General features: G+C 36.8%; 1 protein-coding gene and 2 long non-coding RNA genes across 6 annotated transcripts; all 3 read right to left on the bottom strand.

Moving 5' to 3' along the window:
* Window positions 1-37,774: 37,774 nt before the first annotated feature.
* On the bottom strand, window positions 37,775-48,689 carry LOC145068712 (glutamate receptor 3.6-like). Of its 3 annotated transcripts, none has more exons than XM_079015716.1 (8): window positions 48,475-48,689; window positions 47,932-48,082; window positions 47,620-47,845; window positions 40,520-41,643; window positions 40,160-40,437; window positions 39,790-39,821; window positions 39,290-39,696; window positions 37,775-38,454 (listed from the first exon to the last, which is right to left on the bottom strand). In XM_079015716.1, exons 2-8 carry the CDS (start codon window positions 48,031-48,033, stop codon window positions 37,978-37,980), a joined length of 2,646 nt encoding a protein of 881 aa, XP_078871842.1. In that variant the 5' UTR covers window positions 48,034-48,082; window positions 48,475-48,689; the 3' UTR covers window positions 37,775-37,977. The 3 variants fall into 3 exon arrangements, with proteins under 3 accessions (XP_078871842.1, XP_078871841.1, XP_078871840.1); XM_079015715.1 differs by having other exon boundaries at window positions 40,520-41,847; window positions 47,932-48,061; XM_079015714.1 differs by having other exon boundaries at window positions 40,520-41,847; window positions 48,475-48,688.
* Window positions 48,690-58,900: 10,211 nt separating this feature from the next.
* LOC145069288 (uncharacterized) lies at window positions 58,901-60,612 on the bottom strand. 2 transcript variants are annotated; one of them, XR_013689418.1, is made up of 4 exons: window positions 60,510-60,612; window positions 60,058-60,094; window positions 59,552-59,603; window positions 58,901-59,189 (listed from the first exon to the last, which is right to left on the bottom strand). It is a non-coding gene; the product is annotated as an uncharacterized LOC145069288 (long non-coding RNA). The 2 variants fall into 2 exon arrangements; XR_013689417.1 differs by lacking the exon at window positions 60,510-60,612 and adding an exon at window positions 60,368-60,500.
* Window positions 60,613-62,115: 1,503 nt separating this feature from the next.
* LOC145069632 (uncharacterized) lies at window positions 62,116-63,097 on the bottom strand. The gene is made up of 3 exons (XR_013689584.1): window positions 62,967-63,097; window positions 62,350-62,869; window positions 62,116-62,272 (listed from the first exon to the last, which is right to left on the bottom strand). It is a non-coding gene; the product is annotated as an uncharacterized LOC145069632 (long non-coding RNA).
* Between the last annotated feature and the right edge of the window lie 8,992 nt (window positions 63,098-72,089).

The following is a 72,089-nucleotide window of genomic DNA, read 5'->3' as shown; positions in this document are numbered from 1 at the left end:
GCTTAATTTTCAGATTGGAGGGAAATATCACGAGTGTAGCCTCACATAATTTGTTTAGCGGATGGGCTTATATGATAGAGATGAGGTTATGTCACCTTAATTTTCTTTGTTTTTTCCAAGATACAAGGAGAGGTTTTCCTCCCGAGGTGCAAGATGTCGTATATTGGCAAATCGCCAATAGGACGTATGAATTGAAATCATCTCAAGAAAGTTATATCCAGTCTCCAATTGAACGATTTCTTCACTGACTTCTCACGTGTAGCATAAATCATAAGAAGCACGGGGACATACTTCCAAGGAAGAATATTTTCTATTTGTGGAGTATTACTGGGAATTTTCTATGACATACCCTATATGTTGGCTCGATTCCTTGGAGAAAATGTGGTAAATTCAAGGGCAGGAAGCCCGATAACCGGTGGACATTTAGTGACTTGCTTAGCAAGATCTTTTGACATTTTAAGCTCGAGATTGGTTTGTTTATTGACTCGTATTCCAAGTAATGTTCCTATTGCTCATTCTTTGGAGACAATGCACGTTGTAGAGATAGTGAGAGGTGTTGATGTTATTATGGGGGATGACTCGGTATTACCCATTAAGCAAGTGGAGAAGACTAGGCCGAAGGGGTGACAAAATGTTCGAAGACAAGAGGAGCAAACCCAATAACCAACACACAATGTATCGATGGGAGGAATTTTGGATGACCCGTTTCAAAACCAAGTTGGCACCTACTTAGAAAACATTCATGGGGGTGTGAGTTACATAGGACAATCTTTAGATGTGATATATTCATTTTCACATTGAGCGCTCACCACATATTCCATAACAAATGCCTTATATTCTGACTTAGCAAGAGTTGTGGGAAGTTGAAAATGATGGAGCTGGGACAACCAGGGCACCGGATGATGACGAGGGGTGATGAATTATCCTTTTCTTTTTATTTTGTGTTTTGATATGATTTGTTTTGTTTTAGACTACTTATTAGTTTTGGTTGTTTTGTTTTATTTTATTTGATGTGTAACCAAATGTTTGATGTTTTTTTTTTCTTATTTTATCTAGGAAGTTTGTTTTATTTTTGGTTGTTCAGGACTGATGGTTATTCTTGAGTGAAAAATTAAGCCTTGAGAGTTGAAGCATGTAATCAATAACCACAAATTTGAATAAGTGTAGGGTGCGTCTTGAGAGTTTGTGAGAATTTTGGAAATAAGGAGGATTAAAAATTGCCTTGTTTATTAGTGAAGTCAATTGAAAAATTTCTCAGAAGTACACTTTGGTTGAAGCTGCGTTTTTGGCATATCCCAGATACCATGACGTGGCTTCCAAATTCTCACGTAGTAGCGTTCTTATAATTCCTGACGAAAAAAACTTTTCCAGATTCGATACCATGACGTGCAGTATGCTTTCCCATGTCGTGGCTGAGCTATAGTAAATATTCTTTGAGATTTCGTACCACATTTTTAAGTTGAGGTTTTTCATTCTATTTATGTGGAATGATCATGAAAAGTAGCAGAAATCTAGTTCCAGAAATTTATTCGAGATGGTCAAGCTTTCCCACAAACAATCGGATTCGATCTCACCACTACTAACTCAGGGGAGTCTATTTCTTTCCTCCCCTTTATTTACCTTTATGTGCTTTACTTGTTTTAAGCATATAATGGGGACATTACATCAATTAAGTATTGGGTAGGGGGTCAAATATAGGAATACAAGAAAAGTGATTTTAGAGTATAAAGACTTGAAACAATGGTCTAATTTTGAAATCCAGTTGAAAAAAATTGTTATTTTGTTGTGCCGAGACTTAAGTTTATAGTGTTGTATGGGACGATCTGATGCGAGCTTCAATGTTTATTTGAGTCAATATATGTTCTAATGTATTTGTGGCTTCCCTATCCTAGTGAAATCATGAGTTAAAATATAACCTTTTTTAGTTTGAGGGATATAATACATTTACCATCACGTACTAGAAATGTTTCCATGAATGCTTATGTAGTCACTACACCTTAGACTAACGCCTTTAACTAATAAGGGTTGAAGTTAAGCTCCCTTGCTTAAACATATGTTTTTCTTTTTACGATTTTTTTTAGTTTTGAGAGAAAAAAGTGAGTATGAAAAGGGAAAAAAAGAAAAAAAGAAAACAAAAATAGCAAAGTTTGAGTGAATAAGAGCTTTCAAAGTATGAAGATCAAGAATTATGAAGAAAATGGCAAAAGTTCCAAAAATGGAAGACTCAAGTTGAAGAAAATGAAGAATAAGGCAGATTTCCAAGTAATTATTTGTTGTAATTTTTCTATGTAGGTTATTTTTCCATATGTATGCTTGGGAGTTTAACTAAATATTACCTTGAGGTCAAGAAAGATTTATGAGGATATATTCGGATGGATGCATAAAAGGAATGTTGTTCAAAATAACTGAGAAGTGTTTATAAGGATTGTGAGTATTTGGGATTGGGGAAGTACTTAGGAATATTAGACAGAAATATACATCCATTGCAGTCTCGATGTAATGGATGAACTCAAAATGGATTGTCTTGTGCGATGTTGGTAGCTAAGGTTTCGATGTGATAGTGTGATAATGATAAAATTAGTTTTGCTTGAGGATAAGCAAAAGACAAGTGTGGGGTATATATATATATATATATATATATATATATATATATATATAAGCATTATTTTAATACATTTAAGATATATTTTGGTAAAGTGCAAAGATATTGGGTACTTATAATGATTAAATTGTATGTTGCAGCCAAAAAGACTACTCTTGATGAAAAGTAGCTGAAATTAAATAGAGCTAGATACTTGGAGGACTGAAGCTGAAAATAGAGACAAATTTGAGAAGAAGTCGTGCAAATTAAATTCCACGACATGGCCATCTTTCCTGACATAGAAGATTCACGGGACTTGGGCCTACGTGTTTTTAATAGTTGCCACGCCATGGAACCTATTTGCCATGACATGGGAAGAGAAATTTTGCAATTATATATTTCAAACTTTAGGTTGAATTTCAGGAGTTAGCTTGGGAATTAAGTTAAGAGTTGAGACTAAAACCCTTTGGAGAACCCTTTGAATTTAAGAATTCGTTTAGAGATCAAGGTTTGATGATAATAATAAGAAGAAAAACTTATAATCATTCAGTTTGCTAGATTTAACCATGTGTAGTCTAATGAGCTTTGATTTTATGATTGTTTCTGTTTTAGTGATGGACTAATCACCTTATATTTTCCTTTAGTGTAGATGAACCCTAATACTATGTGTTAGTTTCTCTTTTCATGGATTCTATGAAGTTCGTTTAGCTTGTGTTTGATTATCATCACCTAACAAGTTAAACGTTTTAATCTTTGTTGCCTAAGTTCAAGTCATGTTTAGTTGAATGATCACTTTAATTGCATGAACTTGTCTACCTAGTTGTTTATGATCATTAAATTGCTAGAGCTAGGATTGGCTAAATCTTGGATTAGGTTATAAAGGTAACAACTTTAATTGTGTAAGAGAACATAATTTAATCATAATTGTGTTTGCCTATTTTTCTTGATCATAGATAATTAATCTTAGATATATCTTACATAGCCCAATAATCTTACATAATCAATTTTATGTTCACTTATGTATGATCATTGCATAGTAGTTCATGAATTGGTGAAACCATTAGGATATTGGAATATGATTCTTAATAGTGTTTATATTGGTAAACTAAATTAATCCATGTGTTGAAACTAACCATAGGAAAAATGAGGATTTAAAGCAAAATGAAAGTGTCTTAATAATCTTGATTACAATTGTCTTTAGTTAATTGTTCGCTTAGTTTTAATAGATTTTAATTGGTAGTTAATTGAATTAAGTTATTGAACTTTAAAAATCAGTAAAAACCCTATATTTAAAGTTGTTTCTTAGTTTAATTATTAGTAGTTATTTTCTAAATTAAAATTCCATTCTGTGTGTTTGACACCCGACTTACCAAAACCATCCTATAAATTTACTAGGTTTAGTACCTAAGTGCAATTAGTTAGCTACATATGTTACATTTATAAATTTAAAACTAGTAGTATATAAATTGCAAATCATAGATTTTGAAGCCAACAGTTTCAACAACCATATTGGCAGCCCTTGATACTCGGCTTCGGCACTAGAGCGGCAAAATACGTGTTGCCATTTGGAGGACTAGGAGATGAGATTATCGAAAAGATAGATAGAAAACCGATAAGTGGACCAACATGTAGTAGGACACTGTGTCAGTCAACATCAAAATAACCAACAAAGTGAGTTGACTCTCAAATATGAAGGCCATGCATTAGGGTACCCTTGAGATACAGTAAGATGCATTACAGAGCATTGAAATTCGGATCATGGATGTATTGCATGAATAGACAGACCTATTGCATGAATAAAGGTTAAGTGTTGCAAGGCTCCAGTTTGGCTTTAATTTAGAGCAGGATCAGAAATCGGCTTGCCATCAGCAACGAGCTTGGTTTTAGTATCAGCCAGATTAATACATGAAAAGATGAGAAAGTCAATTGCTCTGATACCAACTGAACAGATGAGAAAGTCAGTCGCTCTGATACCAATTGAAAAGATGAGAAAGTCAATTGTTTTGATACCAATTGAAAAGATGAGAAAATTTGTTGCTCTGTTACCAATTGAAGAAAGATAAGAAAATCAGTTGCTATGATACCAACTAAAAAGGTGAGAAATTCAGTAAACCTAGACTAGAAAATTCCAAGTGTTGAAAAATACTAAAACAAAGCTTCAGAATCGTCAAGTGGCAAGTAATGCGGAAAATAAAGAGTTGTGAATCACCATGTTAATGATAAAAACGTTTTTGTATGTTCAAGATCAATGATTCAAAAGTGTCTCATATTCATAAAGATTTAGTTACAAGTGTTTAAATGGTAAACAAACTAAAACAATCAAATGGCTCTCTGAAAACTAGTCTAAGCAACAAAATGTGTAGAGTGATCAGAATTGAGCAACTTTATAATGGATCCCAAGGGGCCTATTTATAGGCATTGGAAAATCCCATGACATGGCTTGACCAATCAGGTGTTGACACGTCATCATGATTTAGTCATTCGTTGACACCTTTGCCCTACTTAATGGAGAATGGATGGAATATTCCAATTCTATTAGTATTCCGTTAGGGTTCCATCTAAGTTTTGAGTCTTCATGTTTCTAGAGCCTTCTTGATCAACATTGAAAATGTGATGAGCAACATGAACATCATGTTACTCCATTGTATTCTAATATGTCATCAACTTCCAGAAGTGTCATTGATCAAGTTGAGTTGTTTCTTGAATGTTGGAATGTGTCTTGAACTCAAAGATGTACAACCACGTGTTCATGATGGACCACGAATGAACTGTGTGTTCCATTTAGAAATTGGACTTGCCATCATTGTACATGATGAGCCATGTGCAATCTTTTTGAGCCATCAATGTGATCATGTTGATCCAATGATTTGAGATGAGCCACAAAGTATTCATGTTGATCCATCAATGTCTTGTTGAGCCATAGAGTTGTGAATGAGCCAACAATGTTTCTAATGAGCCATTAATATTCTAAATAATCCACCAATATCTTGCTGCTCGACATATGATATAGATGTGCCATTTAAGATCATGATGGTCCAAATTGCTTTCAGCAAGTTCTCCATGTAAGCTGCAAGTGCTCCATGTTTACTTCAATTGGTCCATGTCAACTTCAAGTGCTCCAACATCTGATTCTTCAAACACTTGTTGAATCTTTAGGATCTTTCCAACCTAAATTTTTTTTGATAGTGTTAATTAGAAAATGTAAATCAATACTCAACTTATTTCAAGTGAAAATCAAATAAAAATATTTCCAACAATACATGCATTGCACATGACAATTTCAGCACGTGAGAGAACCTCTTGAGCAAAATCAGATCGGGATAAGAAGATATTGGAGGAAAAAGACAATAGTCCCAGACCAGACATGGGAAATTCAGAATAACTCTCAAAGATGACTATTAAGATAAGATAAAGAGAGGAAGATATCATCTACATACATGAGAAGGTAGACAATAGCAGAGCCGCAGTGAAAATTAAATAAAGCTATCAGACTTGCTGCTAAGGAGGCCAAAGAAGGAAAGGTAGATATCAAATTGTTCATATTGTGCTCGAGGAGCTTGCTTGAGACCATATAGGGCCTTACGAAAGAGGAAAACAAGATCAATAAGTTGACTATTAACATAGTTAGGGGATGGAGTATGTATATAGTCTCAACAAGATCGCCATGAAGGAAGGTTTCTTAACATCGAGCTGATGGATATGCTAATTGCGATATATATATATATATATATATATATATATATATATATATATATATATATATATATATATATATATCGCAATTAGCATATCCATCAGCTCGATGTTAAGAAATTATATATATATATATATATATATATATATATATATATATATGTAAAATAAGGACAATGTAAATGGTGCTTGGTTTGACAACATGAATGAAGGTGTCATCAAAATCTAGACCAGGATTCTGAGACAATCCCTGAGCAACTACATGAACTTTGTGTTGGAATAGTGTCTAAGGCTGCAACTATATTAGGCAAGTATTTGACCCGATTGTGCATGGTCCTTTTGGGATGCCTTCACCATAGCAACTTGATAGGATGATTTATTATGAGAGAATAAATATTATTAATATATTATGAGAATAATATAAGGAATAATAATATTTTTATTTGATTAATATAAGTCATAGATTAATTAGTATTAATTTGGTGACTTAAAGAGATTAATTAAATAAGAGGGTATAAACTGTCAATTGTTTGATAGTTTCACTTTGGGCTGTAAATCCTTAAGGGATAAGGGTTGGACGATTCTAGGGCTTGGGATAGCCTCAAATTCGTCCAAGGCTTATCTTTGGAAAGGATTTGGATTGCTTTAAGGAAAAATTATCCAAATAGGGTTTAAGGGTGAAACCCTAGGAGCCTTACAAGTTTAAATAGACCTCCAGGGCAAGGGAAATCGACACCTCTGCTAAAGCAAAGAAACCCTGGCCGATTTCTAATCCCTCTCCTCTCTCTCAAATCATCCTCCTTGCTAGTTGGAGTTTGTAATCCATTAGAGGAGTGACAATTGTGACTCTAGAGCTCCAAGACAACAAGATCAAACAAGAGATTCAAAGGCAAACTTCTAGATCTGATTTTGTATTGTTCTTATACCTAATTAGTCATTAGAAGTCTTGGATTCAAAGCATGTTTAATTAGAGAAACCTAGATCCAAGCATTAGGGTTTGCATGTGCACATAGGAATGTTCATATGGCTAAAACCCATCAGTGGTATCAGAGACTAGATTGGTTTCTATTAAATTGTTGCTTGTTTGTTTGAATCTTACCTGCAAAATTCGAAATTTGTGTTTCTGAGTCATGGACTCGGCGAGTCCCATTGTGGACTCGGCGAGTTGGCCTGACTCGGCGAGTCCGAGCGTCAGGAAGGGCCTAATCCGATTTTTTGATATATATGACTATAATCTTGATCTAATTATAGAGATTTATCAATTAATAAAATATTTAATTTCCTTATGTGATAATTAATTAATTATTTTGATTAAATTGGTAAATTATTATGCAAGAAATCTTAAATAAATCAAATATGGATAATTATGGAATTAATTGTTAATGAAGATTATTTGTTATTTGATCCTCCATGTTTTAAATGTTCAAAACTTGTCCTCAAGTTTTGAAATTTATGTTTTGTGATTAAAAGTTTAATTTAGACAATTTAAATTTCAAACCCTAGAATTTTACAAGTTTAAAATACAACCCTATACTAATATAATATTACAAGATTAATATATATATATATATATATATATATATATATATGTATGTATAACTAAAATGCTAGTCTTACCGTTAGTAGGCCTCATTCACGAAGCCGATCTATAAGGTGGGTATAAGGTTGCGGCCTATAAAATGGCGCTTAATGGGTGTACACTCACACCCACCGCTTGCTTGATCGGTGGAGGGTCGTTAGCCGAACGGGTAGGATAGGGCAACCTCATCCTCTCATTAAAAGTATAATATGAAATACAAAGTAACTACATGTTTCTAAAAAATTTCCCAATCTTAGTTACTTTAGGAAAAGTGAATTGATGCAATCCCATGAAATTACACTTTCCACCCTTGCTAAGAAGTTAGTGGAGCGTGTGTGGTTTACCGGCACACTAATTGGTTCTAAGCAAAGGTGGCAAAGGGTGATTCATTGTTTATCATAGTTCGTTGGAGCGTGTGTGGTTTACCGGCACATCGAATAGATGATCGTTACAATGAAGACACCATGTGAATTTGCATGGTATTTCACACCCGCTTTGTGATCCTCGGTATCCCAGTCACAAACAAGAGGGGCATATCGAGATTTAAACATGCCATTGAAAAGTTTCAATGAATCTCATCTAAACCTAGGAATTCTCAAATTCATTTAGAACTTAAAGTTAGGTTTTCATGGTGGAGAATTAGTGAATCGTCATTCACTTACCTTCAAATTGTTTGCATGTTAGATTACGACATCCCTTTTCTAATATGTAAATATTGTTATTGGATCCTAGCCCTAATTTTCTTATTGGGTGATAATTAGGGATTCATATTCTAATCTATCTTTGTCCTTTCTATTTGTAGATGTCGAACGCAAACAACGCTGTTGCTAGTTCTTTCACATTGACGAGCCTTTGTCAAAAGGTCACCTTCGATGGGACGAACTTTAGCGAATGGATAAGATACATTCGTACTATTGCTCGTTATGAGGATAAGGAGTATGTCCTCGATGAGAAGCTCGAGAAAATCAACCCGGAAATCGCTACTCCGGCTGAAATGACCGCTTTTGAAACTCACGAGCGAGATGTAACGAAGGTACATTGCATCATGATAGCCACTATGAACTCTGAATTCCAAAAGTCCTATGAGGACATGTACCCGTACGAGATGCACCAAGACTTATTGGAGAGATACCACCAGAACGCGAGACAAGAGCGTTATGAGATTTTCACTAACATGATTTCCGCTAAAATGGGTCATGGAGAGTCTCTTACCGTGCACCTGCAAAAGATGCAAAGGTATGTCGACCGTCTTTGCAAGTTGAATGTTGACTTTGGGGAAGACTTGGCGATCAACATGGTGCTTCACTCTTTGGCTCCAAGCTACAATCAATTTAGGATGACCTACCACATGAACAAAGAGGAGGTCACCCTAAGCAAACTCCAAGGTCTCTTGAGGGTCGCTGAGAGCAACTTCAAGGACAAGTCTGTTGCACCAACTCCCAATCCACCCGCTGCTCCTGTCTTGACTATTGGACAAGGGGAGGGAAAGAAGAGGAAGGCTTCGTCTAAGAACTATCGCAAGGTTAAAGCCCGAGATGGTGCCTCTTCTAGTGGGACCAAAGTTGATCCTGCTAAGCCCTGCCCCAACCCAAAGGAGGTAGAGTGCCACCACTGCCACAAGATAGGACATTGGAAGAGAAGCTGCCCAGAGTACCTGCAAGCCATCAAGGAAGGAAAGATCAAGCCGTCTTTCACAGGTATATACACAATTAAATCTAACGATTCATCTCATGCTATTTCTTGGGTTCTTGATACCGGTTGTGGTTACCACATTTGTTCTAATGTGTAGGGACTAAGAAGAAATAGGGATGTGGAGGCTGGAAGAATTAATCTAATCATGGGGAATATAAAGATTGTCGCCTGTGACGAAGATTGGAGTATATTCTTTAGTGCTTAGGAATGGTTTAAGTTTAGATTTGAACAATTGTTTCTATTCGCCAGAAATGGCTAGAAACATCATTTCATTTCATGGTTTGTTTAGACAAGGTTTTAGATTTTCTTTTAATAATGAGAATGGTTCTATTTTGGCTTATCTAAATGGTGTCTTTTATTTTAAAGCAATACCGTGTAATGGAATTTATGAAACTGTTGTGATTGTTGATAACTTAGGAAATGATGTTTTGAACATAGATTCTTCCAATAGTATGGATAGAGCATCCTTGTGGCATTGTCGTCTTGGACATGTCAACAAGAAACGCATAGCCCAACTCCAAAAGGATGGAGTGTTGGAGTCATTCGACCTTAGGGAAGATGACACATGCGAATCTTGTTTACTTGGAAAGATGACTAAGTCACCCTTCACAAGTACGTATGAAAGGGGCGAGGGTCTATTGGACCTAATACATACCGATGTATGTGGACCGTTTAGATCAACCATGAAGGATGGGAACCGCTTCTACGTGACTTTTACCGATGACTATAGTAGATATGGGTATATCTATTTAATCAAGCAAAAGTCAGAAACTTTTGAAAAGTTCAAAGAGTTCAAGAATGAAGTGGAAAATCAATTGGGCAGGAAAATCAAGATGCTTCGATCCGATCGAGGAGGAGAGTACCTAAGTCTTGAATTCCATGATTATCTCAAGGAGTGTGGAATAGTTTCACAATTGACGCCACCTAGGACACCACAATTGAATGGTGTGGCAGAAAGGCGTAATCGAACCTTGTTGGACATGGTTCGCTCTATGATGAGTCGTGCTTCACTACCTATCTCTTTTTGGGGGTATGCCTTAGAGACCGCCATCCATATCCTTAACCGAGTCCCTACTAAGAAGGTTGCCAAAACACCTCACGAGATGTGGACAGGGAAAGCTCCCTCGTTGGCACATATCAAGGTTTGGGGTTGCGAGGCTTTCGTAAGAAGAGATAGTCACGAAAAGCTCGAACCTCATAGTGAGCGATGTATTTTCATCGGCTACTCACAGAAATCCTTTGGATATCTCTTCTATTGACTGAAGGACAATGTTGTCTTTGTTGCGAGGAGAGGAGTTTTCCGAGAGCGAGAACTCATAGGCCATGGAGACAGTGGGAGGCAAATCGAGCTTGAAGAGATTCAAGAGTCGATAGATGAAGGAACCTCTACCGCTGGCACTCAACCCGAGGAGGAAACTCCGGTTGAATCGGTTGATGAGTCCTTACCTCTTAGACGTTCCGAAAGAGTTAGAGTTCAACCCCAGTTTTATGGTTTTCATATTACTACCGAAGGAGACACGTATATTAGTGATGGTACACTAATAAACCTTGATGAACCTAATAGCTATAAGGAAGCCATGGCAGGCCCAGAGTCTGCAAAATGGAAAGAGGCAATGGATAGCGAGATCCAATCCATGTATGATCACCAAGTTTGGAATTTGGTTGATAATGTGCCCGGACGTAAGACTGTTGGGTGCAAATGGATCTTCAAGAAGAAGACCGCCGTGGATGGAAATGTACACACATATAAAGCGCGATTGGTCGCGAAGGGCTTTACTCAAACTCCCGGAGTTGACTATGACGAGACCTTCTCATCAGTTACGAAGATAAAATCTATTAGAGTGATGCTAGCGATTTCCGCATTTCATGATTATGAGATTTGGAAAATGGATGTCAAGACCGCTTTCCTTAACGGAAAGTTGGCTGAGGATGTTTACATGGCTCAGCGCGAGGGGTTTGTGGATACGAAGCATCCGAATAGAGTGTGTAAGCTTGAGAAGTCCATTTATGGACTTAAGCAAGCGTCTCGCAGATGGAATATTTGCTTCGATGAGAAAGTCAAAGAGTTTGGATTTGTACGAAGCGAAGATGAATCGTGTGTATATGTCAAAGCCAGTGGAAGTATAGTAAGCTTCCTCGTTCTATATGTCGATGACATATTACTCATAGGAAACGACATCCCGACTCTGCAGGAGGTTAAGTCCTGGCTCAGGAAGTGCTTCGCTATGAAGGACCTCGGAGAGGCTTCCTATATTTTGGGAATAAGGATAGTAAGAGAGAGAAGTAAGAGACTAATAGGACTTAGTCAGAACACTTACTTAGAGAAGGTACTGAAACGTTTTAGTATGGAAAACTCAAAGAAGGGAGAATTACCGATACAAAGTAATGCTAAGTTGAGTAAGACTCAAAGTCCGAGTACCGAAGCAGAAATAGCATAAATGAGCCGAGTACCATACGCTTCCGCAGTTGGCTCAATCATGTACGCTATGACTTGTACTCGCCCTGATGTAGCCTTTGCTTTGAGCATGGTTAGTAGATATTAAGGGAACCCTGGCAGAGCCCATTGGATTGCAGTGAAGAATATCCTTAATTACCTTCGGAGGACGAAGGAATGGTTCTTAGTCCTCGGAGGGAGTGATGAATTGAAGGTGCGAGGGTATAGTGACGCCAGCTTTCAGACCGACAGGGACAACTACCGTTCGCAGTCGGGCTGGGTCTTTACCCTGAATGGAGGAGCAGTGACTTAGAAAAGTTCCAAACAGGAAACCGTAGCTGATTCAACGTGCGAATCAGAGTACATTGCAGCGAGCGAAGCGTCGAAGGAGGCAATATGGTTGAAGAACTTCATCGGTGATCTTGGAGTTGTACCCGCAATCAAGGAGCCCATGGAGATTTTCTATGATAATGAAGGAGCGGTTGCCTTGACCAAGGAACCGAGAGATCATGGTAGATCGCGACACATCGACAGAAAATACCACTTTATTAGACATCGTGTAGAAGAAGGACAACTCGTAGTGAAGAGGATATCATCAGAAGATAACCCAGCAGATCCGCTTACGAAGGGACTGAGTAGGGTTAAGCACTTGCAGCATGCTAGGAGCATTGGGCTGAAGGATGATGTTAGAATAGATTAGATAGTATAAGAAACGTGTAATAGATAAATGTAATTAACACTTGATGATTAAATAAAGGAGTTTTATTTATGAGTAATGTTACTGTCTTATGTTAATTGTTTAACTATTGTTTCATTTTGCATGTTTTGACTTCCAGAACAATTGAGTTTATTAAGAATAATCGAATTATTCAAATTGTCCACAATCGTTTATATGTTGGAGGTAGATATGAATGAAGATTGTCGTGAATTAGTGCGTAGATTGTCTAAATGGTATTAGACATGGCAAAAGATTGTTGCGGCGTTCATGAGTGCTTATGAACTGGTTTTGAGCATTGGAACAAACCCGTGCTTGCTGGAATCACCTTATGGAATACGACAAAAAGGGTGATCGCAAGACGATAATATCATATAGTCTTAAAACCTAGATATATGGTTTGTTATTTGTTAATTGATTGTACATTGATAATGCGAAAACGCGTTGGTAACTCGATGTTATAAAACGCATTGTTGTGTATAGTTGATTAATGAATAAGTAAATGCATATAAGTCGAAGTTTATCTGTAACTTTTATCCTAAGAAGGTAAAAGCGATATCTCGGCCGCTCGATGATTTGATTTGACTTATGTGCCGGGCCCGGTCAGAACTGAATTGATGTGTTCGATTAAGTTCTATGTCGAATAAATCGGAGATCGAGAAACCAAAATGCTAGACTAAATATTCCATAGAATTGTCTGCATGATATCTAACAGAGGACTGTACGATCCCTTATCTAAAGGACAAGATTGATTAGATCAGAGTTTGACAGCGTCTTTGAGAGCCACGATTGCAAATCGGATTGTACTTGTGCATATAGTTACTAGACTTATCCAAGTGGGAGACTGTTGGAATAGTGTCTAAGGCTGCAACTATATTAGACAAGTATTTGACCCGATTGTGCATGGTCCTTTTGGGTTGCCTTCACCATAGCAACTTGATAGGATGATTTATTATGAGAGAATAAATATTATTAATATATTATGAGAATAATATAAGGAATAATAATATTATTATTTGATAAATATAAGTCATAGATTAATTAGTATTAATTTGGTGACTTAAAGAGATTAATTAAATAAGAGGGTATAAACTGTCAATTGTTTGATAGTTTCACTTTGGGCTGTAAATCCTTAAGGGATAAGGGTTGGACGATTCTAGGGCTTGGGATAGCCTCAAATTCGTCCAAGGCTTATCTTTGGAAAGGATTTGGATTGCTTTAAGGAAAAATTATCCAAATAGGGTTTAAGGGTGAAACCCTAGGAGCCTTACAAGTTTAAATAGACCTCCAGGGCAAGGGAAATCGACACCTCTGCTAAAGCAAAGAAACCCTGGCCGATTTCTAATCCCTCTCCTCTCTCTCAAATCATCCTCCTTGTTAGTTGGTGTTTGTAAGCCATTATAGGAGTGACAATTGTGACTCTAGAGCTCCAAGACAACAAGATCAAACAAGAGATTCAAAGGAAAACTTCTAGATCTGATTTTGTATTGTTCTTATACCTAATTAGTCATTAGAAGTCTTGGATTCAAAGAATGTTTAATTAGAGAAACCTAGATCCAAGCATTAGGGTTTGCATGTGCACATAGGAATGTTCATATGGCTAAAACCCATCACTTTGTACTAATCACGGTGCGCTTTACTGTCAAACTTATAGTGATAGAGACAATTACAATCGACAATATTAGCAGCAGGAAGTCTAGGGACAAGATCCCAAGTATGATTAGATAGAAGGGCAGGCATCTTGGAATCCATGGTAGATTGCCAACACAGATCACACATGGCTTGGACAGTGGAACGGGGTATATGATAGATATCTGAGGTGATAGAGAGACTGAAGGTCTGATTTGGACAAAGAGAGCCAGTGTGAGATCGTTTGAGCATTGGAAGACTAGTGGGGGAGGAGAGTTTGATGTGTCTGATGACTTGGAAGATATTCTAAAAGGGATGTCATTAGGATTGATAAGGGATTGGGGGATGTAGAAGATGTCGTTGGAGATGAGATAATGGTTGGTTTCGTAGTGACAAATAGGAGAGAGAGAGAGAGAGAGAGAGAGATAGGAGAGATAGAATAATCAGTGTTAAAACATTTATAAGCCGTAAGAGGATAAATGGGATAAAAATCAGACTACAAAAACTGAGATTCATCAAAAGTGACATGAAGGTACACTATAATCTTTTGAGTATTAAGATCTAAATGTTGATAACCATGATGGTTAATACTTCGGCCGAGGTAGATACATGTAGAGGATCTAGGCACCAATTTATGCGTAGCAGTGGAGGAAGTCTTGTAATGTCGGATGGTTCCAAGGTATTCTTTAATTATTTCATCATTTATCTAATTGTTTAATTATGCAAGTTGTGCCCGCTTTGTGGAATTGGTCCTTTATTTGAGTGGGCTTGCTAAGGCCATACACTAGGCGTAATTGTCCGTTAAGGAACGCGGAGGCATTTCACGTACGCTTAGGGTATGAAGAGGTACACATGGCGTACGAGATTAGGACCAAAGACCCTAATTTTTAGGGTTCCAACCCTTTATAATGTCATTAAGTCACATGGGTTTGCCCCTTATCAGCCTCTCTTGTCTAGAAACCCTAAAATTGACCCCCTCATCTTGGTATGTTCTTCACCTTGTGGAGTGCATTTTGGTAGTTTGGTGCCTTGGAAAGAAGAAGAAGAAGAAGTTGGCGAAGGAGAGTTGTTGGAGTTGAGCTTGAAGATCCTGGTTATCTTCACCATTTCGCACTCATTTGAGGTATAAAGCTTAGAACTTGCCTTGTTAATTGTAACACCGTAAATTTTCAAACAATTTTTTCATTTTTAAATCATATAATTCTCGTAGCACATTTCACAAAAATCTCATTGATTTAATTTACAAAACACAACTCCATAATTGTTTGATTCGTACTCCAGGATCCTCAAAACATAACTCCTGCTCTGGTGTGTACAATCTAGCCGGTGCCTTCCCGCGATCCTGAGAAACCTGAAACACATATAACATAACACGGTAAGCACGAAGCTTAATGAGTTCCCCAAAATACCACACACTTATATTTAGCCACTCGAGGCTATAGCTCTGTAAGACCCTCCGGTTAATGTGTCTCAGTGGGACCCTCTAATCCCACAGCTCGTTGGACCCTCTGGTCCGGTCTAAGTGAGGACCCTCCGGTCTCACTGCTCGTTGGACCCTCTGGTCCGGTCTGTAAAGCTCCGCATAGCATAAATCACAAATACATAATACATAGCATACAACATAAGGTAGGATAACATAATACTCAATGTAAGCACATAAGACCCTCTGGTCACACATAATTACCACTCGAGGTAAAGTATAGTGAGAAGACTAACCTCGGATGGTGAACAACTTTTATAAACGCTGCTGCTACGCACCGGCCACTAACTCTATGCCAAACCCACAATTATCCCAATTAGGAACTAAGTCCAAACTCTCACTCATTAGGTCTAAAGGTAGTCCACTAACCATCCCATCAATGACCTAAAAACCATTGGGCCCACCAAGGCCCAATAATATATGGGCTCTCCAAAGGCCCAATTCTAAATCTAAATGGAAAGCCCAACTTAAGGGCCCAAAGCACAATATAATATTTCTTTGCCCAAAGATCCAAGCCCAACCCTTAAGGCCCAATAATAGATTCAACCCAAAAGCTCACAGAGAGGTTACGCGGGGCGTACCTCGCTTGGTACGCTGAACGTACACTAGCATGCACAAATCTGATCGGGGATACCAACCTAGTACGCGGTGCGTACTGAAATTACTTTGGGCATACACCTAGTTTTTCTTAGTCCATTCTCTTGGTCTTCACCCATTAAGACCTTAGCTCATTTCTCAGATCTGGACTCCCTAATAGCTCTTACTCCATGAAGTCAGTGACTTTAAGCCTTTGCATGGCTGATAAGGTCACAAACACACAAAACTCTTACTCTCTTTCCTCAAAATGCTCATAATTGATGCATAGGCCAATTCTCGTGTTCAAGACCTCATTTTTATGGATCCTCTCCTTCAGAAACACTTAAAAGGACATATATTAAGCTCTGGAGTGCAACAACTCATAAAGCCTCAAGCTTTGGGATGAAAACCCTAAAATGGACCATATCATGCATAAAACAAAAGGATAGGAAAGATTTGAGCTTTATACCTTCAAATGATGCTCCAACCATAGAAAATCTCAGATCCAAAGCTTGGACTCCAACTCTATTATCTTCCATGCTCCTCCTTCACTTCAATAGTCCCACAAGAACAATTAAAAGCTCACCATGTTCACACATAAGCTCAAGAACGAGGATTAGGGTTTGAGAGGGTTTACAACTTAGGATGGTGGCCAGAAATGAGGCCATCACATTCTTTATATAGGGACACTTCTCTCAATTAGGGTTTTCCTTCTGAGCTTAGTACGCCCAGTGTACTAAGTGGCTCCGCTTAAAAGTCACACACATGAGTACGTTAAGTGTACTCACATGTACGCCCAACGCACTCCGCTGCCACCTTTTTCAATTAAAGGACTTATCCTTCCATAACTTCAAACTTCCATTGCTTCCTCGATATAACTTCATTTCCAATGAATCTCATATCCTTGGATAGGTGTCGTGATGCTCTACGCTTCCAGAAACTCTTCGCAACCCCGAGACTTCCTCGTGCCCGAGTTGCAGCCCACAAACCCTAACCTCAGACGATCTGAAAACGGGATGTTACATTAATGCTTATGTCTTCTTTGTTTGAGTTTTTCGGTCTTTTTGGTCCCATAGATGAGATCTTGTGAGTTGAAAATATCTAGAGCAAGAGTTGCTACTCTTGGTGTTCATTCGGTCCTTGAGTCATAAAGTTGCCATCTTTGATACTTTGAATCATCCATGCATGAGTTTGGGTTCATTTTATGGAAGTAGTGTTTGATATTTCAAGATTTGGTTCATTTGGGGCGTGCAAAACCACCAAGTTTACGAATTTATGCTTTAAGACACTTCATATGACTCATATCTTTAATTGGAACCCTAGGTATTAAGGATTTAAGTGCTTTTTGGTTTTATGGCTTAATAGATGAGTACGCTGAGCATACAAGCCATGCAGCCTGTACGCTTAGCGCACGTTGAGTACGCCCAACGTACTCAATGGATTTGGGTTGCGTCTTTTGGGCCTCAGATGGGCTACTTTCTTGGACTTTGTGTCTTGGGCCTTAGTGGGCTGTCTGGAATGGAATCTTTTGGCTAGGGAAGCATTATTGGGCCTCAGTATAAGGCCCATGTGAAGAGATTGCGCCCAATCGGAAATTGGGCCATATGTTGGGCCTTGATGGATTGTTTAACTTTTTGGCCATTGGATTGTGATTTTGGGTTTTATTCTTGGACCAAGTTATGCTAGGGCTAAAATAGTATTTTTACCCAATGTAAGGATTTTTGGTTAATAATGTAGACCCCAAATGTTAATTAGTTGTTTTTGGCAATTGATAGCTCGGGGGAGCTATAAGATCATCAGTCTGGGATTATTCGTTTCATTCGGCTTTTCGAGGTGATTTTTCCTCATCGGGTATAGCGGGTCAAAGGCACCAAGGCCGAACCATGATGATTATGCTGTAATACTTGTTGTCTGTATGATACTTGTATGTGTTTGTACATGTTTGCTTATTTAGCTGGGGCCCGTAACTCATTGGGCGGGGCCCGTATTACGAGTGTAGGCGGGGCCCATTATGCGAGTGTGGGTGAGGTCCGTTATGTAATATGTTTGGCATTGCGGTATCTTGGGGAAGTCACTAAGCTTTGTGCTTATAGATTTTAATTTGTGTTTCGGGTACTTCCACTTCCAAGGGGAATTGAGTTGACTGCACCGCAAACACCATGAGGATTCCGCATTTAATATTTACTCTGATTTTGATAAACACATGATACATTGATTTTGTTGAGTTGTTTGGATGATATTTGAGAATAGTATTTTATTTATTATAAAAATGAAATTTTTTGGGACCATATTTTTGGATGTTACAAGTTGGTATCAGACCTTGGTTTGAGGGATTCGGGTACACTCTCGGGAGTGTCTAAACTCAAATCGAGGATTTGGTAAGTTTTCAAAAGATAAATATGTTTAAGAAAAAGTTTTCTAAAATAATAAACGGTGTGGTGCATTCAATCAACCGAGCTTAAGTAAGTTATCCCAAAATACCCATACATCTTTATGATATGTTTGAACTATGAATTGTGATAGCATGCTAGTTTTGGGCTAAGGATCTAGGAGAGATGCCTTTTTATGCCTATTGTATGAGTTTATAGATTTGCATGCTAGTACTGATCAGTGAATAATAGGATGGCATGATTAGGTGATGTTTGGTTCAGATTACTTGTTTCTCGAATGTTGCTTGCTTTGTGCTTTTAGGAGTTTTAACTAGCTTCAACTAACTAGTAAATGAATACGTTGAGTTACATATTATGGTAACTAAATAATGTTAGAGGGTTAGGTTTTAACTCTATTGTGCAACCCTTGTTTGAGTCTAACCGTTGTATGCGAGACCTCTCATTCAAATAATTATCTAGTTTTGGTAATATATCATTGTATTCGCGAGCTAGTTAGAGGAAGTTAGCGGGAATTCCTTCTGTAACTGATGGCGGAGAGTGGTGTGCAGTTTGCCCTAGGAAAACCTAGGATGATATTTAGTGTTGGGAGCCTTATTTGTGATGGGATTATTAAATATAAAGTAACTTGGTTGAGTTAAGGTGCTTCTTGAGGAAAGTACGGATAGATGTGGAAGGTAGTATCGGCCTGAACTACTGGAAGCAGAGGATCCGTACTCGATTCAAGGAGGGTTGCAATGAAGCCAAGGAGCTTGTGGAGTTGTGATTTCCCTGATGTGTATGTTGATGCGTATTTCGATCGTTTATATGGTCTATTTTTACTATGGTGGTATTGTGAGGCAGGCCAGTGGGCAGTTCTGGTGCTGGGGAGGGTTCATGTTTAGGATCTGGAGCTGGGCGGCTTGATGTCCAGATGAGGGAGTTCATCTCGTCTGAGATTACGTGTAGTATCCTTAATCAGACTCCTATGATATTTGGCTCGGTCAAGGAGGGCATCCTGGAGCTTATTGATGAGCGATTGAGCGCCTGTCACACTAAGATTGTGGCTTTGGTCGGGAAATGCTCTCTGACTTTTAGGGGGTTTTAGGCATGTAGAGCAGCAGATTGTCATGGGACGAGGGACGCTATTGCGAGCAACAGGTGGTTGGCAAATGTTGCTAACACCTTACGTACCAGCCGTTGTCCCAAGGGGGAAAGGCTCAGACTAGCTTCCCGCCTCTTGAAGGACATAACGCATGATTGGTGGGAGGAGGTAGGGCGTGCTATTGGAGATGATGCTGCTATTGATTCGATGAACTGGAGTGATTTCTCGACCAGTTTCCGAGCGAAGTTTTCACCGGTGATCGAGGTGTAGCAGTTGGCGCGAGAGTTCTAGGATCTTCGTCAGACTACTGAGACGGTGGCTGAGATCACCGCTATATTTACGGAGAGGGCACTTCGGGTTCCGCAGTATGTGGCGGATGAGGAGTTAAAAAATGCCTGATAGCATAAGATGCTAAGGAGTGATATTCGTCAGTTTGTTAGCCGATGCAGCTGCAAAACGTTGGAGACATGATAACAAGGGCTAGGAAGAGGGAGATTGATTTGGAGATGGAGAATAAGAGGAAGCCAAATTTTGTGTCTAGTATTGAGGGTTCGGGCAAGAGGCCTAAGGTAATAGATATGAGAGGGAAGGGCCAGCAGGGCCGAGGCCACTGTGGAAAGTGTGGCAGGTCATACGAGGGGACATGCAGGGTAGGTGGTTCTGGCTGCTTCAAGTGTGGCCGGATTGGTCATATCAGCAGCGATTGTACTGCTACCACCACCATCACCCAACTATCTAATCTAATTTGCTTTCATTACAATTAGAGGGGCCACAAGAAGTCCCATTGTCCGACTTTGGCTGCAGCAGGACCGGTGTCAGCACCGCTCCTGCGACATTGAGGATTACTGACGGCCATCAGGGCCGAGCAGATGCACCTGTGGGGAAGAGCATGGCTTTCTAGCTAACGGTAGAGGAGGCGCGTGCAGCTGCTGATGTGGTGATGGGTATATATCTTCTCCTTATCTCTTTATTTATATTGAATTTTTGCTTATGTTTATATGTTTTATTTTGAGGATCGTTCCTGGTGAATAGTATCTCTGCTTTAGTTATTTGATTTGGGGGCTACCCAATCATTTGTATCTCTTGCGCTTAGCTAGCGATTTGCTGGAGCTCCAGGGGGACTGGATTGTCCTTTAGATGTTGAGATTTTTGATGATAAGTCTATTCGGGTTGTGAGGTTCATCGAGTTTGTACTCTTAAGTTATTCAGCAAGTAGTATCTAATGGATCTGGTTCCCATTCCTTTTGCGTGGGAACAAGGTTATCGTGGGCATAGATTGGTTGAGCCCTAATGGGGCAGTGATCGACTGTGAGTAGCAATTGGTTTGGGTTCGGATCCCAAGTGAGGGAGCGTTGGTGATTCAGGGTGATAGACCGCATCATGGGCTGATTTTGTGTTCTGCAGCGAGTGTTAGACGCTACCTTCATCAGGGTTGTTTGGGTTTTGTTGCCTATGTCATGGATACCTGGGATAAGGGTAAGGTGACCATGGATGACCTATTGATCGTGCGGGAGTATCTGGATGTGTTCCCGGAGGATTTGCCCGTGGTACATTCAAAAAGGCAGGTGGATTTCAGGATTGATTTAGTTCTAAGTGCGGCTCCGATAGCCAAAGCACCGTATCGGTTGACTCTTCCTGAGATGCAGGAGTTGTCTACATAACTGCAGAAGCTGTTAGACAAGGGATTTATTAGGCCACACAGTTCTCCTTGGGGATCCCCTATTCTGTTTGTGAAGCAGAAGGACGGGTCTTATCGGACGTGTATCGACTACCGGGAGTTAAATAAGGTAATGGTGAAGAACCATTATCCCCTCTCGAGGATTGATGATCTTTTCGACCAACTTCAGGGTGCATCTTGGTTCTCCAAGATTGATTTGTGATCGAGTTATCATCAGATGAGGATCTGGGATGAGGATGTTCAGAAGACGACTTTCCAGACTCGATATGGTCATTATGAGTTTGTGGTGATGCCATTTGGGCACACCAATGCTCCAGTCGCGTTCATGAATCGCATGAACCGCGTGTGCAGACCGATGTTGGATCGGTCTGTGATAGTATTCATTAATGATATCTTGGTTTATTCCATGACTCAAGAGCAGTATGAAGAGCATTTGAGAGAGGTGTTGGAGACTTTGAGGAGGGAGTGACTCTTTGCAAAGTTCTCCAAGTGTGAGTTCTGGTTGTGCGAGGTGCAGTTTATGGGGCACCTTGTCAACCAGAAGGGTATTCTGGTCGATCTGGCCAAGGTTGAGGCCGTGATCCAGCGGGAGGTTCCTAGGTCTCCATCTGAGATTTAGAGCTTTCTTGTTTTGGCTGGTTATTATCAGTGATTCTTTCAGGATTTCTCCAAGATCATTGTTCCCTTGACCCGACTGACCAAGAAGTCGGTGACTTTTTGCTAGGGGCCTGAGCAGTAGGCAACTTTCAAGACTCTTAGGCAACAGTTGTCTGAGGCACTGATTTTGACCCTACCAGAGGGTGTTGATGACTTTTTGGTTTATTATGATGCCTCGATCACGGGTTTGGGTGCAATATTAATGCAACGGGGTCGCGTGATCGCTTATGCTTTGAGGTAACTGAATCCTCAAGAGGCGAATTATCCGACGCATGATTTGGAGTTGGGGGTTGTGGTTTTTTCCCTCATGTAACACCCGTTTATTTATTAAATAAATAAACAAAATAATGAATGAAAGGTAGCCCTAAAATAAATAATTATATATGTCCGGTGTTGGTTACGAGGAGCTAATTGTAAAGACTTTGGAAGTCAGGGATTAAAAGTGTAAGTTCCAAACTCAGTTTGTAAATATATATGAAGACAGGGAGCCTGTGGTAGTTATTTGGAATTAATTTAAAAGGAAATGTGGTGGAAGGACTGAACATGTAATAATTAAGACATTGGGGACTATTTGGTAAATATTGTACCTAAGATGTAAATGATATTTATGCTGAGGATTTAAATGGTAATTATCAGATTTAATTTGAGGAAGATTTCCAAAGCCAAGGTAGAAAGGGTAAAATTTGGATTACACATGATACAATGCTTTAGGGAGGGACTAGAAGTGTAATATCGCCAAAAGATATTGTGTGGTCGGGATTTATAACCCGCCTCCCTTGTCATTCAAACCCTAAACCTAATGATTCATCATCCGCCACTTGATTCATCAACCGTCACCACTCCGAGTTCCCTCATGCTCTCCGACCAGATGAAGTCCCGAGCAACCGTCGTCTGCTGCCTCTCCAACGAGATGCCATCATGGCTTCATTGCTGGTAGCGCCATGCACGGAAGAAGGACCACCTTGAGCGACGCCAAGGCTACCAGGGACGACCTCAGAGTGGTGCTGCTTGTGTTTTCAGACGCTCCTCCTCCTCCTCCTCCCATTACTTCTCCGTATCGGCTAGCTCATGTTGTCACTGTTGCCATCGCTCCATGCGGTGGTCTCATCTTCGTGGAAAACAACTCCGGTCGTCGTCACCATTAGAATGGTGGTTGTGGAGGTATGTTGTAATGCTTCTCAAGGATTCGAGGTGGATTTGCATGCATATGGGCCCTCTGTCGAGTAAAGATGTGAAGGACCACCATGGCAGCCGGCCATGGTGGCTGCTGTCGTCACACCGCCACTAGCTGTTGCTGTTGCCGCCATCTACTGCCGCCGCTGCCTCTGCGCGCCACCAGGTGGTTGGATTGGGTTCATCTTGCAAGAAGAAATCAGGTGTATGTGATGTATGTGTTTGGTCTAGCTGGATTGCTCGAAAAGGCATCACCACCACCATAGGGTGGTGGTTGTCGCTACTCGCTACCGCCGGCCACCACAGGTGGTTGTGTGTGTGTGTGTTTAGTCTAGTTGTGTGTGTGTTATTTTTAGAGATTAGCATTGTAAAATGTAACCAGAAAGAAAATAATGAAAAGAAAATCAAACCACCACCGTAGGGCGGTGGCTGTCGCCTCCTGCCGCCACCGGCCGCCGTGTCGGGTGGCTGTGCGCTTTGCCTCTTGTGATAGATTCGTTTGGGGTGCTAGAAACCCTAATGGGTTCAAAGGAGCTCTAATGGGCCCAATGAAGCTTAATGGACTCTAATGGACCCAATAAAACCCATATGGGCTTAATAAGATTTTAGTGGGATTATTAGGCCCAACAAAGCCCTAATTGTCATAAAAGGCCAACAAATTGATAAATGGGCTAATATTTGGATTGGAACACCCTAATGCCAATGAAAACCTAACTTTAAGAATTAATCGGGTCACGCACAAGAGAATTATTTAATAACTTGAGATATTAAATAATAATCATTGGCAAAGATTAATCTAAGCAATATTGGACTTAATGGATTAAGTCCTTACTGGGTTAAGTCCTTAATGGGTTAAGTAGGAAACTTAACCCTAATCATCATTTTATGTGAAACCCTAATTTCACTTGGGTTTATTGTTGGGCCTTGATGATTGGGTTATTAAATGGGCTATCCAAGATCAAGAAAATGGTCTAGAGTAATTTAATGGGCCTAGGGTAAGGCCCATGTAAGGGGCTTGGGCCCAATTTGGAAAATTGGGCCATAGATGGGCCATAGTTTGGGCCTTAATGATTATACGATGTTGGGCCGTAGAATGAGACCATGTATAGGCCTAGGCCCAATTTGGAAAATTGGGCCATGTATTGGGGTTTGATTCATAATTGACTTTGGGCCTATGGATCGGACCTTGGGCTTGAATAACCCAAGCTAGGGTTAATGTAGTAATTACCCAAAGAATGTACTTATGGTTATGTATTGGAACCTAATTATTAATTGGGTGTTATTTTGGTGTTGACAGTTCGGGAATCTGTCAGCCAGCAGCGGGGGTCGAGTCTGCGGGACTTCAGCAAGTGTGGGATTGTGTCTTCGGGACTTCAGCAGTGTGAGGTGAGTTACCTTCCAGTAACGGTGGGTATACGGCCACAATGTCGGCCCACCAGTAGGAGTTGTATGCTAGATGATTGTCTTTGTGATATTATCTAGGTTTGCTACTACCTGATATGTTATATGCTGGCATGATATGTTATATGTGATAGTAGTAGAGTTCGGTTGTTAGGACCGAAGGGTAGGTCAGACACCCCATATATGTCTGACAGTATGCGATGATATGTTTATATGCTGGCACGATATGTTATATGTGATAGTGGTAGTAGGAGGGGAATAGTCCCCAAGTTCGGTTGTTAGGACCGAAGGGTAGTTCGGACACCCCAGATATGTCTGATAGTATGTTTATGTTATGATATGTGTGATAGTAGCAGTAGGGGTGGAATAGTCCCTGAGGGTCGGTTGTTAGGACCGACGGGTAGGTCAGCACCCCAGAATGGCTTGACATGGGTAAGTCAGCACCCCAGAATGGCTTGACACGGGTAGGATGGCACCCCAGAATGGCCGCATGGGTAGGTCGGCACCCCAGAATGGCCGTACGGGTAGGTCGGCACCCCAGAACGGCCGTACCGGGTAGGTCGGGCACCCCAGAATTGCCCGGCAGTATATATGTCATGTGCTTGTGTTGTATGTGGTATGATGGGGGAACTCACTAAGCTTCATGCTTACGGTTTTCAGTTTTGGTTTCAGGTACTTCGTGTTTAGGAAAGGAGCCGACTTGATCGCAACGCATCAAACTATGGTTTTCCGCACATGAGATCTTTGGGATTACACTCTGATATTGTTTTATGATAACATCTTTGATCATTTCTACTTTGGTTTTGACATGACATGATATTACAGATGTTTTATTACACTGTTGGTTTTATAATGACGTATTTAAAAAAATGAAATTTTTGGCTTGTATTTTTGGGATGTTACACCTCAAGATTTGGTGGCATTACCTATAAGGGGTCCCGTGTACCATTTACACAGATCACAAGAGCTTGAGGTACTTGATGGATCAGTCGAATCTGAATATGAGGAAGCGTCGATGGTTGGATGTGGTGAAGGATTATGATTGTGAGATCCTATACCACCTAGGGAAGGCCAATGTGGTGGTTGATGCTCTCAGCTGCAAGGCGGTCGCGGATCTGATTTGAGGTATATGCTTTACGATGAAAGTGATTACTTCGTTGTTGCAGCGTATTTGGGAGGCATAGGCTGAGGCTATGAAGGAAGAATGTTGGAAGTATGAGCGGATTATGGGTCAGGTGGCTTCGTTTGATTATGATAGCCTCAGACTGTTGACTCTGCATCGGAGAGTTTGCGTTCTGTATTAGGGTGGTGTGCGCCAAGTTCTGACAGAGGTGACTAAAAAGTCGAGATTCTCTATTCATCCCGTGGCGACGAAGATGTATAGGGATCTTCACCCTGATTATTGGTGGCCCATGATGAAGCGGGATATAGCATGGTTTGTGAAGTGGTGCTTCACTTGTAGGAAAGTCAAGGCCGAGCATCAGCGACCTCACGACAAGATGTTGCCATTGGAGATTCCTGTATGGAAATAGGAAGACATCTCCAGGGATTTTATTATAAAGCTTCCCAGGACCGCGCGCGGAGTAGATTCTATTTGGGTCATAGTGGACCGACTTACCAAGAGCACGCATTTCATCCCGATCCAGGAGAGTATTTTTGCGGAGAAGTGGGTCGAGATTTATGTTCGGGAGGTGGTGGCACATCATGGGGTGCTGATATCAGTGGTTTCAGACTGGGATGTTCGCTTTACTTCCATATTTTAGAAGCGGTTTCATGAAGAAATGGGTACTTGTATCCATTTCAGTATGACATTTCATTCGAAGACTGATGGCCAGAGTGAGCGGACTATTCATACTGTTGAGGACATGCTGCGAGCGTGTGTATTGGATTTCGGTTGGAGTTGGGATACGTATCTTCCTTTGGCAGAATTTTCGTATAACAACAGTTATCACGCCAACATCGATTGACCTCCTTTTGAGATGCTCTAGGGAGGAAGTGAAGGACCCCGATTTGTTGGGGCAAGGTCGGTTAGCGAGTCATGGCGAGTACCGAAGTGATGCTCAAGATCACTGAGTTGATTCAACAGGTTCGGAGCAGGCTTCAGACAACTCAGAGTCGGCAGAAGAGTTATGCCAATAGGTGTCGGCCAGACTTGGAGTTCCAGGTGGGAGATATGGTTCTCCTAAAGGTGTCGGTGTAACGACCCAAAAATCGGGGGTTAAATTTTCATTTTTAATAGAACCCAAACATAGATTTCATTTATTCCATTCATTCTAAAACATTGTTAATTAAAAAAAGGTTTATCAGAGTTCATCCCAAAATCCTTCATTGCGGAAAACATGGGTGTGTGCGCTGCGATCAAGCTGAGCCCTTCCTTTCCAAAACAAAGATACCTGAAACCATAAACAAAACTATAAGCACGAAGCTTAGTGAGTTCTCCAGAGCATACCCACACACAAACACGTACAACATATCATGCTAGCTAAACAGCTATACAGAACGCATAAGCCATGCAAAACAAAACAACACATAAGAAAGCCTTGGAAACCCTCCAGGGTCTTACTCCAGGGGCCATGGGAACCCCCACATGGTTAGCCCAATGCCTCGGGAACCCCCCAAGGTCTTTGACCTAGGATGCCAAGGAAACCCTCCAAGGTCTTACACCTAAGTGCCCCGGGAACCCCCGAGGTCTTCCATGCAAGTATCACAAAGACACCTAGCATATCACGTACCACAAAATCAATTAGCATACCACATAATCAATAGCATACTCCCTATCACATAACCAGCTAACACACCACATAATACAACTTCAGCTAGTGTATCACATATCATAAAATGGGACGACATTGGTGCCTTAGACCTATTGGTATGGTGAGGAGACTCACCTGGCACCGATGAAGTCCCACGGATAAAATTCCAACTGCTGGCTGACAGCTTCCCGAACTGTCAACATCAAACAATACCCAATTAATAATTGGTTCTAAGCTTAAGGTCCAACTCACACTCCAAAGGCCCAAAAGTTAAGTAATGGGCCAGAGCCTAACATATGGCCCAATTTTCCAAATTGGGCCCAGACCTCTACATGGTCTTTCCTTAAGGCCCATTTAATTATTCCAATCTAATTCCCATGGCCCAATATCACAGAATCATAAATGCCCAATTATGGCATGTCTATTGCCCAATTTTCCAAATTGGGCCCAAGTCCTCTCATGGAACTTATCCTAAATCCCATCTAATTAGTTTGGTCTATTAACTTGTTCTTGGATAACCCATCAATAGTCGAATTGCCAAAGCCCAATAGGAAGGCCCAACTCGAGGCCATGTGAAATTAGGGTTTTCACATGAAATGACGATTAGGGTTAAGTGTTCCCACTTAACCCATTAAAGACTTAATCCACTAAGGACTTAATCCATTAAGTCCAGTATTGCTTTAGGGTAATTTTCAATTAATCATTAATTAATATTTTAAGTTTCTTAAATAACTCCCATGTATGTCCCGATCAATTCCCACAAATTAGGGTTTTATACCATTAGGGTTTTCCAACCCAATACTAGCCAATTAGTCCATTGGTTGGGCTTTTAGGTCACTATAGGCCTTATTGGGCCCACTAGGGTTTCGTCGGGCCCAATTCTGTCTAAGCATCCCAAACGGGTCCAAAACACACAGAGCACACCGCCACCCAACATGGCGGCTAGTGGCGGCAGGAAGTGGCAGCCACCACCTTACGGTGGTGGTTTAGACTTTTTCTTTTTCATTATTCCGCTACGGATTAGAATACAATTTACAATAATATCTAATTAACACACACACACACACACTCATAAAATAATACACACACAGGCACCGTTGTGGTGGCCGGTGGTGGTTCATGGTGGCAGCCACCACCTCACGGTGGTGGAGGTGGCTTCCTTGGTTTTCCGACTACACAAACACACAAAAGATAAACTCACACACTATAAATTCCGAGATGCACTCCACCCACCCACCTGGTGGCGTAAGGCAGCGGTAGCAGCACCGGTAACGGACAGCAGCAACAGCTATCGGCAACAGGTGGCGTTAGGGCACAACAACGGAGGCACGGAAGAAGGGAACGAGTAGTGGCCACAACGAACAGTCGCAAGCTAAACGCCAGCACTAGCGGCGGTTCCGTCTTCCGAGAGAAAGAACATCAACGAAGATTGTTTAGCACTCGACGCGTGATACCGACGACCGGATGAAGAGGGTAACGACGTCCTCAGCTACGTGGATAGCAGCACCGGCGACCATGACCATTAGTCGGCGACACCAGGTGGCATGACAGACGACCGGACAGAGGAGGAACGAGTTACGCTACCCCCAACAGTGGCAACCGCATCCGCCTCGGTTCATGACTTCATCGATGGCAAGAGTCACAGTAGTCTCCGACGGACTCTATGTTGGAAGTGGTGCTATAGCTTGGCGACTTTTGACCTCGGCAATGAGGTGGCGGCGGACGGAGGTTGGGAGGTGAGGGTGGCGGCTGGAGAGACAGGGTGGAGAGATGCGGCTGCAAAAATGGTCAATTAGGGTTAGGGTTTGTTCCCTAAATACCCGACGCCCTTAATCATTTTTCCATAATGTCACAAATAGCCCCTCCCTTCACATTTTCTTTCAAAGCAAGGCCAATATTTACCATCTAAACCCTGAATCCCTAAATTTCTTTCATAATAAGTCCTTAAATTACCAATCAACCCCTTAAGCCTTCAAATCTTTTCAATTTAAATCCATTAATTACCAAACGCACCCTGACTTCTAAAACCTTTCTCAAATTAAATCTAGAACTTACACTTTTAACCCCCAACTTTGAAAATTATGACAATTAGGTCCTCGAAATCACACCTCGCTATATAATTATTGATTTTAGGGCTACAACTCGATCATTAATTAATTTATTTATCTAATAAATAAACGGCGTGTTACAGTCGGCTTAGAAACGTGTCATTAGGTTCAGCAAGTGGGGCAAGCTGGGCCCTAGGTATATTGGTCCCTTCAGATTCATAAGACTTTTCATGCCTCTCAGCTGCAAAATTGTTTAGTGGATGATTTTGCAATTGTACCTTTGGAGGATATTCAGGTGGATGACCGACTAAATTACATTGAGAGACCGATGGCAATTTTAGATTGGAAGACGAAGACCTTAAGGAACAAGGTTGTGGAATTGGTAAAGGTGCAATGGCTGCACTGCAAGGGGTCTGAATGGACGTGGGATCCTGAGGAGGAGATGAGGGAGCATTATCCCGAGTTATTCGAGACAACAGACTTCGAGGACGAAGTTTAATACAAGTGGGAGATAATTGTAACTCCCGATGGTTTCAAGGTATTATTTAATTATTTCATCATTTATCTAATTGTTTAATTATACAAGTTGTGTGGGCTTAGTGGAATTGACCTTTATTTGATGGGCTTGCTGAGGCCGTACGTTGGGCGTAAGCCTGGTGTACGCTGGGTGTAGTGGTCCATTAAGGAACACAAAGGCATTTCATGTATACTTAGCATACGAAGAGGTACGTGCAACGTACGAGGTCAAGACCAAAAACCCTAATTTTTAGGGTTCCAACCCTATATAATGTCATTAAGTCCCATGGGTTAGCCCCTTATCAGCCTCTCTTGTCCAAAAACCCTAAAATTGACACCCTTTATCATCTTGGTGTGCTCTTGACCTTTTGGAGTGCATTTTTGGTATTTTTGGTGCCATGGAAAGAAGAAGAAGTTGGTGAAGGAGAGTTGTTGAAGTTTAGCTTGAAGATCCAGGTTATCTTCATCATTTGGCACTCATTTGAGGTATAAAGCTCAGAACTTGCCTTGTTAATGCTTAGGTCTTCTCTGTTTGATCTTTTTGGTATTTTTGGTCCCATATATGAGATCTTGTGAGTTATTGTAATTTCTAGAGCTTAGAGTTGCTACTCTTGGTGTTCATTTGGTCCTTGAGTCATAAAGTTGCCATCTTTGAGGCTTTGAATCATCCATGCATGAGTTTGGGTTCATTTTATGGAAGTAGTGTTTGATATTTCGAGATTTGCTTCATTTAGGGCATGCAAAGCCACCAAGTTTACGACTTTATGGTTTAAAACACTTCATATGAATCAGATATGTGATTGGAACCCTAGGTCTTAACAATTTAAGTGCTTTTTGGGTTTATGTCTTAATGCGTGAGTACGCTGAGCGTACAAGCCAGTACGCACAACATACAAGCCATGCAACCTATACGGTTGAGTATGCCCAGGGTACTCAATGGATTTGGGCTTTACATCTTTTGGGCCTCGGATGGGCTACTTTCTTGGACTTTGTGTCTTGGGCCTTAGTGGGCCATCTGGAATCGAATCTTTGGGCTAGGGAAGCATTATTGGGCTTTAGGCTAAGGCCGCCTATGTGAAGAGATTAGGCCTAATTGGAAATTGGGCCATATGTTGGGCCTTGATGGATTGTTTAAATTTTGGGCCATTGGATTGTGATTTAGGGTTTCATTCTTCGACCAAGTGATGTTAGGGGTAAAATAGTCTTTTTACCCCATGCAAGGATTTTTGGTTAATGATGTAGATCCTAAATGTTAATCCGTTGTTTTTGGAAATTGATAGCTCGGGGAGCTGTAGGACTAGCAATCATGGATCATTCGTTTCATTCAGCTTTTCGAGGTGAGTTTTCCTCACCGGGTTTAGCGGGTCGAAGGCACCAAGGCCGACCCTTGATGATTATGCCGTTATACTTGTTGTCTGTGTGATACTTGTATGTGTTTGTACATGTTTGCTTAAGTGGGCGAGGCCTGTATTATGAGTGTGGACGGGGCCCATATCTCATTAGGCGGGGCTCGTATTGCGAGTGTGGGCGGGGCTCGTTATGCGAGTGTGGGCGGGGCCCGTTATGTGATATGTTTGGTATGCGGTATCTTGGGGAACTCACTAAGATTTGTTCTTATGGATTTTAGTTTGTGTTTCAGGTACTTCCGGTTCCAAGGGGAAGGACTTTAATTGACTGCACCGTACACACCATGGGGATTCCGCATTTGATATTTACTCTGATTTTGATAACACATGATACATTGATTTTGTTGAGTTGTATGGATGATATTTGAAAATACTATTTTATCTATTATAAAAACGAAATTTCTTGGTCCATATTTTTGGATGTTATAAGTTTTAAGGCAACACAATTGATAGAGTAATCACCAATTTTTTTCCATTATACTACCACCATCGACGACAACTGCATCTTCTTTCTTAGTCGTCGACGACAACTCTTCCCCATTGATTTGTCGTTGTACCCTTTCTCGGTCATGGATGGAAGTTGTACTCCATTTCTTAACTATTTTGGTCTGACTTCTACATCAGCAACCACAACAGTTACATTTGGTTTCCTTCTCTTTACCGTACAACCTGAGATTTTGCATTAACCTTCCTCAAATACTACCCGCCTCATTTAAGCAATTAGGTTATCAGTACATTCAATTCTCTGTACCTATAGTTAGTATTTTGCCGTTATTTCCTGCCTTTGTTTTTATTTATTTTTTTTCGATTTTCTTCGAAATCGGTGACCACTTCATCGTCTTCAAGCACCCTCACATCTCCTGTAACTAGTCAATTAGTTTTTTTTCACTCACTAATGTCTACTTGCAATATAGTTTTAAACTCTCTATTGATGGCTCATAATCTAAACTATGGTGACATATCTCTTTAGACATGTGCAAGGGTGCTAAAGTGCATGGTCATATCACTGGGAAATCCAAACCTCAAGGTGATGATGATGAGGATTGGGAAGCCATTGACTCTTGGATAAAATCATGGTTTTATTCCATTTATGATGCTAACCTTATGTAGGTAATGTCTAGTGACACTTGTATTGCGCAAGACCTTTGGGACAAGCTCGATGAGTTCTTCCTCAATAACAAAATATCCCGAATGCTTCAACTCCAAGAGCAATTTCATAACATCTATAAAAGTTCCTCCCCCATTACTGAATTTTGTCACTATGATAGGTTGTCAAACCCAACAAATGATAGGGGTACAAAATAAACTCCAAATACACTATTACTTTGCACTAGAAAGTAGTACAAGGTAAAAAGGGTCGATCCACAGAGACACGAGACAAATGATTATACCTCTTTGTGTAAGGTATTTGAGTCAAAAAAATAGGAGGGATGTTTAATTTGTAATTGTAGATATCAGTACTAACACATACAATTATGAACTTTCTAATTAATTTGATAATAAAATAGTTCTAATCTCGTAGTAAACTCATGTTTCATGCAATTCAATCACGTGATAAAGTTATGTTACAACCTATCTAAGTTGGTACTTGAAAATACTAACAAGATCCAGTGTTTTCCAGTCACTAAAGTATTTGATCAAAAGAAGCTCTTTGAACCAAACCAAGCCTTACTAATCTAACCTAAACAAGCTATTAGAATTAGATTGAAAAACTACATTAGAATTAATACGAATGTTGCTAAAAATGTTCAATATTTCTCATAAGCTCGGAAACATAAAAATATGCAATTGTAGTTTACACCAAAGTTAATCACACTATAGAACCAGTTTGATGCTTGTACTTTACTTTCAATTCATAAAACAATTACAGATTCTATAAAGTGAATAACGAGAATGGTATAACCCTAATTCTAGTGGCCAACATGAACCATGATTAAATCAAACATTAAATTAAAATGAAACTAGAACTTCTATATAGAATCATGAATATAACATCAAATCACATGATTAAAAGCATAAACACAATCGTATTACAAAATCAGAAATGAAAGGCTTTAGCCGGACATGGCTAAAGCTTGAATCCAAAGTCTAGAAAGTAGAAATGGCAAGATTAATCTGAATTACAAATGAAATTAAAATGTTTCCAGAATGATGTTCTCAAGTTAATAGCTAAAAACCCCCTTAAAAATACCCCTTGGTTGTCTAAAGTGAGAGAGCAAGTGTGAAGTCGTTAAAAATCCTTAAATAGGTCATAAAAGAGAACTGCCAAAAGGCAGTTATGCATCTGAAATGACATAAAAATTATGGAAGTGAAGTGCACCAACATTTGTCCCAAAAACAAGTAAAATTCATGGACTATTCTGAATTGAAGTGCAAAAGATTGAATTAAACATGCTAAAAAGGTGTATAAAATGCACTTAACACACTTCTTGAAGAATTTAGCCGCGACTCTTGTGGATTGTGATTCTAACGTCGATGAAATTGAAATTGTAATGCAAATTCTCCAACAAATCCCTCCTTGTTATCATACAATTGTCGATGTGATCACTAATACCAAACCGTTTCCATCGTTCCTTGAAGCTAAGAACATGCTCCTCGTATACGAGTCTCGTGAAGAATTTATTGGTCCATGGGGCGGGGCTTACCATCCCTGTCCCCACCCCTGAATCTGTAACCTCGTCCCCATCCCCGACAGATGCAGGGAATCGAATCCCCTCCCCTTTAAATTTTGAGCTTATCCCCGACCCATTCCCCGAACCATCAACATAATAAATCAACGTATGCAAAAAATAATTTCAATTTTATTAAGCTATCATAACTTTATTGTGTTTACATTAATAATAAAGCTTAACAACCATCAATACCATGAATGTGATTATACACATACAAAAGAAATTTCAAGTCTTTGGTGCTATTTGTTTCTCTTAAAACTTACTCAACATCATCATTATATGCAACCGTTTATCAAAAGCCTTTGGTTCTCCTAGCTTTTGACCTGAAACGTATAAAAGTTATATAGTTAGAATAAATAATATTTTTACACATGTATGATATAAAAATTGGTATAGTTATCAAAAAGTTACCTTGAAGTTCCATCCATAACCACCTTTGGCTACACATTAATGCTCCAACTATTTTCGATTTGAGTGGCTACGCTGTTTTGTCACATTATTCCAACTCATGCTAGAAAGTGTTCTTAATCATCCGTAGAAATTGGAATGACTAAAACATATATAACCATCTTCTTTACTATAGGAAACTTAGAGCCATTGCACTTCCACCAAAATAAATATGTCAAAACCTTCCTCATTTGGTAACAACTTCGCAGCTAAATAATCATCCAAATCAATTTTTTCAAATCCATCACCCGCAGAAAGCATAGCCAAAAAATCCAACTCCCATGTTGATTTGATAAAACTAGAACCCCCTTTATCTAAGACGTTAGAGGCACATTGTCATTTCCAAGAAGATCCTTGTTTGTCATCATGTTTCTTTTTATACTCTTCAAAGAAATTAGTCATTATGTTACTTATTTTCATAACACTTCAAAACTTCATCCAAAATTTTATAAATTATAATTAATAAAATTAATTAGAATAAATACCTCATAATTTGATTTTGTAACTTCCAGTAGTTGACATATATATTATGTGTTGTGATTGCCATGTAACATTTCAAGACATTTCAAGATATGACATCTTTTTATCCTCATATATCCTTATTATATCACCCTTGATTGTATTACGACAAGGACCCTTAAATAAATCTTGCAAAGCTCGTTAGACGTTCCCGAAGCGGCCGACTAGCACCTAATGAGTATTCGGTCTAGGTGGGGGAGTATTCCGGGAGTACTCGGATTGGATAAATTATATGAAATTAGTTTTAGAAAAATTGTATATATAACAAATATAACAAATTTATTAGAATTATAACAAAATAGATGAATGTCAATAAGAATTATACATTTTTTTCTAAAAGAAAGATGAAATTTCTAAGTTTTTCTGATTTTTAATTTTTTTGACCTATTCCAAATTTCTTCTGATTTTGACTGATTTGGAGCTGATTTTGACCGAGTTTGACCGATTCCGAGTTTTTATTGCCAATTCCTAATTAGGCGCCTCGGCCCCTACTCGATTCCCATTAATCGCCCGCCTAGGCTGAGTTTTGCAACACTAGCTTAAATAAAGCTGAAGACTTTCAGTATGCTTTCGAAAACCATAATGTTCAACAATGGAGAGCGGATAATCATGAATTATAATCATCTTTTCTAATTCATCTCTGGATACTTCAACATCAAAGGCATAATTACTCATATAAGGTTTTACCATCAATAGTTTATGGCCTTGAACTAATATACGTTGCCTAATGTCCCTTGTATCTTTCCTAAGGCGTATCTTGTGATGATCTTTCAAATGTGTTGTTCCATCAGTAGCTCTACCAGTCAGTTTTTCTTGCAATGTATACACTTCGCCCATCTTCGAACACCATCAACATAAACTGGATCAAAATGGTTCCAAGCAGCCAATTTCAACATTTTTTTGGGATACTGAGTATGATTTTCTATAGGTTCTTGACCTTCTGGTTCATTAATATCTTCATGTTCGTCACTCATAGCTGCTTGTTTATCATTTTCTGAAGTAGCCATCTATAACAAACATAATTTATAAATAATAACATTAATTAAAATAAAAACCCAATGATTCATCTTTGAAAATCACTGTGCAACCGAAACAAAACAAAAAAGTTACTTGAAATCCACTATAAAGCAATGGGGAGTCGAATTGCCAAACATGTTCGTCGCATGTGCACCACACCAAGGATTGTATGTCTAATTGTGTTTTTGGAATTGCCGATTGAGTATTGGCATATGCTGTTTGCTAAATTGAAATTGGTTCAAACAAAATTGGGCCTACTGAAAGTCTATATACGCATAAAAGAAATTCAAATCTGGACTTGGGCTACTTCAAATATCTACGTAATATGTGGGTATAATATAAACCGGGACGAGGCGGGTTGGTGAATAAGAAAACCGGCCTCGGCCCCATCCCCAATTTTTGCCATACGGGGATCCCAAGCCCATACCCGATATCCGCTTTAGCAGGGAATACCCATCCTCGATCGAGGCGGGGTGACCGGGTTCCCCAACGGGTCGGATTAAATTGCCATGCCTACCGATGATGTCACTCTTACATCTTCCACATCTACTAATGGAAAATCAAGAAATAAATTTAATACGGTAAAAATAGTAGGCGAGATTTGCTTCCAGGGATAATTCTAGTATTTCCGCTAGCTCTGATACCATGATGAATATTGTGGAAAACCCGTAAATTAGGGTTTCATATATTGACTTCTATATATAGATACAAATTACATAAGGGTCCTTAGAAGATATAAAATATGACTATTTAACTATTTAACAATGTTCTGAAAAGCTCGCGATGGCTTTGCAATGATGCACCATGCTCCAAGGCTTGTACTTAACATCAAATGTTAACAAAATGCCGCCTGAAGTCATATATGTATATAAAAATGAATGATAACACTATTGGGTTAATCGTTTATCGGGTCACACGTACGGGTCATTGGATCACAGTTCAATATAGTTTTATTTATGGGTCAATGGGTCATGATCCTGTAGCTCACGGGTATTGGTAACTAATGGAGGATATCCACAAATAATAAACATGGAAAATAAGAAAGGTTTACTTGTTCAAAAGCAAGACCGATTTCATGAGGGGTTTTATCCCATATCTAGCTTTACTTTAGGAGTAAGTTGTAAGTTGTGAAACATGATTATGATCTATTAATTAGATTAGATAGCATAGTTAGAGTAGTATATATAGCAGTAGCTTTTCTTGCATTAGTTGTAACTTTGTTTATTGAATATAAAGAACAAGTTTTGTTCACATACATTCGTGAGTAGTGTGTGTTGTGTGTGTGTTTTTAAAGGGCCTGTACCAACAAGCACAAAATACATATAAAAATATTAGTTATATACAAAATTGTCACCTTAAGTTACGTCTTACTAACGACGTGGCTCGCCATGGCTCGTAAAAACTTGAAGTTTGACATTGCCGCCAAAGTCACGCCTAATGTTATTTAGAACCTTGCTAATTAACAAGAACTAGCAATGGCATCTGAGGGTAAACTATGCTTTATACCTGGGTTCACGATGGTTTAAAGAGTTTGCCATGAATCAAAAATATTCATGATAGTTAGCAATGGCAAACTATGGTTCGACTGGTACATACAGTTTTAGTTTAACACGATGAACCATTTTGAGTCATAAATATTATGAAACTCGAACCAATCATCAATAGAAATACTAAAAAGTTTATTATTTAGTAAAACTATGCTATTTATACAATGAAAAGGAAGCCAGTTATCAACAACTAACAGACCAAAACTGCCTAATCAACTTTGGGGACTTGTGCGCCACTTGGATACTGATATGGCATAGGTGGAAAAACACATTTTGCATATATATTACTATAATCAATCTTCACGTTGTGAACATTCTATTGTGATTGAAGATGATTCTTTCTGTGTACTTCTATACCCATTTAAAGATGCAATATCTCTGTTGCTTCGAAGTGAACTTTCCTGTCTGAGCCTTTTCTTGGAACGGGTATTAACCAAATCTTCTTTTTCATCAATAAATGAAATGAACGTTTGTAGGCGTCCTGGTGTTGTTCCAGGTGACTCAATAGGATCTTGCTTGTGTTTAGTGTATTTGTATATGACGAGCAATAAGTATGCTAAAAGTGCAAGAAAACAAGCTAATCCAATTATTATGAATAGGCCTTTGAACCTCTTTAGCTTGAGCCTGTCTACTGAAAACTCTGTTCCTTGTGAATTGCAAGCACTTTCCCTTAGCCACTTCTTGTGGATGTTTTCTAACTCTCCGGTTTCTGATAGTTTGAGAATCGCATTTGACATATCCATTGCAAGAGGAGAGTCTCGCTGAAAGGCCTACAAGACATCATGAACCCGAAATAGTCAACTACTGTCGGTTTGACTATGGAAGTTAAACACATAAAAAGTAATGAGTTCAAGTCAAATTACATAATACAGAGGTTATTTGTTATATAGTATAATGTTTTAGCAAAATAATTTCAGTGGAAAATCAAAAACTTCCTATCAAATATAAAGTTCAGAAATCTCTCAATACCTTCCTCAAAAAATCTGATTTGGGCAGATTCCTCCCCTAACTAACGAAGAGATCTTGGCTTAATTGTCACATATGAAATTGAACATAGTTTTTCAAAGAAATAGCCAACTTGTTGATCTAATTTGATTATAGAAATCAAAAATAGAATAAAGAAAAATCCTAGAAATAACAATGTACTTTCAATAAATTGTTTACTATAGTATCGTGCTTTTGTTTTATTTTTCCTATTAGAGCATTGTATATGAAAATTTTACCCAATTATAAGCCATCTCATTCAATGAAAAAGTGATTTTCATTGTTATAATTAGATTGATTTTTCAAATTATAATGTCCTAAAAAAAATACAATGAAAGTAGAATGCTATAAAAGGATAGAGTTTTCATAGTACCATGCCTTAATAAAAAAAAATGGAAGTACAATGTTGTAATAGAAAGAAATGAAAGTAGGAGGTTGTAATAGAAACATTTATGATTTGAATCTAATATTGGTCAAAATAGACGCTATTGGGTATGAAGTTCAATGTTTTCGCAAACCTTTTGTGGAAAATAAGGAAGTTTGTATGAAATTTGAAGTTTAAAAATGATCCGGTTTGACTATATAAGTCAAACATAACACGAAAATGAGTACTTCACTTACAAATCCCCATCCAGTTCTGGTGAAATCTTGACCAACAATTCTGAATTGGCAACGGGTCGAAAGGAAAAGTTCAATGTATGGACGCTCATCAACAATTGCAACAACACCACCATTGTCAGGACCATCGTTTAGGGCTTTTTCATAGTCTTCCGGCAAGTTAAGAGGAACAAGTCTACTTTCCGAAATGCCAATTTCTTCAATCAAATAGTTTCGGACAAACGAACTTTGTTGGTACCCAATACGATCTTTGCTTAATTTTAAACTGTCGATCCCTTCTATAGGCGAAGATAATTTTTGAATGGTCAAGATTGAGGTGAGACTTGCGGTATAACTCGAGCTTATTATCAGAACCACGAACAACCATATTATTAATACGAAACGACCTAGACCACTCATCAAGTTTTGTTCTGCATCAACAATGGTTAAGTTTAAGTAAAATTTCAACATAAGGAATATGTGTGTGTGTGTGTATATAATATAGCATGTAGAGTATAACTTACTGTGGGAGAAAAATAGGGTAGAAAAGCTAAACCTGCATGGAACCAAACACAAACCTTTAGTGACAAGATAAAAAAAAATAATCATCATAGTGGATGCTAACTCTCTTGAATAAAGATTCAAAACTTAATTGCATTAGTTGTGAGCTACTTCTTTTGTGTTGTGTGGTAGATCAGTGGGTATGCCTCTTGATGTTTCCAGATTTGGTAGTTTTTATATTTTTGCATTATAAATAGTTTGTTTCCCTTAATTTATTTTCTGTCATAACAGTTGAATAGATGCAGATTCAATCTTCTTCTATTTTTAACTCCCCTAGCTGTTTTCACATCCTTTCACACACACACACACACACACACACACACACACACGTACCATAAGGTTGTCACAACCTGTTGTCTAGGAGTACCACGAAATTCATCGTTTTGGCGATGTTCTAGAATCCAAACAACTGCTCCCACAACTAGAAAAAAGATCCCAATTACACACCACAACTCAGCAGTAAATGGCCTGAAAAAATCCCAAGTCCCAGAGCTTAGCCTCCTGACTGGTGCCACCACAACTAGGCCAGACTCGATAAATGGTTGTGTAAAATCTGCCAAAAGTGTCCGGTTAGTGATGATCGCAATGTCTCCCACTGCAGCGTCATAGACCTGCAGTAATTCCCAAAAAGACTCTAAAAATTTAACTTTGTTTCAACAGAAAAGATTGAAATAGTTAGAAAGGAATACTCACACCAGCGTTTACTAAGCTCACTAGATCAGTGTAATCCGGGTTGTTATGACCATCTCCATACGTATAGATCTTATATGGGAAAGAATATGGAAGCACGTTTACTGCAGAAATAAACACATCCACACTGTATCCTACATACATATCAGTCCCTTTAACTTCCTCCACTAGGTCCTGAAAGCTGACACGAGTTGGAACCCCGATTTTCAACTCTTTTCCATTCTTTGGGAGAACCCATCCACGAGGTTTTTTAATGGTTTCACCCGGCCAAATTACACCAGACAATAGCTCAGATGAACTAGATAGGTTTGAAAGGTTTGAGTTGAGTGTTTCTGGAGAAGTTGACAAACGTGAGGAGTTTGACCAATACCCAACTGTTTTAAAGCCCGTATCCATCACATTAAGAACTTCAAATGTCGGAAAAACGAGGTTTTTATCAGAAGTGAACTCGATCGGTCCTGTTGTTCCGTTCATTTTGACTTGTAAGATGTTCTCAAGCAAGACTTTCCCTCCATTAAAAACACTAAAAGAATCAAGATTCAATAATCTGCCTTGTGAGTCCTTCATTTCGGGACCTTTTGAGAAGGAAATGTTTCCACCTTGATGAAAGAAATCATCAAGAGCACGAGCAAGCAGCCAAATAGTGTCATATGCATACAGAGTATAAGTACTCAAGCCCATTTTGGTCAAGTTTTCCCACTCCATTATGAACTTGCTTTTAATTTCTGAATCTTTTATGTATGATTGCAGTGTAATAACTCCTTGCATAGAAGCAATTGATCGTGTAGGGAGTGAGGAGCTTATGTCTATGATGGTAGAAAGCCAATCCGTTGTGATCCAAACGTACCCACTTTCCATCATACTAAGATCTTGAGCAACATCAAGTATGTTTAATCCGCATTTGGTGCTAGTATGGACAACAATAACTCTTGATTCCATGGAAGAAACTTGAAGTAAAACATCTTGTATATCTCCACGTGTTGCATCGGGATTGATAGCTGCCTTGTGGGAGATCTTAGACCTCTTAGAAGCTAATTGATCTGCCAATGAACTTATTCCATTCCTCCCATGATCATCGTCTATGTAAATCGCTACCACTTGTCTCCATTCATAGTACTCAATTATGTCTGCTATGGCAGCCATTTGGAAAAGATCACTGTGAGTTGATCGGACAAAGAAAGGAAATTGAAGCGAGGATAATGTAGGGTCTGTGGCTGTGAAAGAAACTAGGGGGATTTGGAGCTCTTTCACTACATAGGAGATTGTATGAGTTAGGGACGATGATTCTGGACCTATTAATGCCACACTTTCACTCTCCATGAAATGCAAAGCTGTTGCAACAAAGGGACTTAGAGGTCATAAGATCATAATCTTATAAGGAACAACAAAAAATGTGAAACCTATTGAAATAATAAGCTAAATTTTGGATTATTTATGTTTATTAGTGTTATTTATGTTTATTAGTGTTAATACAATGGCAAAGTGCTTTCCTACTCATTAGCTTTGGTGGTTTGGGTTTGTACTTGGTAGCAGAGGCTACCTTATATGCATTTGTTGCCTCAAAGACCCAATCTTGGGTGTTACAAGACCATATCTTATAGGATAGTGGCATATGCATTATGGATTCTGATTATGCTTGTGCATTGGCTTCTCTTCGTAACAAGCTTCCAAGCATTGACTTTAGCAGTTTCACTAATAACGACACTGCCCCTCTAAATCCCAACAAACACTGACGAGTGCCCTTTTTAGTAAAATTGTCCCAAATATGAAAGTGCATTTCGACATGTCAGTTCGGCAGAAAGTTTGCTAGTGTTTATGAGCACCATATGCTCAAGATTTTCTTCTAGTTATCCCTATAGATGGGCTTGGCCAACATATCATCTCCTGTGGAGTATTGTACTATCCTTAAATATCGGCCATGATCCCAACATTTCCTGCTGACGAGATATGTTTGGTTTGCCATAAGGCATGTTTGAAATCTTTTGGAGAGCATGCGATTCATTGTAAAGAACTCCCGGTGTTCAAATACTGACAGATATGGTTAGGGATGTTTTGTTTGACATATTTAAGTGTGTCAGGGTTTCCGCCAAGAAAGAGGCACCTATGAATTTCTTGACTGACATGAAATAAGGGATTCCAATCCTTAGATCGGTTGATGTATTGGTTTTTGGATAGGTTAGAGGGAAACACACTTGTGTTGACTTTACAGGGGTATCCCCCTCTCGTCGGCTTGAGGCATGGGGGTTTCAAGGTAGGGCAAACAACTTTCAAAGTTGTTACATGCAAAGTCACAAAACATGATAAATCGTGCATGTAAAATCAACATGTGTTTATACCATTCGCCTTTGATACGTTTGGTTTCCTATCGCCAAATGTGGTGGAGCTTCTTAATAGAGTACAACGGATCATGCATAGCAATGTTATATACCCTAGATCTATAGATATAGTCTTCAAAAGAATTTGTATTTATCATTAAAAAAGGTTTAGTAGCTTGTTGCTCGTTTTCCTTCTCACTCATTGTATTGTGATCACTAGATATTTATAATGTAATATACCCATATATCTTATTTATCTTAACAGTAAGATAAAAGGGTGTGATGGTTAAGGCTTAAGAGTCATATCGATTTAGTTTCTATATATACATATGTGAACAAATGTAAAATATTGTTCTTGGTGTTGATAATAAAAGTCTTTGTATTAGAATACAAGAACGACCTTCACTTCTCCTTCTTCATGTGTGTACATAAACATTTTGTTGTTTTTCTGATTTGTATCCAACAAAAACACTGTAGGGTTATGTTAAATATTTTTTTATTTACAGAGTTTGTTTAGTTTATCTTGGTATCTGTTAGCACAATAGTAATAGTGTGTTGGGCTTAATTTGTAATGGGCTTCTTAGCCCACTTAGATTGTGTTTAGTTACGTAAAAACAGTTTACATTTTTCGTTTTTCTTTTTCCCTTTTCAGTTATTGTGTTCCGTTTTCACTTTTCATTGGAAAATTTAGAAAACACATTTAGTTAAAACTTATTTATTTTTCATTTTCAGTTTTAGAAAACTAGAAAATGTGTTTAGATATGTATTTTTCTATCGGTTTTCATTTTTAGAAAACGGTAGTAGTGGTGATGGCGACAAAAAATTGTGGCAGTAGTGGTGATGGCGACGACGGTGGTGTTGGTGCTGGTGATGGGTAATGGTGGTGGTTATGGTGATGGTATGTCGGTGATTGTGGTAGTGGTGTTGGATGTGTGTGTGTGCATGTGTGTGTTTGTATGGGTGTGGGTGGGTGTGGGTGTGTGTGTGTGTGTTTGGGGGGTGTATGTTTGTAGGGGTATGGATGTGGTTGAGGGTGGGGGTGGTGTGAGTATGTATGTGTCTATGTTTGTAGCGATGTGTGTGTGTGTGTGTTTGTAAGGGTGTGTGTTTGTGGGTTGGGGTAGGGTAGGCTTGGGACTGGGTGGGTGTTGGTAGGTAGGGGTGTGGTGGGTTAGAGGTGTTAAGGTGGGGGTAGATAGAGGTGGATGGGGTAGGAGTGGGTATGTGTTTATATTTTAGAAGAATTTTGGAATTAGAAAAAATGTGGAAAATAATGATTATCGGTTTTCCAAAAATTTCCAACTTCTTTTGAATTTTAGAGAACGGAAAATTTTCATTTTCATTTTCCGTGAAAAATTTAGAAAAATAAACAAACTAAACACGTTTTCAAAATTCTCATTTTTCTTGAATTTTTTTCTAGAAAACAGCCAATTTTTCTACAACTAAACGCAACCTTAGCTTTCCAGTCCAATTAGCATAATAGTAATAGTGTGTTGAAATATTGTTTTATTTATAGTTGAAATATTGTTTTATTTATAGTTGTCTTTCTTTTCTTTTCTTTGTTGATACATTTTTATAGGTGTCTTTCTTTTCTTTTCTTTATAGATACATTTTTCTCAATAATAACAATATTGTGTTGAAATATTGTTTATTTATAGTTGTCTTTCTTTTCTTTTCTTTGTAGATACATTTTTCTCAATAACGAAACCCTAGCCACATTGGGTTCTTTTTTTCATTAGTTTACACAGTATCAGAGTTCTATTTGACCCTTCTCACGACAAAAATACATTGGGAGTTTTTGGAGCATCTTTGGAGTTTTGGAGCACCTTTGGAATTTTGGAACAACTTTGGAGTTTTGGTGCTCCTTTTTTTCACCACAAGAAACCATGGCTTTAGCGGCGACACAATTACCGGCAACACAAGCTTTTAGTGGCGACAAATGGTAGAGTCGCCGCTAAAAACCTGTGTTGCCGATAATTGTGTTGACGCTAAAGGCTTTTCATCCGAATCCACATTATCCCCTTCTTATACACCTCAGCCGTTCAATCGAGTATCTAACAAACAGTTGGGGCCTTTTATCTGGACAAAACCAATACCAGCGACATTTTTTCGCCACTAAAAGTCGAAAACGTCGCCGCTAATAGTGATATAAAAAAAAAGACGTGGTACCCTTCCCTCCAGATAGTCATCGTTGTTAACGTTTGTCGTCGGTAAGGCCTTCATTGTCGCCGCTAAAAGCATGCGCAGATAAAAAGAAAAAAAACCGATGCATTCTGCTCTTTTGCTTCCTGTGTTCGATCAAAACGCCTTTTGTTCCTTCTTGCCCCATTTTTTGCGATGATTCCAACAAGAAATCTCCCCACATTGTGATATTAGGGATGAAAGGTGTTTAGGGCTTCAATTAAACGGGTTAACTCACGAAAACAACAAATTTCTAGTTCCATCTCGGATATAAAGGTAACTTGAAGTTCTTATATCTCTTTTTCTTTCTCTTTTAACATCGCTTTATAGCTCCATTTGATGATTAATTGCAAATTATTTTTCAATTTTAGTGATTTTAGTCGTTTTGTCTTTGGGTTTACTGTACCGGCCGTGTGAGAGTATTTTCCGTTGAAGACCAATTTCTCCGGCGACATTTTCGTTGATTTCCGCCACTATAGGTTCTATTTACTTCAATTTATTGTGAAATTTGAGTTTAATTGCAAGCTATGTGTAGTTGTATCAATTATGTGAAAATTTCCATATTTATGTATATTTGATATTTGTATGAATCTATGTAAATTTGATGTATATATGTCATTGTATGTATGTTTGATGTATATGTGGTATATGAGTATTTGGTAGAAGTATGATGTTATTATCTATATATATGAAATTATATGTATTTGTTATAAGTAGGATGTTATTATGTGTGTATGTGAATGTATGTATGTTTGTTGTATGTGTTATATGAATGTGAAATTTGTGTATTTCGTATAAGTAGGATGTTATTATCTATATATGTGAAAGTATGTGTATTTGGTCTAAGTAGGATGTTATTATGTGTGTATGTGAATGTATTTGTATTTGGTGCATATGTGGTATATGTATGTGAAAGTATGTGAATTTCATGCTCTTATCTATTATGTGAAAGTATGTGGTTTTGGTATAAGTAGGATGCTATAATTGAAAAAAATAAAAATAAATTATTGTTATAATTGGAAAAAAAAAACACAAAAAATGTTATAAAATTGTTTAAAAACTTATATACGAATACTAGAAAATTTCTAGTTTGTTCCCAAACTAACTACAAATTAACCAATAAGTTCTATAGTTAACTTATAATCTTCAACTTAACTCATAATGTTATATTTCTATAGTTTCATATTTATATTTTCATGTCTTTTTTAGTTTTTAAATTTCTTATTTGCAACGTATTTATACAATGCTATATATATATATATATATATATATATATATATATATATATATATATATATATATATATATATATATATATCGACGGTAAAAAAGAGCAACACCACAACATAATATAATTGTTTAAAGTAAAATACTTGTTAGAATTGTAAACTTTTTGTTGTTTTATGTAATTACCGGCGACACTTTTACCGACAACCAAATTGTTGATTAAAAAAAATTAGAAAATGAAAATTGTTATTACCGATGACACTATTACCGGCGACTTTACTCTTTAGCGGCAACATAAGCATTAGCGGCGACTCCACATTTTACCGGGGACACAATCATTAACGGCGACAAATTGATTAATAGTGACGGAGCAGTTGCAGCGACTTAATACCGGCGACGTGTCGCCTCGTGACCCTTTAGCGGTGACTTTTGTCGCCGCTAATTGCCTTTTTCCTTGTAGTGTTTGGAGAACCTTCGGAGTTTTTTGGAGCACTTTTTTGAAGTTTTGGAGCATGTTTGAAGTTTTGGAGCTCATTCAAGGGGGAGTCTACCTAGAGCCTAGGCGGATCGCATGACCCGCCTAACTTTAAATTTGTACAATGAATTATATGTATAAAAAAAATTAGGACATACTTTAAATTTGAACAACCTACCTTAATATGTTTGGCTAAAAGATGAATGAAAAAAGATGTATGAGTATAGACGGTAGAAGGCATATCATTTATAAGGGCTCCCACATCGACTCCAAAAAAAAGTTATGATGTTTCAATTATAAATAGATGTTTATTCTTTCACACTTCTACACCATAAGCTTGTTGAGGCCTAGTTCAAAAATGTCACGACTCAAGAGATCACAACCGATATCTGGAAGTGAGATTCTGACGTTGTCTTCATTTGCTTCATACTGGAAACTGGATATTTGATTGTGGGACTTACCTTTGGAGTAAAGGTGGAGTTCTGTAGATTTGTTGACTCAAAATTACATTTCAACGAACAAAGTTCCCATTGTTTAGAATAGATGGGATAAAATTATCAAAGTGCCTTTATGTTTGACTAATTTATATTAAATGCATCAGATAACCTCTCCAATTTTCAGTTACAAATTCTTTATTCTGTTTTCTTCTTTCCTAGCATACGTTTACAAAATGTGAATTAGATAAATTTATTTTACCCATATTGTTCAAGAGTTTCTTCTAAATTTCTTCTTTAGTTAATGATTTACTTTCTTTGTTACAACACTATGCCTAGAAAGATATCATGATATATTTATCACTAGACAAATATTCCTGTTTGGATACTTTTTATACTACACAGAAAAAGTAATGAAAAGAAGACACCATAATATATTTATCATAGTGAGCAAATGTTTAGAAGACATACCTTCCATAATACTCACCAAGCCACTAGAATTTGAGTCATGAATGGTTAGTTCTAGCTTCGTTCCATTAAGAACCGTTGGATCAGAATTCACATCTTCTACTGCCGCCTCCAACGCAATTTTCGCAGCTTTGCCTATGATCGAATCGAAGGTCAAAATCGACCCAATTTTTACAACTTCTGGTCTTGAAGGAAAACTAGCATTCCTCAGCTTCTTGGATCCAGGAATCTGAAAGAATAAAAACCTGGGTTTTTCCTAATGATAAAAAAAATAATTCATTTTCTATGTAGCCAAAAAAGGTTTCAAGTATGTACATGAGCTTGGACGCAGTGCCTCTTCTCCTCAATGAAACATCCATTGAAGAAAACCACCACCACCACCAACAATAACAAACCCCAAACTTGATTCACAGCCATATCTCTTCAAAACTCTATTTCCACACACCTTGTCATTGAAAACAACACCCTGATAAACACAGTTTACCGATTTCCAAATTGATCAAAACCTTAATAATAATAAAAAGTAACTAATGTAGTAGTAGCAGTATTAGTGCTCAACTGAGAGACAACAAAAGTTGTTTTTTGAAATGTGGATTCAATAAAACCCGTCAAATATCTACTGACCAGCATTAAAAGATGATAGAACATCAGAGTATTTAATACCCATCTACTAAATTATGCTCAACTCACATATGAAAAGGGGGATTTTAAAGAACAAAAGAGCAAATTGATTATGAACTAGAAAAATCAACCATGAAAGCTCCTAAATGTCAAAAACCTCAGAGCTTTCTACAGACAAACATCCATGAGAGAGAGAGAGAGAGAGAGAGAGAGAGAGAGAGAGAGAGAGAGAGTTACAGAGAAATGTAAGCAGGCATCAAAGAAGAGCAGACAAAGTAGTGATAGAAGTCTCTTGCACAAGGGAAGAAGCAGTTAGTAGAAATATGGGTAGTATGTCTGATATGCTCTATATTCTAGGTGAAACCATACATCTTCTAAGAACTCAACATACTACTAATGGGGAGATCTGTCAAACTTTGCCCAAAAATCTTTAATATTGAAATATGTTTGATATCACTGTGACATTTTAGTTTTTGACAGATATTATGAATTAAAATACTGATTGAAGATAAAATATAGCCCAAGGTTAATTATTTTGTTTATTTTAAATTGTATAAGATTCATTTTAGATAAGTAAAAAGAATCATACCTTATGTATTTTGCTTACATCATTAAGATCGAAGATAATGCTAATCGGGAATACTTTATATTAATTATTGTTTATACTTATATAAAACCAAAAAACGGAAAAAGGTGCTTGAATTTTATTCTTGAGGACCCCAAACTAGTATATATAAAATTAAGGACATGAAGGGGCAAAACCCATATTAGGGAAGTGTGTACACAGATGCCTTTTAAAATAAAATAAGTAAAAGGAGATTCTTTTATATATATATATATATATATATATATATATATATATATATATATATATATATATATATATATATATATATATATATATATATATATATATATATATATATATATATATATATATGGCTAGGTTATAATGTGGAAGGACAATTATTGTGCGTATGTGTGGACACTGCTATTCTATGAGAATTACTAAGAGAATAAGTTGTTTATTTATGCGAATACGTTCAACCTCAAATAAATATCATCATTTTCATGCATTATCACTAATTCTTATTCATTTTTGTTGTCACACAACGTTCTTCACTCACTTTCATTCTAATAGATTATGATTCAATAAACATTATGACAACATGAGAATAATAATAAAAAAAAAATCTATAATAACTTTATAGATATGATTTAATTAGTGAGAATGTGTGTTAATGACAATATATAATTATGTAAGATTGAACGTATTTATATTATCAAACAACATATTATATATATATATATATATATATATTAATTAAGTGGGCTGATATTGTAATAAGAATATTAAATTATTTTTTATAACCAAATAATATAATACGCTTTGTAAAATTCGATAAGAAACTGATAAACAAAAAACCGTCTAAATAAGAATATCAATAATTAAAATTGAAGTCTATTCTTCTGGATCGTCAAGTTATAAAAGAGATTCGGAGGGGCTTAACAACGAACGTCGGCTAAAAGATTACTGCATGGACTATTATATATATATATATATATATATATATATATATATATATATATATATTCTATAATTGAAGTTATAAAAGAGATTGGAGGGGCAGAGCACCCATCAGCCCCCTCACTGTCTCCGCCCCTGATATATATATATATATATATATATATATATATATATATATATATATATTTTATAATTGAAGTTATAAAAGAGATTGGATGGGCAGAGCACCCGTCAGCCCCCTCACTGTCTCCGCCCCTGATATATATATATATATATATATATATATATATATATATATATATATATATATATATATATATATATATATATAGAGAGAGAGAGAGAGAGCTAGGTTCAAATGTGGATTGACATTTTTTGTGCGGACGTGTGGACAATGCTATTCTATGAGAATGACAAAGAAAATATGTTGTTTGATAATATGAATACGTTCAATCTTACATAACTATTGTCATTAACACACATTCTCACTAATTAAATCGTCTATAAGGTTATTACAGACTTTGTATTTTTATTTTCATTCTGTCAGAATGTTGTCAGGATGTTGGATGTTTATTGATTCGTATTCTGTCAGAATGAAAATGAGTGAAAAAACGATGTGTGAGAACAAAAATGAATAAGAATTAGTAAGAATGCATGAAAATGACGATATTTTTGTATGGTTGAACGTATTTGCATTACTAGACAACTTATTCTCTTAGTAATTCTTATAGAATAACATTGTCCACACGTCCGCACAGTAATTGTCCATCCACATTATAACCTAGCCCTATATATATATATATATATATATATATATATATATATATATATAAATGAGACCAATTTTAAATTTGAGAATATTTGAGAACAAATTTAAACTATTAAACACGAGCCACTTTCTTTTTTTCTTTCTACTCGTCGACACAATGCCCCATTTCTGCCTCTACCCTCTCTGATCTTCAACAATCAATCTACCTTGCCCCGATCTGCAATGATATTTCCGCCTTCGCTAGTTTCACGGACGACGCCTATCGCCACCATCGATTCTATAATCTCCGAGTTTGGATCAGGTTTTAACATGTTTCTCATAGGCGATGAAAGGAATTCACTTCAAGGTTGGCAACAATTTTTTATTTCAAGTATTTAACCATCGGTTTGCTGAATGAAAATTAGTGTAGTCAAGCTATGTCACTATACCTGTCATCAAAGTGCTAGAAACATTTAGCGAAGGTGGAAACGGAGAGCAAAGCGAGTGAAGATTCAGTTTTGCACAATGGTGAACTGGTGGAGTCGGAGATGTCGAAACCAGTGGTTGATACGTATTTGGATACTCGGAGGATTGTCACTCTATTCATATCTCATACCCTTCCCTCGATATCTATAAGGCCTTCTTTAACATCGACGAATGCACAAGAAGGTTTCAATTTTGTATTTTCGTTTTCTTATAATTTGGAGCCCTAATTTGCTTTTATACATCGTTATACCGAATCAATTTTAATTTTCAGTAGTGATCAAGGTAAATGAGATTCAAAATCAGGAATAATAGAATTCTCCCATCCCGACGCCCGTTTTGTTTTTTTCCTACCAGGAGATATTGGAAGAAGAATGCAGTTAACGAGAGATGGGTATTTGCGAATGCTTACGGGTCTGATCCTTTTTGTTGGTGTTTATGTGAGTTTTCTCTTATGTGTCTTCCGGTTCTTCAATCTTAAGCACTTTACAGTTTTATCTCTTATAATATATTCTTATTTTATCGACAACTTATGAGAATTCATGGTATTCTATTATAGTGTTCCTCTTTCTCTCTATATAAATGAAAAAGTTCCATATGGAAGCCTCCAACCATCACTTTACAATGATAACTTGTAATTCCTTTGTCTCTCTTTTGTTCCTTGTTGGCATTTCATATTCAGTACTCTCAAATTTATAATTACAATTATTAATCAATACTTTGTGCAAATTGTTATTTTTTATTGGAGAACACAATAAAACTTTATGATTTTGATTGAAAACGAATGTATATTTACTCAAATTGAGAGTTGAGATTGGTGTAGACTTTGATACACACAAGGTGTTGATGAAATGGTCTGAAAGAAACTAATATTAAATTTATTTGTAAAAGAGTAAACACACTTTTATTCTATAAGACAACTAAGTTGTTTGTTATTATTCCCCAACCACAATCATGTTGCGTAGATGACGTCCTCTGTATGTTTTATGATGTACAAGAGGCAATTGATATTTCCTTGACACACGGTGCAAGTTTACGGGGGAAAATCAACTTTTATGTGTTCTTATATGATGCAAACTATTATTTCAAAACTTACACTTTTCATGTAAAAATGCCAATTGTATCAACATTATAATTTTTTATTCCCATGTCCACATACTAATGTAGTTACTAATAAGATAAAAAAACGCGACAATTTTTTTTGGTCCTGCTCTAGGGATGGATTGGAGACTATTAGAGAGTTGATTATCACTGTAGGATTTCATGCACACAAGGTGTTCTTCATATTGTCTGAAAGAACCTAGTAAGTGTAAAAGTACCATTTTATGTGAAAATCCTTAGCTTTGAACCCTTATAAGGCCAAGCTTTAAGGCCCTTATGTTAGATTGAATTTCACATCTCATTAGCCTAATAAGTAACCAATAATTATGTTAAAAGTTATAAACTTAAGGCTTAACCATTAAGTCCTTAATAGAGCACCAAAAGTGATTTAAAAGCTATTATGATCAATTTTCCCAAATCGGTCCTCCAACTTCTAAAATTCGTGTAATTCAATAAGAACACCTAAAAATCATGAGACTTAGTTTTCTGGAAATCTTAATGTGTCTAGTTTCTTCAAAATTTGAATCACAATTTGAAATTCCAACTCATTGAGGGGTAAAATTGGCAATCTTCTCTGGCTGGTCCATGCTGTCATAAATTTCATGCATTGTCTTCAAAAAATCATAATAAGTTCATCAAAACTCCAAATGCCAAAATTCCAAAGCCTATAGTTAGATATAGATGTATAGTTTCCTGCATATAAAGGGACTGATGTAATTCTTGGTAGATTAGTACGGTTTATTCCAAGAGTGTTGAGTGGTCCAGAAAGTGATAGCTAAAAGTTATTAACTTGTAAATTTAATATAAAATAAAACAAAACTCATTAGAACGAGATCTTTATATTTATGAAAAGATACAAGGGGAAACTTTACCAATATAATTTTATCGAAATTTAATAATGGGTTGAAAGGTAAGAAAACATATCCCAAACAGAGCACTACAATCAAAGTGAAAATAAGGAAATATCTACATAAGATTTATAAGATTAATACAACAAAACACAAGCTAAATATTGTCATAAATTTTGTGTAGGTTCTCGGAGAGGAAATGATCCATCTTGCTCATGCTAGCTAATTTTCAAGTTCAAGGAGGTGAGTTACACTAACTCTCCTATTATATACGCATTACTTGTTTTATGTTATTGTTCATGGATACCCTAATCTGATAGAGTCAACAAGAAAATGCAGAATATAGTTTGTTTTCTATTGAGACAAGCAGAAAAATTCATTTATGCATTCTCGATTATGTAATTGTTCTTGTGTATTAAATCACATGTGATTATATGATCTAATCATATACGACTTATATGCACATGATTCATTTTTTGTTTTTTCGATTCAATAGTTGTTCTTTGTCCAAATTAATCGTATGTGATTAAATACATAAAATAACATAAGATTAAATATATGATAACAACTATTGAATTGAGAACATGGATTTGAATATTATTCACATAAATCATATGTGATTAGATATGTATAAACACATGTGATTTAATAGACGAGAATAATTATTGGATCGAGAACACGAAAATGAATATTCTCCAAATAAATCATATGCGATTAGATATATATATATATATAATAACATGTCATTATGTGGATCTAATCACATATAATTTATGTGGCTAAGATTCATTTTCACGTTCTCGATTTAATAATTGTTTTTTTCACTTTAATCATATGTGATTAAATACATTTAATCAGATGTGATTATATGTTTCTAATCACATATGATTTTATTTTGAAAAAACGAATATTGTATATATAAATCATATATGATTAGATACATAAAATCACATGTGATTATATATACGATAACAAATATTGAACCAAGAACACATAAACAAATCTTTATCCAAATTAATCATATATGATTAAATACATATAATCACATGTGATTATAAGAATCTAATCACATATGATTTATGTGGACATAGTCCATTTTTTCTTGGTGATTCAATATTTGTACTTATGTATTTTATCAAATGTGATTATATATATAATGGTATGTGATTAAGTACATGAGCACAAGTATTGAATCGAGAAGGCAAAAATGAATCTTGTTCACCTCAAATCATATGTGATTATATACATCTAACCACATGTGATTAAATACACAAAATCAATTATTCAATCAAAACCACAAAAGTAAATATTGTCTACATAAATCATATCTGAATAAATGCATATAATCACATGTGATTATATGTATCCAATCATATATGATTTATTTGGATGGGATTCATTGTCACATTCTCGATTCAGTAATTGTTCTTTGTCCACTGTAATCATATGTTATTAAATACATATAATCATATGTGATTATATGTATCTAATCACATATGATTTATATGGACAAAAAAATAATGATGCTTATATAAATCATATGTGATTAGATACATATAATCACATATGATTATATACAAGAGAACAACTATTGAATCGAGAACACAAAGATAAATATTGTCCATATATATCGTATGTGATTAAATGCATATAATTACAAGTAATTATATATATCTAATCACATAGAATTAATGTGGAAAAGATTCATTTTCGCGTTCTCGATTCAGTTGTTGTTCTTGTGTGTTTAATTACATGAGATTATATCTATCTAATCAGATATAATTTATATGGACAATATTCATTTTCGCATTCTTGTTCAATATTTGTTCTTATACATTTAGTCATATATGATTTTTGTACACAAGATTCATTTTTGCGTTTTTGATTCAATAGTTTTTCTTTTTCCACATTAATCATATGTGATTAATACATATAATCACATATGATTAAATACATAAGAAAAAACATTGAATAAAAAATGTGAAAATGAATATTATCAATATAAGTACTTGAGTACAACTACTGAATTGACAAAAAAAAAATAATGAATCTTGTCCACATAAATCATATGTGATTCGGTACATATAATCACATGTGATTATATGTATTTAATCACATATTATTTATGTGGACAATATTCATTATTGCGCTTTAATTCAATAGTTGGTCTCATGTATTTAATCATATACGATTTATGTGAAAAATATTTGTTTTCACGTTCTTGATTCAATAAATTAAATGTGATTAAATATATATAATCACATACAATGATCTACACGAGAACAACGATTAAATCAAGAACATTAAAACAAATTTATGTCCACATTAATCATATGTGATTAAATAATTATAATCATATGTGATTACATATATGAGAATAATTATTGAAACGAAAACTAAAAAATGAGTAATTTTCATATAAATCATGTGTGATTGGATACATATAATCACATGTGATTATATGTATCTAATCATATATGATTAAAGTTGACAAAAAATAATTATTGAATCGAGAATGCAATAATGATGCACGTGATTAAATATATCTAATCACATTTGATTAAATATATATAATCACGTGTGATTATATGTATCTAATCAGATGATTTATATGGACAAAAAAGAATATTGTCCATATAAATCAAATGTGATTAAATACAAATAATCACATGTGATTATATACAGATAATCACGGGTGGTGGTGTGTACTTTCAAATAATCACATGTGATCATAGACAACACGACACGACATCATGTTTTTTACACTTGACACTTGGCATGAATTGGAATTTCAATTTTGTCTCAATTTTGTTTCGTATCATGTCATCAATTGCCACCCCTAGTATGTAGAGATGTTTGGTGGTGATGGTGGGGAAGGGTGGTGGGGGTGACATGTGGGGTGGTGATTATAGTGGGTGGGTGGTGGTGGCGAGCGATGGTGATGGGTGGTGGAGACGGGTGAAGGTGATAGGTGGTGGGTGGGGGTGGTGGTTGGTGGTGAGGGTGGTGAGGGTGTATGGTGGTTTTGGTGGGTGATGAGTGGGGTGGTAGTGACGGGTGGTTGTGATGGGTGGTGGTGATGGGCGGAGGTCGGTGGTGATGGTTGGTGGTGGTGGGGGTGGTGGAGGTGGGTGGTGGTGATGAGTAGTGGAGGCGAGTGCTGGTGATGGGTGGTGGTGGTCGGTGGTGATGGGTGGTGGTGGGGGTGGTGGAGACGGGTGGTGGGTGGTGGGTGATGGTTAGTGGTAATGACATATGGTGGTCATAATGGTGGGTAGTAGGTGGGGTGTAATGATGGTGATGGTTTTTGTTGGTGGGAGTGATTGGGGCGAGTGGTAGTGATGGATGTTGGTGGTGGGTGGTGGTGGGTGGTGGATGGTGGTGATGGGTAGTGGTTGGTGGTAGTGGTGGGTGGTGGTCATAGTGATGGGTAGTGGCTAGGTGGTAGAGGTGGGTGGGTGGTAGTTGTTGTGGGTGGTGGGTAGGGGTGATGGTAATGGTGGCGGGTGGTGGTAGTGGTAGGTGGTGGTCATAGTGGTGGATGGTGGAGGTGGATAGTAGTGGTGGGTGGTGGTTGTGGTGGTGGTGAGTGGTGGTGATGGTGGTAGGTGAGGTTGGTGGTGCTAGGTGGTGGTGATGGATGGTGGGTTGGGGTGGTGGTGATGGGTGGTGGAGGTGGGTGGCGGTGACGGGTGGTGGTGGTGGTGGATGGTATTGTTTGGGTGGTGAGTGGTGTTGGTTACGTTTTTTTTACTTATTTCTTTGTTTGTATTAATATTATATGATGATTTTAATTTAAAAAAAATTGTGTGGTCAATTTTTGTTTTCAAATGTTCTCGATTGAACGCTCCACTATGTGTGTGTGTGTGTATGTGTATATATATATATATATATATATATATATATATATATATATATATATATATATATATAGGTAGGTTCATATGTTGATGGACATCTATTGGCCTTATGTTCGTTTTCTATTAAATTCTGGAAAAGATCGATCATTTAGTTACTATCACGTGTTAGATGAAGATTGTTCTTTGCTTAATGTCTATTCATCTAGTCTCCTGGTTTTGGTTTTGTATATAATCATTGTATCAGCCCTTCATTTTTTTATATCGTTTGTTTGCCTTTGGCTCGATTTTTGTTTTCATAAATCTTTTTTTTATTTGGGAAGATGTAGAAACTGGTTATGTGATTTTGCATTTGAAATTAAGCCTAATGCGTACATATTATGTCTTTGAAAATCTTGGAATTGTATTTCTTCGGAAATAATATACTAATATGGTTATTAGAAGATATGTTGTATTTTGATATACAACATAAGTTAAATTCTATAGCAATTTATGAATTTCTTTTTAATGTATTTTACACTTTCATCATCCACATACTGAACTTCATGAATGTGTGTAATAATTGCAATTTAACTATCATAAAGTAAGTTGTATTCTAAATTCACATATGTGACTATGTAGTGTAATGTTGATAAATGTATGTATCACTTCTACAATTTGTTCACAGATCAATTTTTTTTTACAATTGGTTAATATAGAAAAGTTTTTTTTTCATGTGATAACTCTTGGCAATCCATTTTTTGTGATAACTTTTGTAATGGATTTTCATTGTTTTGTTATAACCTTGGTAATCCATATTTGCATATTTCTTTTACTTTCTTACATGTTACAGTCCCTTTTGTTTGTTTGTTTAACATTCTAAATTTTCATTTTGCATTGATATATAATATTGGTGAGGGGTCATTCTGCCAGAATTGAATCCAGTTCTGTCGGAATGGAATCAGGAATTTCAATTCTATTGGAATGAAATTATGATATTTCATCACTAATTTGCGCATTTTCTACAATTCTTGGTTATGGATTTGGTGTAATTCACAGGTCTTCAGATTTGTACAAAAACGTTAGTTTTTTATTTTTCATTTGCTAATGTATATTACTGGGTTCTAGACTACAATTCGATTTGGTTTCACAAATTCTTGAAGAACGGACTGCAAAATTAAAAGTGATTCTTAGCAACAATATTCTTTTAGAACGTATTAGTGTCATTTGTTAGATTTTGATGTTTTTTTTTTTTAATTTTTAATCGTTCTTAGTTTTATTCTTTAACAATAAATGTAATTGTTAGCAATTGTTACCCATATTCTTTAATAATTGTTGCCCTTATACTAAAATTTATCTGATTATATAGTACATGATATCCCATAGTAATATCATATACCCTCAACTCTTGACCATTAATTTTATTCATCTATTGGTCCAGAATTATCCCTACGACCATACAATAGATGTCATCCACATTATAACCTAGCCTTATATATATATATATATATATATATATATATATATATATATATATATATATATATATATACACACACACACACACACACTAGTTGTTTACTCGCGCCAAGCGACGGGTGCGAATAGTTTTTTTTTCATAAATTGGTTTCTAGAGGCGATTAGTTTCCTTTAGGTGCGAGCTACTTCCTTGCGGCCTTTTGACAGACTGTTTTGTATCAGATAGTTTCTAGCTAGTTTTATATTTGTACAATAGGTGGGTAAATATGTAAAACTCATAGGTACACCATACAACGGTATTTTTTTCTAACTTTTAATACCTAGAAAAGTATTTTCAGGGCATCCGAGATAGTATAGGGGGTGAAATTGGTCTTCAGAAACCTCTCAAACTTTATATAAACAACAAACCGAAGAAATAATTAATAAAAACAATATTTATTTAATATATAAAAATCGATTTTTTATGGGTTTGAAAACCGGTTAAACCGAGTCTAAATAATGTTATTTGACCATTTATTTGGTTTTGTTATATATATATATATATATATATATATATATATATATATATATATATATATATATATGTATGTATAAAGAATTTTAAAATTTTCAATCGCTAATACTTGAAGGACCGGAGTAGTAAAATTGAAAATGTTGACACAAAATTCTATATTATGAAGATTGCAACAAACAAACACACGGTTAGGTTAACTTCTAAACAGTTAGCAAAACAAAACAAAAGTCATTATTTTTCTTTTTGATACCTATTTGTTGAACATAAAACCCAAAAACTATAACTTCTGAAGCCCAAATATTCTTGATTGCTAGGTAGGAAAAGAGTGACTTAAGAGAAGTATCTCATGAGAAAATACATGCTTTAATATGTTTCCTATTTAGAGTAAACCAACATCGACTTCGAGTACAACAACCTGCAAGAAAGAAAGTGGAAGTCTTTGGTAAGGAAGGTGATTGTCAAGCTCTAAAAAATTCAAAATTCTATTGTGTTTTGTTAGTGATTATTTCTCTAAAAGTCAACCAAGAATGCACATTTGTCACATATAAAGTTTTCTAACCTTTGTTTTTTGTTTTTATCTTTCTAACATGGTGGCCTAGTGGAAATGAAAGACTATTTTGGACTTATTAGTAGAACTTAAAGTCATAATAATAATTTATTAAGTAGAAGCCACTATTCGCTATGAAAATCAAGATTGCTTTGGTTCAATTGGTTCTCTTGTTTAACTTCAAAACCAAAGCAAAACCAAGGGGCAGAATGGACCAAATTAAAACATACCTTAAAATTTTGACAACAATAAGCTCTACCATCTCCACCATCTTCAATGAGTCTAAAAATAACCAGGGGTAAATATATATATATATATATATATATATATATATATATATATATATATATATATATATATATATATATATATATATATATATATATATAAGGGCAGCAACCAAGTAACACGAACCAGTAGGGATAAAATGGTCAAAATCACAGAAGGAATTCCAAACAACAACTATCACAATAAAATCCCCAAGACAACCAATTATGACTACACTAACTTTCTGAAAATATGAAAATCATAACAAAAAAAAAAGACCACTTGTTCCTTGATAGTTGTTAACTAATAATAGACATGCAGTTCCAAAAACAACATAGGTACCCTTCTTGATAATGGTAATTTGGTGAAATCATTGCATAGACCTAGACTCATGGTTGGCTACGGATAATAGAAAGTAGAAACTATATAAAACACTATCATATAAAATGCATTAGAAGTAGTAATTCACCTTTTTCCCTCTTTGGATGGAGTGTTATGGCTTCCTCCTACATTCAAACCAACACAACCATATTAATAAATTATCAAACCAAGTTTACATTCAAAAGAAACAATGACAAAGCAACATAATCATTTATTTATGCCGCCGGAAATAATAAACCAAAGCAATCTCTATATGAAATCAAAAAACAAAATTGCATGAGAAATCAAGATGAAATTAACATTGATGGGAAAATGTTTATGGGTTTAACCATGAATCATGGCCCTCAATCATCTCTGCAGCTGCAATAACCAAATAATTTCTAGAAACTATTGCTTACCTTGAGTGTGACAAAAAACAACTGTGAGAGATTAGAAACCATGGTCAAGACTTCTAAATTCCTTTTGACACCATATAATAGAACGCACAAACCAAAGAACCTAAGCAAATATAAAAATAGAAGAGAAAAAAAGAGGTTTTACCAGTTTTTTAGGCTTCCAATAGATGGTATACTTTAGGCTTAGAAGGGGGATCTTCTTTTATTTTTTCCAGTAAGCTCCTTGCACTTTCGTAAAGTTTATTTGGTAAAGTTGCTTTGTCCTTAAATAGCCCATTTAATTGTATTAACCTTAAAAATCATAAAATCAAAACTAAATAGCCCATTTAATTGTAAAAGCTTACTTTAGTAAAGTTGCTTTGTCCTTAAATAGCCCATTTAATTGTATTAACCTTAAAAATCATAAAATCAAAACTAAATAGTAATTTTGATTAGGCGTGTTGAAAATACCTAATACCTGATTACTCGACCCGACCCGTTTAAAATTCAGGTAGATCGGGTCGGGTAAATCGGGTTTCGGGTTTGAAAATTCGGGTAATTGGGTAACCCGATATTTAAATAGGTCGGATATTGGGTAGGTTTATAAAAATTCAGGTATACCTAAATACCCGATTTAGAAAAAAAAAAGACTAATTAATACATTAGTTATAATAACTATTAAAGTTGTATCATTATTTTACATAATTATTGTTCTTTATAGTTTAAACCAAATGTTATATGACTTCGTTATTTGAACGGTATATAATAAATACAAAAGAAATTGTTGAAAATGAAATGAAGTTTTGAACAGAAGGTTACAACAAATATAATGAAAATGAAAATGAATAAGATGTTAGATTCCCCTTTATTTTCTTTGTGCACTACGGATTTGTTTTTTTTTTTTTTTTTCAACTATGCACATGTTTCTTTTTTGTCATTTCTTCTTTGTGAATTGATATATAGCAATATAATTGGTCCATGCAATTTAGATAACATGCTAAAAAAAAATTATAACTTTCTATACTCACTTTTTGCATTAAATAATGTAACATGTTTGGTTAATTCAAATTTGATCAAACATTGATCATGTACTCCATAAACTGTTTTTTATCAAAATTTGAAATGGAATGCAAAAATCACATAACATATTATAATGACTTGTATTGTTATTGTATATGTACTTGTTAATTGTATGGAATATTTTGTTACCCAATTTTTTATTAAAGCAAGCGAAATGCAAAAAAAGAATTTAAAAAAATCAGTATGTGACATTTAAGTAATTTTCGGGTATACCCGAAAATACCTCACCCGACCTAAAACCTGAATACCCGAAACCCGAGAATCCAAATTACAATATAGGTCGGGTATCGAGTTTTATTATTTTAATGAAATACCCAAACTACCCGACATGTTCTACCCGAAACCCGAAAACTTTACCCAATCAACACCCCTAATTTTGATACCCATATGAAAGTTATCACTCAAACCACATAATATGAGAACAAAACACAAATCACATACCCTATAGAAGAAAACAAGCTCAGAAACATATGTTTTTTTTTCCATTTCAATGGAATAACCCATTCCATTCCACTGAACACTCAAAATAAATAATCCAGTGGATTTTTTTATGAAATGAAGATGGAGAAGGAACTGATATGCAATGAACTTGTAGATTTCACATTTTTTAGAGGAAAAGATTGAAGCAAGCTATGTACGACTCAACATAACTTGAAAAAAAAAACAAAAAACTTCACCATCAATCACAAATTTCAAGAACCCACAAAATCTGAAAATCTAATAAAATTAGAATTAATTCACAAAATAAATAAATACATAACATATAGATTAGAATATGAAATGAAACACATCTTTAGTCGGTAAATAGCTTTTGAATCAACTTTTGCCTTGTTTGATTCTTGTTTGGTCCTAATACAAACCAACAATAGATAACTTGTGATGAAATAAAAACGTACCAAAAAAGGGAATTTGGAAGGATAACGTACCTTGCTTTAATCTATGAGGGAGGTGATATAAACCCTGAGGATCGACAACGTTATGTGAGAGTGAAAGAGAGATGGAACCAACATCAACCCTTCATTAGAATCAAAAACCACAAGTTAATCAAAATCAAGAATTGAGGGAAAAAGAAAATCGATATAAAAACTAAATCAGAGGGAACGTGTACAAACGATACTCAGATAGATAACCCTTGGTGCATACTTACCTGAAAGATGAACCTATAAGTCAAAAAGAAAAATTAACAACAAAATCCAAAATCTTTTAATCGAAAAAAATATACAAAAAATATGGTTTTACCCTCTGGTGGCTGATGGCGACGAAGGTGTTGGTATGTTACAACTACAAAATCGAGGGTATAAAGCGAAAAGAAGAAAAATGGAACAACAATATCCAAACCTATAAATCTAAAATAAAGGTGTTGAAGATGGTCTCGAGGGTACCTGTGGTGGCTAATGGAGATTACGAAGGTGGTGGTAGGCGGCGACGACTGGCATGATGGATTTTCTGCGATGGTGGCGGTAAGTGGTTTGATGGCGGTGCGTTTTCGGGTATGTATGTGTTTGTGTGAGATTAAAACCCATAAAGAGAGAGAAAAAGATACCTTACACGTGATTTGCCCCAGGGATTTAACATTAGGGACCAGTCTAAGAGAGAGAGTTCGTATTTCTAAACTTGAATTCAAATGAGAGAATTGGTGGAGGCGTTGAGGATTTATTAGGAGACGGAATTTTAAGATAGGAATTGAGATTTTAGCATTTCATACGGGAGGGAGATATAAATAAGTAGTCAACATATCGGATTAAATTTGGAATATTTGGTCAACATTGACCAATTCATTTCCTTATTTTTCTTTAAATGTGGTTATATCTAACATTTTTTATAGGATTAGTCAAACGTATGCGATATCTAAGAATATTTGTGCATGGAATAATTGTATTTGATGTTTTAAGTTTTGTACTACTTAAATTTAAGACTTTCTTGTCTTAAAAGAGGGATATATACAATAAAGTCCCAATATTTTCATCGATTTGACAAGAAAGTCCTATACTTTATTTTTTTGACAGTAAAGTCCTAATTACCGGCTAACCGGAAAAAAGGGTAAAAATGTCAAAAACTGCCGGTAATTTGGACTTTACTGTCAAAAAAATAAAGTTTAGGACTTTCTTGTCAAATCGATGAAAATATTGGGACTTTATTGTATATATCCCTCTTTTAAGACAAGAAAGTCTTAAATTTAAGTAGTACAAAACTTAAAACATCAAATACAATTATTCCATGCACAAATATTACCGGCTAACCGGAAAAAAGGGTAAAAATGTCAAAAACTGCCGGTAATTTGGACTTTACTGTCAAAAAAATAAAGTTTAGGACTTTCTTGTCTAATCGCCAATTAGGACTTTACTGTCAAAAAAATAAAGTTTAGGACATTCTTTTCAAATCATTGAAAATATTGGGACTTTAGTGTATATATCACTTGTTTGGTTAGAAATTTAATGGTATGATACTCTTTAAGCATAAGAGTTATTGAAACTTTCTCTAGTCAGCTAGATCCTATTGAAATCCTTAACATTTGCTTCTTGTTAAATCGTTTTTTTAATCTCAACAAACCGACATTGAAAAAATGGAGATAATAAAAAAAGAAAGAAAGAACCAGGGTTGTGTTGGCTTTTTGCAATCCCAAAAATGGAGAAAAAAAAACGAAATTGCCCTTCTTTCCCTTCTCCACATTCACACCTTTTTGACTAAGCATGTATTTTTTGTGTTTGTATAATTTGTCCCCACTTTTTAGTTCAAGATTTGGTGGCAAAGCAAGAAGAAAGTTTTACAAGTCTTTTCATCCTTTCTCGCTCTGTCTTTTGCATATGTTTCTCCTGATCGTGATTGTGTCAGGGTAAAGATGATGATGGTAAGAAAAACAGCGGTGCTGCAACAAAAGTTACAATTAAAAGTTCTTGGGTTACAAAAATACACTAAAGTCCCAATATTTTCAACGATTTGACAAGAATGTCCTAAACTTTATTTTTTTGACAGGAAAGTCCTAAACATTATTTTTTTGACAAAAAAATCCTAACTACCAGGTAACCAGAAAAAAGGGTAAAAGTGTCAAAAATTGTCGGTAATTTGGACTTTATTGTCAAAAAAATAAAGTTTAAGACTTTCTTGTCAAACCGATGAAAATATTAGGACTTTACTATATATATCCCCTTAAAATATGTATTAAAGAAGTTAAGAGTTAGGAATAGTACCTAACTCCGCCATTGTTATTCTAACTCTAGTAACCACCTCTGGATCCTTCCCCACCACCTCTATAATCCAATATCTTCCTTCATCTGATTTCGTCTTGCTTCGTTCCTTTCTCACTCTTCTCTCAACCGATTATCAACCACACCACTGCCAACTTTCAATCTGGACTCGACGTCCCACCGGTGGAGATGAAACTGACGATCGCCCCACCCCCACTGGTATAACCACTTCCACAAAATCATTGATTGCATTCCCCAGACGACCACCTCCACAACTATTTCACCCATCATCGGTTCCCGTCGACACACACTTTCAATGTGGTCGACGTATTTTCAACACAACTGATTCAAAGGATTCTGTATATATATTAGCAAACAAAACCTCTGCTTCGCCCATGAATGGACACGGGGGGAAAGGGGTAAAGCTGGCGGCAACGGTGGTTCAACCGGCGGGACTGAGACCTAACTTTTTTCTTTTTTTGATTTTGGAATGTGACTACTACCCAGGTTAGAACTGTCAAAAGCACCCACCTTCTACTCCCTCTTTCTTTCTTTTAGTGATGTTTTCAATGTTTGTATTTAGGGGGAAATTGTGTAATTTGGGTACGAATATCAGGATGAATGATGAAACTATGTGATTGGAACTTAGGGACTGATTATGATGAGGCATCAAACAAATGTTGTAGCCTCTGGTTTTACAACTATGTGCTTAATTTTTAGTGGTGCTCTAATTTGTTTGTTTTTAATTTGGGATACTTTGATTTTCAAGTTATTTTGGATAACAAATACACCGATTTACTTCAAGAACAACCAAACATGGATTTTAGTTCCAAATAAACCATTGTTATTAAAACACCATCAGACTAAGAGAATAATCAACTTTGGATCAAACACATTTGTTTCCTTATGTTGCATACAGATTTCTATGTATGTCCAACATGGTTTACATGGCAGGTATTCAATCATATATATTTTTAGCTAGTTTTACTCTTTTACCCTTCTATGTAATTTTGTATCGATAATTTCTAATTATGGTTTGTTAAATGAAGTGGAAGAGGGTCGAGAGCTCTGTTGAAGTGGTTGAAAAATGTAAGTGTTGTTTATCATGCAAGCTATTATTCATGTAGACGGTTCACAAGTAATGTACCAAATTACCCTTCTTCTTTTTTCATCTTAACATCACCTTAATATTCATTTTTTCTTTTTAGGATTCCACATTGTCTATTCTAAGCATTGTAAAGTCACCTTTTCCTTCACCGGATGCTGAAAATGTAATTTCTTGTGGTTTTTATGCTACTTCTATGGTAAGTCATTGTCTTTAACTTTTTATACACTGATAAAATCATGGTATATAAACATTGAGATTTTTGCATCTATTGTAAATCTGTATATTAACTTTTACAGCTTCATCATGCCGAAACTCCCAGTTCACACACAATATCACCTGTTATTTACATGTGGAGACCTAATCAGAAGTCAACTAATGGATCTGAAGACCATGTGAAAGTCAACAATGGTCAAACTTTTAGGCAGTTATGGTGAATTAATCCAAGTTTTCAATGTTTGGACAAACTTCTCCACTTATGTTGTAGAATTCTATCAGACAAAATCTGAGTTGGAGATGCTAAAGGTAGTTGATAGTTTCTTCATTTCCCAAACTATTTGCTTTCCATTAAAAGCATTTACAAGTAGAATCATTTTTTTCACTAAATCCATATATATATCGACACTTTAAACATAATTCATGATAATGAGTGGGTTGTTTTCATAAATTGGAGAAATAAGATTTGTGAAAGACACCACATGGGATCCTATCTCTAAATGAATTGAAGCTTCACCGACTGCGTTGAACATGAATATCAATAACTAAGTGGCTCATTTGTAGTTTATAACAATTGTACACCATGTGCTTGATGTTACGCTTGACATTTATAATTTTAACAATGACTTGAGATTTCTATCAATTGGTAAAGATCAAATGGGTAGTGATTGAATATTTTCCTTAATGAATAGATACCAGGTCTTGCTTAAAGTTGTGACAGACAAGATTAGTGACTATCTCAAATAATTAGTATTATATTTCATCTTAATTTGTTCAAAATAGTTCTATTTTATGTGATTATATCTTACCAGGTTAGTGTCTTTTCTTAAATGAGCTAATGAAGGGAAAAGTTTACATTTGTTTGTATTGAATCATACATACTTTTGTTTTATTATATATCTCTTTTTAATGACAAAATTTAGATGCATATGTTGATGAAGAAGATGTTGCAAAGTTATGTTAGTTGCTAGGTTTGATGTCTTGCTTACTTTTCCTGGTCTGGCACCTACCAGCCCCATTCCTTATACCAGACTAGAGATTCGACCTTCCGTATTTTTTTTATCAAGGCTATACAATCCAATGGTGATCCACAACAGCCCAACTCACCAATACAACACGTTTACAATTAACTCTATTTGTATCTTTTGTATATTAAAATGCATAGTCAACAGAGTCTGGATAAGCTCCTAATTGATCTCCTGTAGAATAGCTCTTCTCAACCTCTGTAATCAGCCCTTATATATACTTGTAACTTATTAAATGAATGTAGAACTTCAATCAGATTACTATACCCTTTATATGGTATCAGAGCATTGACAGCTCCTTCGAGTATTTCCCTCAATTCTTGATCCTTCCCACACTACTCAGCAATCGCACACAGCCATGACAATTGTCGAAGTCACCACTCACACTCACTTCCCGATAAAACTCAATTCAAGCAATTTCCCAGTTTGGCATAAACAAGTCATCGCAACCCTAACCGGATTACGGCTTGATAGTGTTAGATTGTAAACTAACAAATGAAATACATATAACGGCTAGGGTTTCATATTATTATCAAAGAGAAGAACAAATACAATGAAAAGGAAAGACATAATATATAGACAAGCTAATTAGGGTTTCCTAGCGAAAAGGCCCAATCATAAAACCCAATACAAAATAAAGCCCAAAATATTATTAGGCTAACATCCCCCTTCAAACTCATAATGCAACATCAATAAGCATTGAGAGTTTGTCAGACAGAAAATGGAATCGAGGAGCAGTCAATGGCTTCGTAAGAATATAAGCAATCTGCAAAGAAGAAGGAACATAAGGAAGGGAGATAGTGCCCTTCTGGAGATGATGACATGTGAAATGACAGTCAATCTCCATGTGCTCTGTGCGCTCATGAAACATTAAATTCTTGGCAATCATTATCTCACTCTCGTTATCACAATACAAAGGGGTAGGCTGAGAGATGTGAACGCCCATATCTGCAAGAAGCCATCTCAACCAAACAATCTCACAACTGGGGATAGCCATGGCTCGATACTCAGATTCTGTAGAAGATCGAGAAACAACATCTTGTTTCTTGCTTTTCCATGATATCAATGAATCTCCAAGAAAAACACAATACCCAGTAGTGGACTTACGATCATAAATATCACTATCCCAATTTGCATCACTATAGGCACGCAACTCAAGAGAGGATGAAGAAGGAAACATAAGAGTGCGGAACTGAGTACCACGTAAATATCTCAAAATACGAAGAACAACTCCCCAATGAACAGTAGTAGGAGTAGTGACAAACTGGCTAACCACATGAACTGCATGAGCAATATCCGGTCTAGTGACAGTCAGATAATCCAAACTCCCAACAATGGTACGATAAAGACTTGGATCTGATAATGGGACACCATCAGTTGGAGAGTACTTTGCATTACTCTCTATAGGCGTATCAACTGTTCGATTATCCGTGAGTCGTGCACGTTCAAACAAATCTGAAATATACTTTGTTTGAGATAAAAGATAACCCTTTGGAGATTGAGCAACTTCAATCCCCAAGAAATAACGAAGTAATCCCAAGTCTTTCATAGCAAAACGGTGAGCCAAATCACACTTTAAAGACTCTATACCATCATGATCATCACCAGTAATAATCATGTCATCGACATACAAGGAAAGAATAATCCGACCTGCATTCGTACATCGGATAAATAGAGCCGAATCATGGTTACTTGGTTGAAAACCAAGAGAAGTAATCACCGTAGAAAATTTCTCAAACAAAGCACGAGGGGCTTGTTTGAGGCCATATAGAGCCTTCGGAAGTCGACAATCTTCACCTGGTCGGTGAGCAATACTAGGGGGAGGAGACATGTATACTTCTTCATGAAGATCACCATTCAAGAAAGCATTCTTGACATCCATTTGATAAATCTTCCATTCACGAATGGAAGAAACTGCAATCAAGGTGCGAACAGTCGTCATTTTTGCAACAGGAGCAAACGTCTCCTCATAATCCATACCATACTTTTGCGCGTACCCTTTCGCAACAAGTCTGGCTTTATAACGCTCAACGGATCCATCAGACTTTGTTTTGATTTTATAAACCCAACGGCAACCAATCGTGTGTTTTCCAGGTGGAAGCGGAACCAGATCCCATGTATGAGTCTGATAAAGAGCTGCAAGTTCCTTAGCCATAGCGGTCTGCCAAAGGGGATCAGAAATGGCCTCTTTATAGGATGTTGGCTCAGAGAGACGATGTACATTAGCAATAAAAGAGGCAAAAGTCGGTGAGTAAGAGGAATTGACAAATTCAGGAAGCTTTGTGGACTTCTTATTACGATAAGGTCTCGATGGAGGGGGGTCTTGATGATTTGTAGGCAGAGGATCAACGATTGGTGCTGGATCAGCCACATGTGGTAGATCAGCAGCAAGTGGTGGATCAGTGACATGTGGTGGATCATCAATGTCAATGCTAAACGGATCAATAGTATAGAGCTCCTCTCGGGTTGCATCATGTGACTGAACACGAATGCTATAGAATGGAATATGCTCCAAAAAGGTGACATTGCGAGATACATACAGTTTCTGATTTGAAGGATCATAACACCGATAACCTTTATGACTAATACCATATCCCAGAAAAACACAAAGAGCTGATTTTGAAGACAACTTATCTCTCTCTACATGAGGCTTCAAGACAAAACATGTACACCCAAACACTCGTAATGAAGAATAATCTGGGAGTTGTCCAAACAACATTTCATAAGGAGACTTCCCCGAATTGTACGCAATAGGAATGCGATTAATAACATAAGTAGCGGTATGAACAGCTTCTCCCCAAAACATATTGGGAACTTGAGCAGAGAGTAGTAAGGATCTAGCAGTTTCTAGGAGATGTCGATGTTTTCTTTCTGCAACACCATTCTGCTGAGGAGTGTCTGTACAAGATGATTGATGTATAGTGCCATCGGATGCCGATAATTGTTTAAAATCATTAGAGGTAAATTCTCCTCCCAGATCACACCGAAAACATTTTATGATAGCAGAGTGTTGAGTCTTGACAATAGCTCTGAATTCACTATATATGGTGAAAAAGTCAGACCTACGCCTCATAAAATAAACCCACGTATCACTAGTGTAATCATCAATGAATGAAACATAATAGTTAGCTCCTGACTTGAAGGTTATCGGAGAGGGACCCCACACATCAGAATGCACAATATCAAAGGGAGCAACAGAACGAGTGACACTTTTATTAAACGGTAAAGCAGAAAATTTTCCCAGTTTACAACCACAACAATCAGAAATATCATCAAATTTCAAAGAGCCTAACACAACAGTGGAAACCAAAAACTGTAAACGAGACGCTGAAACATGTCCCAAACGAGAATGCCAAAGATAAAAAGGAGACGATGAAGGGTTTAAACGAAAAGAAGACAAATCGACACTAGATGCAGCAACATCAGCAACATGTAGCTGCTCCAAGACATAAAGCTCCCCAAGTCTACGGCCTATCCCAATCACCCTCCGAGACCGAATGTCCTGTACACAGCAGAATGAATCAGAAAAGAAGACCCAACAACCAGATTTACACAACTGATTGACCAATGCAAGATTCAAAGCAAGTGTAGGAATGTAATACACATCTGTTAAAGATATATAAAGAGTGACAATAGAACCAACACCCTCTACTGACATGGGTGTAGCACTAGCAGACATAACAGAGATAGGTGTACGAGAAGATAATGAAGCAAAAGATGAAAAATGTGGTAACATGTGATAAGATGCACCAGAATCCAATATCCACAAGGATGAAGGAATACCTGATGTGTTGGATGAAGACAGACCTGAATGAGACATGGAAGCTGACATGGCAGTTGGAGTGGTAGCTAAGAACTGTCTGAACTGCTCAACAATCTGTGGATCCAAGGCTGATGGTGGTGTGAAATCTGTTTCATTCTCAACTGAAGGTGTAGCAGAAGCGTACTGTGCTGGCGTAAAAGATGAAAAAGAGGGACGTGACTGTCCAGAAGACTTGTTTTGTTGTGAAGACTGAGAGTGTGATGGTGATCTTGTTTGTTGTTGCTGCTGATTTCCCTTGCTTGTTAGTAAAGGACAATTTGCCTTCCAATGGTTTTTCTTCTTACAGAAAGCACACTCATCAAATGCAACTCTGGGATGATTTTGGTTTGAAGATTGGGGTCGTTGTGAAACAGCAAAGACAGAAAGAGTGGCTGTCTTGGGAGGTTTGTCAGCATGGGACTTGATACGAGTTTCTTCAGCAATCAACTCGTGAACAACCGAATCAACAGTGGGAAGAGGTGTACGATGCAAGATTGATCCACGCAGACCTTCAAAATCTGAACGTAATGCCATCAAGAACTGAACCAAACGTTGCTCTTCCCTTCTATTAATATAAGGCTTAAAAGCCTTCAACACATCAGGTTCTATAAGAGCTAACTGATCCCACAAATCCGACATAGCTGCATAAAATTCCTGAACACTAAGATTGTTCCGTTGGAGGGCTCGAATATCAAACTCTAACTGATACTGCTTTGCAAAGTTAGACTGAGTATACAACCTAGCCAAGTGATCCCAAACCTCCTTTGACATATCATACTTCGCCAACTGAGTACCAATAGACTGGATGACAGAATTATTAATCCAAGTAATGATCTTGGAGTTATCAGTCTCCCATGAATCCAGTAAGGTTTCATAATTAGCAGCCTTCTCGTCTATTGGTTTCTTCTTGTCACCTGTAACAATCCCCCACATAGTCTTGCCCCACAAGAAATTTTTCATAACATAACTCCAATAGGCATAGTTTTTGCCATCAAGTTGAATACTAATGCACTGAAGAGAATCATCTCTTGGGGCCATATTTCAATATCAGTCAAATAGTAAATACGAGTAGCAACAAAAAATGATCAAGATCTCGAAATCAACAAAGCTAGACGAAAACAAAACCCTCAAAACCGACAAACGAACAAATCAAACCAAACCAAATACAGAAACGAGCAAAAAAGGCATACCCCAAAATTGCAAATGGTGACAATGAACAGTGCACGTGAACAGTACCGATGAATACTGCGATGAACAGTAACCATGAACAGTAACTCCGATGAATAGTATCGATGAACAATAATCGCCGATGAACAGTACTCGCCCCTTAAAA

This window comes from Lactuca serriola, chromosome 8 (genome assembly GCF_051521515.1).
Source record: "Lactuca serriola cultivar US96UC23 chromosome 8, Lser_US96UC23_V15, whole genome shotgun sequence".
In the NCBI taxonomy this organism is placed as follows: Eukaryota; Viridiplantae; Streptophyta; class Magnoliopsida; order Asterales; family Asteraceae; genus Lactuca; species Lactuca serriola.
The sequence above is the reverse complement of the archived record's forward strand: the minus strand, read 5'-3'. Positions and strand labels throughout refer to the sequence as shown.

Excerpts from the sequence above, each read along its gene's own strand:
- LOC145068712 (XM_079015715.1), bottom strand. The coding sequence starts at position 48,033 with ATGGCTGTGAATCAAGTTTGGGGTTTGTTATTGTTGGTGGTGGTGGTG. Across the intron at positions 40,438-40,519 it reads TGAGCTTAGTAAACGCTGGT|GTCTATGACGCTGCAGTGGG; the intron begins GTGAGTATTCCT and ends GAATTACTGCAG. Across the intron at positions 38,455-39,289 it reads CCAGAACTGGATGGGGATTT|GCCTTTCAGCGAGACTCTCC; the intron begins GTAAGTGAAGTA and ends GATGTCTTGTAG.